The sequence below is a fragment of the Lepisma saccharinum genome, chromosome 15, assembly GCF_977018435.1.
Source record: "Lepisma saccharinum chromosome 15, izLepSacc3.1, whole genome shotgun sequence".
Taxonomy (NCBI): Eukaryota; Metazoa; Arthropoda; class Insecta; order Zygentoma; family Lepismatidae; genus Lepisma; species Lepisma saccharinum.
In genome coordinates this window covers 38,646,950-38,714,334 of record NC_139243.1, presented here as the reverse complement: position 1 = coordinate 38,714,334, position 67,385 = coordinate 38,646,950, and the positions used below count along the sequence as shown (strand labels likewise).

Here is a 67,385-nt window from a genome sequence, read left to right as displayed (position 1 = left end):
TGCCTGCTTCGAACCAACATAGTTTCATTCTTTAAAACAACACAGGATGTAAATTAAAAAGTAATGAAAATCAAAATAGCGGTGAACAATTTTCCTACAAGTATCTTTGCCGTGACTGTACGTACCTTTCGACCGGACACGGTCACATACAGCTTCAATCGTGTGACATCATATCCGGAGGACTTTTCTAATTTCGATCTGGTAACACTGCAGCTATTTTTGCGCTTTGGTTTAGTGTTTTGTTTATTCTTGTTTACCTCGAACAAATGGCAAATGGAGTTGTAACAGGCCGGTTACTTTCTTCCCCCGTAGTACGTTATAGTTCCTTCAGTTGTTTATACTTCGGGTGTAATGTAATTTCACTGCGTATCAGTGCCAGAGTGTATGCAGAATTTTTCATCTGTGTGTTCTATAGAGGAGTGAAATTAGCATTGAATTCAAGCTGGAAGTGAGCGGAGCTTAAAACCAAAGGGGGGCCCAAGTTCCTTTTGTTTAATTGCGATTTACGTCTGTTAACATTAGTGATATGCTGTGACCTCGACACTTGTGTAGCAAGCACACACACACTTTAGCGCCCAGTATTCCTAAACAAGGAACGTCGGAGACAGAAAAAGATTGCAAAATGAGGAATGACTACAAAAAAAAAAAAAAGGTAGTACTATTATAGTATGGGGTGACACCTATGAATCATATATTTCGCACTTTTTTTACGTTGCTAAAGTACTATTGTGGAATGCGGAACATTTCCTAAGGTGAAATAATGCATTTCTAACTAAGATAATGTCTATTTCTTACATTTATGAGTACTTACTGTTACTTGTTATTTCGATTCTGTAACACATTATGACGGGCGATAGCGTACTGGTTCAAGTCACCTGCGAGTGTTTTGTCGATTTATGCAGTGTTGCAACCTCGTTCACTGGAAAATACCTACTTTCATGCCTGGATTTGAAATTATGGCTAGTACCTCACAAACCACTGACGTTAGCCCCAAAAACCATTTTCCGTAAGGTTAGGTTAAGTTAGGTTAGGCAAGCATAGTTAAAAAAAAATACTCGACATGTCATTTTCTAGTGAGAACACGGTGAGTTTGAAACACTGACTACGCGGTTACGTCATCTTAACACACGGAACATTGTGCTCTCGTGCAGAAAGCAAATGGCGGCAGCAGAAACAGTGTGTCGGACAGAGATTTTCGCAGAAAACAACATGTATTCGCATTAAATTGGTTCAAAACTACATTCACGAACTTCCACAACGCTACAGAAAATGATTTCCGTAAGTACTTTCTCCTGTAAATTTGAAGAAATCCATCACCCCTATACTATAATGTTACGAAAAAAAAAAGGGTAACACTTCGATACGGTCCCAACAGATTTCTTCATTTTTACACAAGAAACTACTTACGGAAAAGAGTTTCTGTAGCATTTAGAAGTTCATGGAGGTATTTTCTTTCATCGTGGAATCTATTTCACCGGGAATTCATGTATTTTTCAACAGAAATATCTCTCCGACGCACAATTGTCGTTGCTTTCATTTCCATCGACTACGTGAACCAAATGTTGTGTATGTTTGATGACGTAACACCCTGTTAGTGTTTCCAATCATGCCGTTGTTTTGCAAGAAGGTGACAATTTTAACTGTTTGCCTAACTGAACCTAACCTTCCCAAACATGGTTTGTGGGGCTATCCATGCATGGTTCGTGGGGTATTCATGAATTGAGTCTACCCGTGAATGGTTTGTGGGGTTACACTTGCATGGTTTGTGGGGTTACGCGTGCATGGTTCGTGGGAATTTTTTGGTTGGAAACACTGCATACCCACTGATGATCTACCACGCTAGTCAAGCTGTCTCACCATATTGTGTCTTACGCAAGTAAAAAAAGCAGGAACAATAATTGCTCATGTCAAAAATTGAAATTATTTTCATGAAGAAAGAAAAATACCACCTTGAAGTATCCTTCGCAATGCATAATAGGTATAGATCGACCACAAGGAAAAAACCTTGGGACGAAAAGTCCCCGCGCAGCCTTCCCTTCTTCCCACCACCTCGAGCTATAAGGAAGCATTGCCCACTCTCCCCCTCCCCTACTCGCGGGGGTACGGTGCACATGAGCCGCGGGTCTGCGTAAGTTGTTTTGCTTGTGGTTCCACTATAAGTACGAATGGTAAAAATTACGAAATAAACGAGTGAGAGGTGTTGGGACAGTATCAAAGGAGTACCAAAAAAAGTACACTTAACTCCCACCCTCTTTCGAAAATCAAAAACCATTTGATATGACTACTAAGCCAGAGATCCCGGGTTCGAGTCCTGGCTTGCCATGGGTGTTCTTTTTGTGTGGCCCTTCATCAATTTTATCGTATCATCTTTGTGAATAGCCAAAAGTGTCAGGGAAGCAAAGTTGAATAAACCAAATTACAATAAATACAATGAAAATGTATTATTTAGGCTTGCAGAGAAGTAAACTTAGCTAGCCTAACCTAACAACATAGGCATTTATCCTAGAATTAAAATACTCTCTCCCGTGATGTCACAACACAAGGTTGCTCAGGTGTTGAGCGATAAGGAGACCCGTGCATGGAGCATTGAATTGCATGTGAGGAAAATGGCATATTGCATGAAGGAGGAAGAAATGTTTGCACCATGAACCATTTACGGTAAGGTTAGGCAAGCATAGTTAAAATCATGAACATGGTACCAGTTTCATAGATCGGAGACACATTATAATCGGATATTTTGTGCTTCTCGTGGTTCGTACTTACCAATTGTGTATTGTGGAACATAGTCCAATGTGCCATTATGCTTTTTACACAAAGAGAAACACATTTTTATACTAAAATAAGCCATTTTTCTAAATGCTACCAAAAGCACGTCACGGTGTGATATCGCTTGCTTTGCGAATAATAACGCTTCTTTTGTTTTCTATTATACATGAAAATTGCTATGTTCCACGAATTATTGGGTTTTTGTAATTATAATTTCAAGTCATGAAACATGCAAAGTTAGGCAGATTATGTTAGGTTGGGTTAGGTTAGTAAAAATTGAGAGATTAACTTACCATCACAGCATCTTTCACATCTTTATTCCATGACACTTCTTCACATGTTTTGAAGTTACCTGTACTGCAACGTGCCGGCTTGTTTGAAAAATTCGTGCATTCTTGCCTTCGGTGGGAAATTGTCCTTAAATAGTTACCCTGTGAAGTGACACTTCTTCCGTCCAAAGATTGGTATCGAATGACATACATTACAACATGCTCTTTCGATGTTTTGGGAGTGGATTGGAATGTCATCGCGCAACATTCGTCGCATGTTTTGGTGATGTATATGTCCACTTTTAGGTGCCTGTAGCCTGCTCCCTGTAAGTTTATATAGTCTTTCCAACAGTCTGAGCTTAGAGTTGTACAGAAGAATGAATTTGCATATGATTTGCAGCAGAGTTTGTTCATCTCTATTGTCTACTGGGACCTTGAAGAAAGCTTTAGGGTTTCCTCTGTCCCACTGTCCCTCAACCGGACGTCCTCTTCTATTTACACACTTCTTCGTCTTGCTGAACTTCGCTTCATCTACTTCCACAATTCCTTGACCTCCTATGGGACGAGAATTTTGATTTACCCATTCCTCACAAACCTGTCTGCAAAAGTTTGACCAGTCAACAACAGTTCTTCTACTCATGTCTAATTCCTCTTCTATTACAGCTTTTCTTGGGTACGGCAGATGAAGCCAGAGATTGCCAAAATTAATTATCTTATCTGCCAATAGGTTACTGGAACCTATAAACATGCCATTTCTTGCGGAACGGATGAATCCGCACTGAATTTTCTTGCGACGTAATTTACCTTGTCCATCGATTCTCTTCGAACGAATATACAACCAATTGCCATCGCGTCCAACGGTCACCTTAAATGCACTGCCATATTTTCCACAATCAACTTCTTCCTTCACTATGCCGTGTTGGATTGTAAAATCCAAGGGATCTTCTACGTCTGATAATAACCTCACGTCACATCCAGGACATGCCATTTTCTCGTAAAAAAAGGGCACATTTGGAAACCCTGATTCCACTAGCGAGATCGTGTGACTTCGGACACTCGAGCCATCTGCCGGTACATAATGAAAACAATGGCATAATGTTGTCGATTTACACAAAAGGCAAGATCATTACATCAGATGTGATTATTTATTGTTCTGCTGCATTCTACGATGAAGTTTTTGGTTTCCGCAGCATTTCGTACTCTGCAGAAACGAGTTTCCGTAAGTACTTTTCTTAGTAAAAATGAAGAAATGTGTCTCCGATCTATGAAACTGTTACCCATGAACATATAACTTCAATTCTGAAATGCTAATCATTGTGATAAATATTTGTTTTCTTCATAAATCAAGGGTGTATATTCCGATGACGGACCCCTTTATTTCGGCTTATTTTGTAAGTTGTAGACATGACCCCCAAATTTTAACTGCAGATTCGTGATCACGAGGCCTAAATTAATGAGTATTCTGATTTTGAAAGAAATTTGAGATGCTTCCAGTAATGTAAATTTGCTCCCGATAAAATTAAGGAAGGGGCAAACACAAAGAACACCAATGCCCGGGTCGGGGTTCGATCCCAGAACTCCTGGTGTCATAACACGCTGTGATAACCACTCCCTTAGGGTTGCTTGATTTTGTGTTTTAAGCCCACACTTTATGCACAGAAAGACTAATCGAGACTGGCCCTACAGTTTAAATTTTAACTATGTTTGTCTAACCTAACCACAAATGCTTCATGGGGCTGGCGTCAATGGTTCGCAATTATTTTGCAATTAATAGACATTTCCGACAAATTTTAACTTCAGATTCGTCATTAGCAGGCCTCAATTAGTAAGTATGTCAAATATGAAGAAAATCGGAGAGGGGTCCGGTCATGTTAAGTCATACCTTTTTGAATTTTGCTTTGCTTGATTTCCCTATTTTCCTCATCTGACGATTTCATTACTGAAGGATGAGATGAATGGCCTGTGCATGAATGTTTCTTTGCATCCACCCTTCATCCATTTAATTTAATCCATGGTCATTGTGATGTTAGAAGTTAGGTAAAGTGATGGAAGAGCAACACTAACAAATATATATATATATATATATATATATATATATATATATATATATATATATACAAATAGTTTCCTCCCAGTGCATCTGGAGTCCAGAGTTTATAAGGGGTGTTGTTGTTTTAAATTCATTTAAGTTTGTTTTAAAGTTTGACTTTGAATATATAATATATCAAATACAGCAAAAACAAAAGAGAGCCATGCTTTACGTGGCCACACACAGACCCTATTCCATGTGTGGTGTTCCATATAATAACAGGTATCCCTTGAGATACCTGTTAAGCAATAGACGAACTTTGACTTACTTACTTGACTTAATTCCTGTTGTTCCCTGTGGAACATAGGGCATCAACAAAGCATCTCCACCTGGTCCTACTGACGGCAATTCTCTTCACTGCATTCCAGCTCTTTCCTTCCTCCAAGGCCTCAGCGTGAACAGATCTTCGCCACGTCTGTCTAGGCCTCCCTCTTTTCCTTCTTCCCTGCGGGTTCCAGTCTAGTGCCTCTCTCTCAACAGCCTCATTTTCCTTCCTCAACGTATGCCCTATCCAATTCCATTTTCACCGCTTTATTTGTATGGACACCTCGGTTTCTCCAGATTTTCTCCAAAGTTCTTGGTTTTGAATCACTTCTGGCCAAAAGATATTCAAAATTTTTCTCAGGCAGCGATTGATGAAGGTCTGTAATTTAGAGGTAATTGTTTTTGTTACTTTCCATGTCTCAGATCCATACAACAGTACAGATTTAACATTACTTCGAAAAATACGAAGTTTGGTCTTCATAGATATCTTCTTGTTTTTCCATGCTGGATAGAGCCTCACAAAGGTACCATTTGCTTTTTGGATTCGTTGAGCACATCCTGTGCAGCCCCTCTGTCTTTTGCCACCACACTACCCAGGTAAGTAAAGCTATCCACATTTTCAATAATCTCTTCGCCAATATTAAACGGGTCTGTTTTTGTGGAGTTAATCCTCAGTGCCTTGGTCTTCTTGGAGTTAATCACAAGTCCTGCTTTTTTTGCACTTTCTATCAGATCTGCTAGTTTTGTTTGCATATCACCATGTGCTTCAGATAAGAAGCACAAATCGTCTGCAAAATCAAGGTCTTCTAGTCTGTTATTCAATCCCCATTGGATACCACGTCTTTTCCCTCCTATTACATTTCACATCACTGCATCGATCACGATCAGGAACATTGTAGGTGATAATATACAACCTTGCCTCACTCCAGACTGCACATCTATTGGTTCAGATACACGGCCTTCATGTATAATCACGATAAGTTTCTCGGATAAGATCAAGAATTTTTGTGGGCACCCAATATCGTTTCACTTCCTTCCACATTGCATTTCTGTTGACCGAGTCAAATGCTTTCTCGAAGTCAACGAAAACTGTATAGAGACGAGATGACCATTCTATACATTGCTCCAAAATTATCTGCAAGGTGTTAATTTGATCAATACAGGAGCGATTTGGTCGAAACCCTGCCTGTTCTCTTCTGAGTCTCAAGTTAACATGCTCCTTAATTCTGTTTAGGATAACTCTAGTGAAGATCTTACTCGGAATGGAGAGAGGTGCTATACCTCTCCAGTTGTCACACTTTGATGTATCCCCTTTTTTCGGTAGCTTCACCAACAGGCCACTCCTCCAGTCCTTAGGCATCACTCCCTCTATCCATATCTTCTCAAATAAGGGCTGCAACATATTTGCTGTGGTGTTTATGTCACTTTTCAGCACTTCCGGTGGTATGTTGTCGACACCAGCTGCTTTACAATTACGTACCTCTCTCAGAGCCTGTTTAATCTCTCCTACTGTTGGAACATCCGTCCTAATTCTTACACTGGGGCCAACATCACCATCATTATCATCTTCCTCTTCCCCCTGGTCTATCTGAGCATCCACAGAGCGATTAAGGGTTGCAAAGAAGTGCTCCTTCCAACGTTTCAGTTGGTCCTCAGTATTCGTAAGGAGGGTACCATCTTTACTTCTCACTGGTCGATTTCTCTGCATCTGTTTCCTTGACAGAACTTTAGTGATGTTGTATAGTTCTTTAAGATTCCTCTGTTTTGCTGCTTCCTCCGCCTGCTGAGACAGATTGTCTACCCAATTTCTTTGATCCCTACGAACACTACTCTTTAGTTCTCGATCCTTCTCTGTATACTTTGTTTGCAATTCTGCCTTCCTTGCCCTTGTCCTGCTTGAGTTCATTGCCTCCTTAATTACTTTTCGCTCATTAATCCTTTCCTAGGTCTGCAGAGACATCCAATCTTTTTTCCTCCTATCCTTGAAGCCCAGAACCTTTTCACTTACTTCTGCGAAGGCAGATCGAATTTTTGTCCATTCTCTTTCAATTGTTTCATTCTGCTCACTTTCATCGGTCAATACTTGGAACCGATTTCTCAGTTCAATCCTGAAGGTTTCCTGGAGATTCTTATCCTTTAACTTACTAACATCATACCGCTTCCTTGTCTGTTCCATTCTCTTCTTCTGAGCTTGAATTTTCATTTTAAAGTTAGCCACTACCAAATGATGATCACTCCCAATGTCTGCACCTCTCTTGTTTCTTACATCCTGTAGCGAACGTCGCCACCTCCGTCCAATTGCCACGTGGTCTATCTGGTTTTCTGTTCTATGGTCTGGTGATACCCACGTTACCTTATGGCATTTCTTGTGAGGAAATATAGTACCACCAATAACTAATTCATGGCTAGCACAAAAGTCCACAAAAAGTTGTCCATTCTCATTTCGCTCTCCTAAACCATGTTTACCCATGACATGCTCAAGGCCTTCGTTGTCATGCCCAAGCTTTGCGTTGAAATCTCCTCCAATTATTATGATATCCTTCCTTTTTTGCTTCTTTATTGTTTCATTGAGCTGCCTATAAAACTCTTGTTTGTCTTCAGGCTCTGCTACTTCTGTGGGTGCATAACACTGTATCATAACGATGTTTCTGATATTGGTTTTGAAATGTGCCACAATTATCCTCGCAGACACTGGATGCCATTGAATAAGGCTCCTTTTTGCTTCCTTGTCCATCAATATACCCACACCATCACGGCTCACACCTTCACCCTCAGGTCTTCCGGAATATATGAATGTAACTCCTTCATGGGTATTTACCTCTCCAAACTCTGACCATCTGACTTCACTTATACCTAGGATGCTCAGACAATAGCTCTTCATGCAGGCTACTGCCTGCCGTAGTTTTCCACTCTCCCGCAGGGTTCTTACATTCCATATTCCAATTCTCGTTGTCCTTTTCAGGCCAAATGTCGTCGTCTTGAATCAGTTCGGCTTCCTCTTGTTGATGTTTCTTTAATAGTGTGATTTAAAGTGTGCGGGTTATTGGCCCACAGCACCCGATCTTGGTGATGGGGCTGCCACCTGAGCCTCCAAGCAGGCTAATTTTCTGTCGGGGTATTTTCCCCTAGTCTTTTAGGATCCCTCCTCCACAAGACAGTGGCTTTTTCTCATGTTTATACTCAATGAGAATGAGTGCCTCTTCCGCCAGCTATGCCGTTCCAAAGGTCTCCTTCTCCGCCATAGTTGCCGTTGAGGTCTTCACCGTAACCCTGGCAAGGGGCCCTTACAAGGTACTACCAGCTGGTGCCAGCTGGCCAGACAAACTTTAGCCTAAATTTAATAAGCAGTTAGCAGGGGAGGCCTTGGTAGGCTTATGATTCACTTCAATGATAGAAGGTCAGACATTTTTGAACGACATATTTATTCATAAAAAACACCGCTTGTGGCATAGCTACCACCAAACATGAGCATTTCACTGTACATAACACACAAAAAAGATATACAAAAGATTCTGTACTTACATACCAGCCGTTTTCACATTATGCTATTCATACCTGGGGCCGTACACACACTATTTCACCCTTCATAGCCACATCCCGACACATGGGTAATTTTGGGGTACAGAACACTAAGAAATGGTAATTCACTCCTCCCTTGGTGTAACAAAGGCTTTTGGGGAGTGATGGATGAGGTTTCCTGGCTTTTCTTGCATGGATGGCTGAGAACAACTTGGATATTTGCTGATATCCTATGGATGCTGTTATGGCGTCAGTTCTGCCGACCATGTGGTCTGGATTTCCACTTTGGATGAGGGACACAAAAACTCGCTATATTGATGAACTTTTCACTGGGATCATTAAGTGCTGTTTTGGACACAATATCCCACTTGGTCACACACACTTAGGCCCGTGTTTACTATAACTGGACCTTAGATCCCTGTTTCCCTTAGGCATCCTTTGTTGCTGGCACAGGCAACTTCACAGGTGACCTGCTCTCAGGTGGGTCTGGAATACAAGTGAGCTTGAATAGCAGTCTCAGAACACAATAGGCCATCTGAAAGTCTGCTCTGTGACGTCACAGCCTTGAAGGCTTCTCATTGGCCAGCTGGAGTCCTCTGAGACCTTTACTTGTCTGTGGGAGAACCACTTTCTCCCACCAGATGGCAGAGTTAAAAAGTGTAAACAAAAGTGTTTTTTCACCTATTCTGGCTTAATTATGCCAGATAATTGCAAATGAATTTACTTTTAGTAAATTAGGCATTATTTTACCTATGGATAAGTGTTATCTTTGATTTTCAATAATGGATAAAAGATTTAATAAACATGTGATTTGGAGCACATGGTTTTTGTTATTCAAGATGGCTACTGTCAGTCCAAAAATTGTTGATTCTTTATAAATAAGGCACTTCGACCCCTCCCATGAGTGTAACAACTGGTTGATAAACCTTACCCATGATTCTAATGGGGGGGGGGGGGTATAAGTCTCTGGGAAAATAGCTCTCGCAAGCTTTCTCTGATGCTAACCTGATGGCCCTTGTACTTAAGTTGGTCTGTGGTTATTTGTGTGTGGGCATGTATGCCCAATGCTGATTGGTCATAAGTTCATTAGCTACTTATTGCGATTAAATCTGTACAGGTAGAAAAAGTGATGGGAGGTGGCAAAAATTCAATATATTAAAGGGGATAAACAGGTAACAATACACCTTTTTATAGTTTCTTCAATAATATTTTTTTGGCTTTTTGAGTTCTTGATTAAATTTTTCATTCCAAATCATTTCATTATTCACTGCAGAGTACAACACATAGGAACAAGAATGTGCGCTCCTCATTTTCCAGATAACCAAATGTGACAGAAAAGCGAAGGAAAATAAACCTAACCAACAACAACTATAAGAATGCAAGTTCTCTTGCCCAATTAAAGGCATTCGTATTTATGACTGTTTAGCTTACCCAATTGTTTTCATTGGAAGCTAAGAGATTAGTATATTTAAATAAAACACTACTAAAACGACAGTGATAAAGAGAGTGTGATATAATATTTGCAATTTAATCATTATATATTCCATATTTGAAAAAAAGAAAGCATAACATTTTTGTCTGCACATAATAAGTTCCCATTTCATATATAATAAAACTACATCCCATATTATCACATTGTACAACATGTAAAAAGTTGAGGTGTAAATACAGAGAACACAAGTGCTGCAGAAATTTCCTCCCTCCCCTGAGTTCTTTAGAGGATTTACAATGGAATCAAGTGGAAACTAATCACCTATCTGTTCCTATAGGAGATAGACTGGAACACTGGAAACCACGACCTTTCAACCATTGCAGCTGGGGGCAAAGGAGATAGAGGCAGAAGTCTTCCCTTTCCATTCCGTCAGCTGTTTCTATCTGGAACTGGTGAGGCGAAGGAAAAGCCAGCTAGAATAACTCCTAAAGAGGAGCAAAGGAAATTATAAAAAACTTAGAGCGGAGAAGAGGGATTATATATATTATAGTAAATTGAGAAATATATAAAAGAAGAGTTCAAATACTATAAAAGAAATAAATAGAATGTTGTATATAGTAAATTAAAATAATTAAGAATATGGCTGCATATGAAACGTTTAGGAAAGTTATTAAGTAAGCGAACAAATTCAGAAATCTGTCTCTTTTTGATTCTCTGACGAGGAGAACTTCGTCAGTGTTTTGGTTGTTTGTCCCCGGTGGCGCTGTTGTCAAATTAGACGCCCCGAAACACTTTACGGTTGCGCTCCTTTTTAGTCGCACTGGCCCATTGGCAGTGCATGTTATTAGCGATCCTGGTTATCCCCCTTTGGTCGTTACATAGGAGGTGGCGCTATTGTCAGTTTAGTCGACCCTACTCTTTCTATAAGTATAGCTTGTATCATTTGCCAAAGAAGCGGGGAAAGCGAGCGCATATATATAATAAATAAGATTACGTTTTAAAAAGAAAGACAATAAATTAGAAGGAGAAGCCTTTTCCTAAAATAGAAGGAAGAAAAGAAGAAGAAGCCTATTCTATAATCAAAAAAGAAAAGAAGAAAAAGCCTTTTCCATAATCAAAGAAGAAGCAGCCTATTCTATAATCAAAGAAGAAAAGAAGAAGAAGCCTTTTCCATAATCAAAGAAGAAGAAGCCTTTTCCCAAAAATAGAAGGAAGAAAAGAAGAAGAATCCTTTTCCTAGAAATTACGAGAAGAAGGAAGAAGAAGATTTCCTTTCAAGAAGAATAAAACCGACGTAAATTTGAAATCAGCTTATATATCTATATATATATTTCAATGTATATACAAGTTTCGCTATATATTTTCTCTGTATTTTGTATAGTTCTCAGAATATAGATCCACATTTAACTATATCCTCTTGGCTATAAAAATGCTTTCTTATTTGGAATTCTCGAATAAAGAACCTATCCCCTGAGATTAAGATATCTGTAGCTGTGTTAAATAACATTTAAGTACGTACCCCCAAGGGGCGTAGCAATGTTCATTGGCTAGCTAGTAACTAGTGTTGCTAACTGTATTAATGAAGCACTTATATCACGGAAGAAGAAAGGCAAAGTGGCGGTGAGTTTTGTTGGATTGGAAGCACCATATTTTTATTTTAAGTATTTGACTGGTTTGACGTTGTGTGCATGTATTGCATGTGTATATGTGAAAGGGTATGTGTTTGGTTAGTGAACATTAAATTCCATAATGCCTCCAGTACTATTGTTCATATTTCATCCGTTTAGAATTGCTCAAACGAAATAACTTATATGGATGCATGAGAATTTCAACTCCCGGCTCCGGCACGTGTTCTTGTAGAAATTCTATTATGAAAGCTGTTATTTTTGCTGCTAATGCAATGCATATTGCTTTCTTTGTTAAAATTGGCCTGCTTTGGTGGGTGGCAAGTTTATAACAAAGGAAAAAGCTACATGGCTTATTGTCTCCTGGCAATATATGAACTTCGTATTGTTGTTATTGTTGCGAAAGCCAGCATCCTTTGTAAATGTTCAATAAAGGCAGCCGACTGTCGCCCATCACAGAGAGGCAATAATACATATAGATGCATGCACAAGTCGGCAATAAACGTCCTTGGTTTCAACACATTAACCTACCCCGTGCAGTTTTAGTGTTTACCATGCGAATGCGTACAGGTCACGTTGTCGTACAACCCAGTTCATATACCGTGCCTGCAACTTCCTGTCAGTGTGGAGAACCTATACAATCAACCACACATTTGTTTTTACAATGCCCAATTAGACAACAACATCGCAATACTCTATGCAAACAGTTACAACGTGTGGGTATTCCATTTCCGATGTCCCTTTCGACTCTACTCTACGAACCACGGTCTGATGTCATGTGGATACTGTACAGCTTTGCACGAAAACACAACATTGTAACATAAACAAACAGATACTTGGAATGTAAACAAACTTTCTCATAACAAACCAAATAGGACCCCTGGCAAGAAATCGCTCATAGGCGGTGTGTGCCAATCAAAGAAGAAGAAAGGAAGCAATAATACTGCTTAAGGAGTTTTTGTGGTCCAATTGTTGTGGTTTAATACATTTGCAGGTTATTAGTTCTCAAACCAGTGGTAGTATCAATCCTGTATCAATCACATATCGTTGCAGTTCCAGTACTAGTGTGGACGGGCTTATTGGGAGTGAACAGTTAAAATGCCACCAGGTCCATTAATGTAATGGAAAAATATTTTTTTTTTACTTTAGCTATTTGAAATCACACAAATAATGAATCACTATGAAGACATCTTCTTTGCATCATTTTGGGTAATTTTAAGCATGTGTTAGTCCATATTCAGCGAAGGTTTAATTCATATATATGTACAGTCATGGAAACTACTGGGTTGTAATGAATCCATTGAAAGTTAATGAGATTGTTACAACCCAGAACTGTCTGCGACTGTACATATCAATCCCAGCCCTGGTTTTAATGCATGGCATTCAAAACTCAACGTTAGATAGAGCTGATTTCTGTAACAGCTGTGCCTCTGTGCTTTGTAGCGATTTTTCTATCGAACGGATTAGCAACACTCGTTCTCGCATTGTGCCACGCCGATCCCGGCAGAATCTCGTGGGTTACACTATAACATATACTGTGGATTTTTGTCGATTACTTTACATTTTGTTCAATATATGCTTTTGTGGCTAGGTTAGGCAGGTCAGGGTAGGTTCTCTTAGCATTAAAATAAAGTCCCTAAATGTATTTTACTAAGGTTCCAATTTACTTCTCCATTCATTCCCACTAGTCTACGATACTTACTGTCACTTGTCAATGGAGAATACCTTGTCCATGGGAAGTCTGCATGCTTGTGTAATGTAATTTTTAAGTTTTTTTTCAACATAAATAATTTTGTTTTTGAATCCAAACAGTGCTCATTACTTTAAGGAAGGATCAAATTTCGGGTAACAATGATTTTGAAAATTCTATGATAATTAGTGTTTCTGCTAGCAGAATTTGAAAAAAAAAAAATCATTAAACAATCGGAACTAGTACCACTAGGTTGTTCATGAAGATTTCCAGTTGAGTTTGCCTCATGGAAATGTGTTATTGTGAGGTAAAGTACATCCGTTATCTTAGCATGTTGCTTTACTGTGAGGCAGAACAGCCTGAAGGCTTCTCACAAGTGCATGTAGCACCCAAAATGACATTCCACAACAGCAGTTATAATTTTCCGTAGTTAGGTTAGGATTCCTAGGTTTGGTACCGATAGTTATTTTCGACGTGTTATTTCATATTTGAGTGTGCATATGAACCTTTTTTAGTAATAAAAAGTGACAAAAGAACTCTGAAATGGCAGGTCTTTGCTTACCGGGTCATATTGTGGGATCAAATATCTCCGTTATATGTGTTTTCCGTGTGTTGGAACCTATTTGATAGTTCTTAAATCATCAAAATCTGTAAATTAATAAACAATTCAACGTAATTCTCGAGGGACTACGGTGGTTCAACTCTGCCCCCAAAGTATGGATACGTACATTGGTTTTATATGAAGTATATATACCTGCCCAATGACATTTCTTTAGTGCCTAAAATGAGATAATCACAAGATTACCATGGAGATGCAGAGAAAAGACTTTAATGACAAAAGTTAAGAATACGTTCTTTTTGTGTACTGACAGCCCCGTGCATTCTTAGTTTTTATGTTCTCTTCACTTTCAGTTTGAATTTGATACTAATTTCACTATCGTAAGGAAGGATATTAACTATTTATCCCTTGCTGTGAGGGAACTTTATTTGTAATATTGTTTTTTTGTTAGTTCATGAAGCATTTTTCCATGTGGATAATGAATAGAAAAATTTTGATTGAATGTAATATATTTTTTTCTTTTTCATATCACTATGAGGAAAGCATTTTTAGGGCCCAAGTTCCGATTGTTTAATTCCGATTTCATCATGGTACACAGGTGGTTTTCTCATGGTTCCGTTTATGTCTGTTAACATATAATTTGGAGTTTTAGCCATTACTACAGGTTTGCTTGAAAAAAGTTTTTCACTTCTGTATTCTTCTACATGATTCTTCTCTTCAAACCAGCCATTCATCTACTGTCATCTTGATTATGGACTGCATCTGCCATCTAGGTCACATGTTTTGTGCCAATGGGTTTTGTAGTTAGGTGAGGGAAGTCAGGTTTAAGGCTCCTAGTATTCAAATAACGTATCTAAATGCTTTTGTGGTTATTTAGGCCAGTTTTAAGTTTCCTAGCATTCAACATCTCTTCATGTTGGTGCTGGTTCCAAGCACAACACCCCTTTGAGCCTGAAATCAGCAATAATCTGTGGACGGGAAGTAGGATATTTGCGTAAGATACCTTTTACAGTGATAAATATTTGGAAATGCAGACAGCTCTAACTTTCAGAAAGCTCAAAATTTACTCACAATCGTTTCCACTATTTTCCTCTTCTCTTTCTTATGTGGATGAAATGCCTTGTTGATGGGAAGCACAGAGGCTTTGTGTAAGGTACTTTTTACATCTTTTTTTTCACTGACAAATTGCACTTTACGGAACTCCAGAAAGTGGTGATTACTTTCACCAAGGTTCAAGTGTACTATAACAATCATTTGTACAATTTTACAATACTGTGTCTTTCTCCTATGAAACATTGAAAAAAAATCATTAAACGTTCGAAACCGTTACGCATTGTAGGGCTGGTGACCAAATGTACCCCTCTAAATTTGTGTTATTTTTTTTTTTTTTTTTCAATTAATATATGGTATGCTACAAAATATACAGTACTGAAACTCGCGCAGCTCGAACGTGCATGTGCATTTGTCGATGGGGCATAGCTCCAGCCGCTCGTGTTCTCAGTAGTGAAAAGGAAGTTATAACTCGCTAATAATGTGTATGTAGTGTTTCTTTCAGGACAAATAAACTCACAGATGACAGCAATGTAATGTTCGTCTTTTAATTTCAGTACTGTATATTTTGGCGCATATTGTATGTTCATGTTTTATATACCATAAAATTTGTTCACAATGGAGAATCTCAAATATGTGATGAATTTAGTGCTGACATGTGACCCATGTACTTCTATCATGAAATACTTCCACAATTTTTATGTGTGTGAACCAGTTCCATGCACATACAAAATGTGTAGAACCATGTGTAAGTGCAAATAAAATGCAAAAATATGCTAATTTCAAGAATGTGTTTGCAATTGTGCTTTGTGTCAAATGCATATGGATCAGGTATGAACTACAACCACAGCCATGTAGAGGCCTATAGGGTATATGGAAACTATATGCTGAATGATATTCCTGAATATATCAGTATTCTCATGACAAGCATGTTTCCAATTTGTATCGAAGGTCTGTTTTGCTGGCTCTGTGGCCAAGCATATCAATTGGTTGGCTTTTAATCTCATCACCAAGATTTTCAGGTTCGAATCTTGGTCTGTACCTAAGGGTCCTTTATCAATTCCATCTAATCATCACTGATCCTCATCATCATGATTAGCAAAGAGTGGCAGAAAATCAAAAGTGATATGGCCAAGAAATTGTCGAAATTCTGACAGAATTAAACCAACATCTGTAACATGACCAAAAAAAGTACACATAATTATTTTCAGCACCAGAAACTGAATTTCAGCCGCAGCTAGATCTTTATCAGCATCCGCGTGTCCAAGTGCCAATTGTTTAATTCCAATTTTTTCATGGCCACTGCATTTTTTACATAGTAAGGTAAGAAGGTAAAGCCCCCTTGCATGGCAACATGCTATGAAGACACATTTCGGGGATGTGGGGGTAGGGCCCAACACATTTTCGATCTCGGCTCTTTTGGAGGTGATGTGACCATCTGACCACTATGCTCCATCTGCTTTTATCCCTCAAGGTTGGCCGTATTGATTTGAGGCTGAGTGAACCCGAGAACCACTTTATGCAGGGACAAGGCCAGAGAAATTAGATTGCCCACCTTAGGAATTGAACCTGGATTTTCCACATGGTAGTCAAATGCCCTACAGACTAGAGTATGAGTGATTTGCTTTATTTTACTTCTTTTTGTGCCACTTTTGGCTAATTTCCGAAAATGGGGATGAGCGATGATATGATGAAATTGATGAATACGCACTCACTAACATCCATGCCCAGGCCTGGACTCAAAACTGGGACCCCTGGCATTGTAACGCAATGTGCTAATCACTCCATCACAGGTGCTGGCCCTTACCCACTAGACCACTGTAGTATTTTATGTGGTTTGATTTCTAATTACGTATGTCTGTTAACACATACTTCAGAGGTTTTGTGACTACTTACTGCACGTTTTCTGGAGAACAATTTTTCCCTTCCATGGGCTTCTATCTATATGTTTGCAAGCAACCATTCATTTACTGTTGTCTTAGTTAAAGACTGCTGCTACCATCTTATTTCACGTGTGTGGGATGTGAAGGTGTATTATTTAACTCCTAAATGTTTTTGTTGTTATGTTGGTCAGGTTTAGGCTTCTTGGTATTAATAAAATATTCTGAAATCCTTTCATTGTTATGAGGGCAATTCGGAAAAAAGCCACCGTTTGGTTATCAATGGCAGACACTCATAGATACAGAACTTTTATTGTACACATTTGTGACATTCACTGGTCAATCATTTGCACGATTACCTTTCGTTCATAAATATTTCAAGCAAGAACGCGAAGGTGAAGATACAACTTCTATGGGTCTATATATTTGTGAAATAACTGAGCAATATGCAGTTCACTATTACCTATATTTCCATTTTGTCACACACATTTCCACATAATAACTATTGATTCTCGTTGCTATAGCAACGTTAGAATTCCAAATATCTAGTTTATACAGCGTATACATCAATAAATAACATAAAACATAATTAATGTTGTACAAAGTAATTATTATAAATTTTTTTGACCCGTTAATATAAGGTGATTTGTATAATATGAAATTCATAATTTCAATAAACATACAATTATATTGTGTGGATTCACAGCATTCCCCTCCTCCGGGAAAATGAAAACTACGAAACACTGAGGAGGAGTTTTCATTTACAAATCATTTAGCACATAAACAGATTTGTGCATAACAGTAATAACAACTCAGAACATAATACAACGTTCAATTGTACAAGCTAATAAACAAAATTTTTCTTTCACAGTATCTCATAAATTTAATTCTTAGACAAGAGTTCATTCGTTTTTACTTGTGAACAGTTAAACACTCGAAGATTTGAAAAGTTCACCTTGTCATAATATTGCTGGTTCATTGTGTAAAGAATTGCATTATTGACCTTAATTTCCTTGACAAGGAATGGCCCAATATACAAGTTGAACAATTTATAAATCTGGCTGTTAATCTTAGAACTAACTTGTCTATTTTTTATCATAACCAAATCTCCTGGTTGAAGTTTGATAGAGTTCAATGCATTCTTAATCCTTCTACTTCTTCTAGATTGTCTAGTTCTGATTTCTGCTATAAACAATTTGTGTTTCCATGGCAAAGATTTAATTTGTTCTGGCCAGCCTATTTCTTCAAATATTGAGTCCTTCGTATATTCATGCGTTACGTATCCCTCATTTTCTTTTTCGATTTACGTTTAGCTAGGCAGCCTGGCAGGAAGTATAGGAAAGTGTTAACTTCAGCCCCAGCTCAGCGAAAAGCATTTGCCAATATTTGCAAAGGAAAATTGATGAGAGAGAAAAAGGGGAGGAGTTTTGATGAGGAGGAATGCAAGTTGGATCTGGCTAAGGAGAGACAGGGGGGTTGGTCTTGGGGTTTGAAGAGAATAGGAGAGTGGTTCGGGAGTAAGAAAAGGGGGTTTTGAGTTTTGGAGAGAGGAGAGTGAGTTTGATTTTGAAGGAGATTCAGGCTGGATGCAGACTTTTAGAAACTTGTTTGGAAGTGGAGTGCAGCGAAGCTGAGTGACAATTTAAGAGGTGAACTTCAGCAAGCGAGTGAGAGTTACTTTAGAAATCCTTCTGTCCACGCTTCTAAAGAGAGACAGGTAATGTACTTTTATAATGCCATCCTTTGCCAATGCAGACTTAAGGTCATTGTAACCCAAATCTAGAGAGTTGCCATTTTATAAAGGATTCTGTAAATTTAAGTTTATTCAGGTATCTCCTGCAGTTAGCAGATGCAGCCAAGCGAGAGCTTACGGGCTACCACTAACCCCCGATTGAAGAATCATTCATCTAAAGGGCTCCAGGTTTGATCCCCGAACCTTTCGAGGTTCACACGCTTAGTAAAAGTGTGTCTCAATACGCTTTTCGCTGAGCTGAGCTGGTGCTGAAGTTAACACTTTCCTATACTTCCTGCCAGGCTGCCTAGCTAAACGTAACTCGAAAATGAAAATGAGGGATACGTAACGCATGTAAGAAAAGTTCACTAGGAGATAATCCGGTAACTGAAGAGCATGAATGATTTAGTAACTGAATTATAGAATTTATTTTTGGATACCAACTGGTGTGATTATCATTGCAGAATAATCGCAGTAATCTAACAATCTCCTTTTTGTACCTCTCAATAGGATTAGATTTCGGATTGTATGTAGTGGTAGTAATATGCTTAATTTTCCTTGAATCCATGTAGGCTTTCCACTCATTTGATTTAAATTGGCTCCCACAATCTGATAATAATACTTTTCATACGGGTAATGTCCCACAATCTGATAATAATACATTACATACAGGGTAATGTTTAAAATATTGTTCTTCAAAACTATTGATAATTTCCCTGCCAATCACTTTTCTTAACGGATAAATCATAACAAACTTTGACATAATGTCTACAATTGTGAGAAGATATTCATATGTATGTGATCTTGGTAATTTTCCGATTAAGTCAATAGAGAGGAAATCGTGTGGTTGGTGAGAAACGACGTCATATTCATCTCTCCGCAATGACCGACCTACAATCTTGGTTCATGCACATTCTAAGCAATCTTTCAGGTAATTTCAGCTGATTTTATACCAAATGGCAAGTAACAAAACACGTGCTGTCATCCTCGATACGAAAAGGCTGTGTACTTATATGAGTCGGGCGTAAGTGGTATTTGAAAATATCCACAGGAGAGATCAATCGAAGAAAAATATCTTGCACCCTTAAAATGTTGAAGTAGCTTGTTTATCGGTTCAACATGGGTAAGTGGTGAAATTACATGTTGGTTTAGGTGACGAAAATCCACCACTGGACACCACTCACCGTTAGATTTTGGGACGATATGTACTGGGTTTAAATAAGGCGAAGACATCTCTTTATTATTCCCCAGGCCTTCCATTTCTCTAGTTCTAAAGTAAATTTTCTGCTTCTTTGACTGTAACCTCCTGCATCTGGCAGCGATCCCTATCAGTTGTGCTTTTGCTAGAGTTAAATGGCTGAACCAATTCGGAACCAGTAGATGCCATCAAACTAATCTTGTTTCTTCTAAAATCGAGTACAGCTTTGTATTGCCTTAAAAATGGTATTCCGAGAATTAATTCAGCATGCAGTTGCTTCAATACAAACATCTCCAAAGGAAAAACTTCCGAGTTAATTGAAATACTTATAATCTTATATATAAACGGCAATAACTTAAGTTGATCCACTGTATCCAGTTTGGCACTCGGAATAATTGATTTTATACTGCACCATAATCCATAACTGATTAAATTACACTGGCTTCCACTGTCGATGACACACTGTATGGTAATACTGCAAACTGTTCCAGTGATCAGAGGTTGGTCAGTAGTAGGAGTAGGTATACCAGTATAATTTAAAATCCAAGTAGGTTCATCTTCGTACCAATCTAATTGAAAAAAATATTGAAAGTGGATAACAATGATCAACTTCAGATAAAACGGAATTACTTAATACAGCATACTGACAAGTTGTGCCTATATTATCACTACGATATGATTTAGATGGACCCTCCATTATGTTAGTGCGAGCAAACTGGTCCACGTTCACCCGCGAAGTTTGTTTAATGTTGTTTCAGGGGCAGAAGAAATGAACTGTTTTCAAAAAGTTTCTCTTGGATCGAAAGATTGAGCATTTTCATTCAATGCAGTATTCGCCACTGCAGTTGCATTGCAACTGTTTCCCGTTGACAACTGAGAAGACGAATATCCGCAATTGGCACATACACTGCATGGTTGGAATGAGTGGAAATTATTGTTAGAGAACTGAGAGTTAGGACGCAGTGTAAATTGCTGTTGTTCTTGCTCGTTTCTGGCTCATAAATCTACCATTATTGTTGAAGTATCGTGAGCTTTGTGGACTTCTATTTTGCCGGAAATTTTGAGTTCCTGCACCATTACGTCTGTAACGATTATATGGTCTGTTAGTTAGGTTAGGTTTTTCCAAAATTATTATTTCTATTAAATATCATCGTCTTCTGGCTGGAGTTTGATTGTTGGTTTTCAGCAACAAATGGAACATCTGTACGTGGAATTTTAATTCTTTTATTTTCATCACTAGAAGAAACAAAATGAACACTATCATTAGGTCTTTCGTTACGTCTTGAACCTTGATTTCCATTAGGTTCATCATCGTTCACAAACGATGAACTTTTAGCAACACTTTGAACTCTCAGTTTTGCCCTTGCACTATTATTGTCGGTAAAACTTTTAGAATTATTGCCACCATGTCGGAAATTTTTTTCATGTACATTATCATGAACATTAAGACTCTTGTTCAATCTTGAATTCACTAAATCCAACCTCTTTAGTAATGCAATTACATCATCCATTTTAACTAATCTAGCAGCTAATATTGTTTGTGCAATAGATGTGGGCAACTGATTGATTAAAATATCAATAACTTCTGCATCATTCGGACGATCAACTAAATTATAATATGCTGAATGCGTACGAATAGCAAAAACTTCCATACTACTCGTCGATTTAGGATCATATTTATGACTTCTAAGTTCAGATAATTGAGCCTGAGTTAACGAATAAGACGTGTAGTGATTCAGAAATTCGTCAACAAACTGTTTGTAAGATGTAAACGAATCGACATGAGTACTATACCAACCTTCTGCAGGTCCTTGGAAGCAATTAGTAATACAGTAGAGCGTCGATTATCCGAATGTCGGTCAACCGAACGACCGCTTAACCGAACTGTGTACTCGCTCGCACCTGTTACTCTCCCACCCTACCGTCCATCATCCCCCTCACTCCCAAACCAAGTTTCCCACAGTAGTCGCCGCACTGAGCCACCGCTGGCGGAACATTGCTTCTAATGGGGCCTTCATAAGGCGCTGCTGACCAAAATAAAGGCTTTTTTTAAACGTTAATTTTGTGTACTGTGTGTATTGTTCATGCAAAATGCGTATGTAATATGTACATATGTATTTTTGTTTAATAAACTGTACCACATACTATATATTCCTACTAAAGTTGCCTTTGTACGTTACTTTGTAATACTTAAAGAGATGCCTGTTTTTATGAATAAATTTACTGTACAGTACTTCTTTTTGGCAAATAAACATGTACAGTTCGATTATCCGAACAAACCAGTTTTCCGAACACCCATGTCCCCCAATTACTTCGGATAATCGACGCTTTACTGTACATTCAAGCCTTTGCATGTCAGGAACTTGCAGTAAGTCTAAGTAGGATGTTAAAGTTTTAATAAACTTTCGTGGGCTTGATTTTTCAGGATCTCCAGAATATTTAGAAAGAACAGTAAGTTCATTCAATCTCACCAACCCTCGAGGTTCTTGAATAAGCGAACGCACACAATTGTCAGAATAATCACATCAGTGATTCTGCGGGTTTGATGACTTTTGGTTTACTTGCCTTTTTCTTTCCTGCCCAGAACCATCAGGATATAAAGAATGGATTGATTGACATAGCTTGTTAGTATTACTAGTTCTCACTCGATTATTTCTAGAACATTTGTGTCTTTGTGAAGCAATGCGATTGTGTTTGTCATCAGAAACATCACACGCTGAAGAATCAGATGATTTAGGAGAGGTTAGGTTTCGTGCAGGAATACCAGGTTGACAGTTACCATTCACATGAGAACTGTAAACTTGTACAGGAGTACTTGATTCAACATTAGTCGAAATATTTTTCCTCACATGCTTCCACGTGCTTCGTTATTTCGTCCTTGCTCACAACAACTTCAAGCCTTTGAACTTGTCGAGACAACCCTGAAACATTGTTCTGGAATTCTGTAATCTGATCATTCAATCCAGCAAGTTTATCAGAATTCTCTGTACACGTAGTGTTGACTTCCTTGATTTTCTCTGTTAGTCCTTGCACTTCTCTTTCCATTTCCTGATGTAATAAATGTGTTGCTAATTTGTAGGACTCGGCAAATTCAGCTAATTCCTTCCGTAACGATGTACTGAATTCGTGGAAGTCAAAGTTGAGCAGTTGCTGTGAATTTTGAATTTCCTGTTGAGATTCCCTGATTTTTGTAAACTCAAGCTGTTGAGACACTTGATTTTCGCTCATTTTTGTAAACTTAAGCTGTTGAGACTCTTGAGTTTGCCTCATAGAATTTTGAGTTTCCCTAATTTTTGTAAACTCAAGCTGTTGAGACTCGCTGATTTTCGTTAACTCTGTCAGCAGATCAAACATTTGAAAACGAACATTACTTTGCCCCGCTGACTTCGTTTCCATTGCACGAAAGCTTCAATATTGAACGGATCATAAGATGGATTACAATCTTTACAGAAATAATTTTCATTTAACTGATATAATTCCCAATGCTTATCAGACAAACCCAAACATTGTAAATGAAACCAATGGCCACAATTTTCACAAGCTACCCATCTTTCCTTATCGGGATCTTTGCAGCACTTCACCATATCCATGGTACCATTCTTATTTTGTGATTCATCAGGTTCATCACCACAATTGATACATCTGGCTGTAAAACTTGTTTTGGATCTCAGATTATAAGGATTGCTCGATGCGTACATAATTAAAATTTATGTACAAACTAGATTCACGAGAACGATGGTGTAAGTGAACACTTAAGCAAAACACATTCCTCAAGATCGTGCTGGTATCGTTCCACAATACTGGACCACCAATTATACTGTGACATTCACTAGTCAATCATTTGCACGATTACCTTTCGTTCATAAATATTTCAAGCAAAAACGCGAAGGTGAAGAAGATACAACTTCTATGGGTCTATATATTTGTAAAATAACTGAGAAATATGCAGTTCACTATTACCTATATTCCATTTTGTAAAAACACATTACCACATAATAACTATTGATTCTCGTTGCTATAGCAACGTTAGAATTCCAAATATCTAGTTTATACAGTGTATACAGCAATAAATAACATAAAAAATAATTAATGTTGTACAAAGTAATTATTATAAATTTTTTTGAACCGTTAATATAAGGTGATTTGTATAATATGAAATTCATAATTTCAATAAACATACAATTATATTGTGTGGATTCACAGGACCGTCACACATTAGAAAAGTAGAACATTACATTACTTTTCGACATAATCACCATTCAAATTGAGGCAACTCTCATAACGTTTTACAAGGTTTGAAATTCCTTCTGCAAAAAAATCTCCCACCTGGGAACAAAGCCACCCTCTTAACAGCATCGTGAAGTGCATTGTCATTGTCGAAGCAGTGCGATACAGGCCACTGTTTAATGTGCTTGAAGAGGTGGTAGTCCTTAGGTGCCAAATCTGGGCTATAGGGTGGATGATTAAAAACATCCCAATGAAACTGCTCCAAAAGTTCTGGTGTGTGTGTCCAGCGGTGGTCTCATCGCTGGTCACAATTCTGTTAAGAAATTTTTCTCCTTTGCATAACGTGAGAGAAAGTCCAAAGCAGAACCCATTTTGTGTTTTTTGTGCTCCTCAGAAAGGAGTTTTGGAACCTAACGAGCACAGAACTTGTGGTATCCCTAATTTTCTGTCACCACCTCATACAAAACAGTCCGAGAAATTTGGGGAAAGTGAACAGAAAGTTCAGATATCGTGAACCGACGGACTTCACGGACCATTTTTGTCAATTTCCTGCACGAGTTCATTGCTGACTACAGATGGGTGCCCACTTCTTGCCGCATTGTGCACGTCAGTTCATCGATCTTTAAACATGTGACACCATTCATGTTCGACACCTTCACTCATCACGTTTGGTCCATAAACATTACGCAGTTTGCAATAAATCGCAGCTGCCGAAAGTTATTTTACACAGAGAAATCGTATTACTGCATGCACTTCACATTTGGTGGGATTTTCTATTGGAGCTTTCACTTTCAGTTGTTATAGAGGATGAATCAACTACAACATAACTTTCTCCTTCCACTACTCACTGCCTACTGAACCACTGCGCACAGCGCCACAGTACTGACATCGCTATCCCCAGCTATTTCTCACACATGTGCAAACGGAGGTTTTTTTCCGAATTGCCTTCGTAGATTCGGTGGGTCACCTTTACGTCTCTTAGCAGTAGAATAATGCCCGTAAATGTTTTAAACACTTGATGATGTCTTGATCTGGCCTTGAGCACAAAACTTCCTTTGAGCCTCGCATAATAATTTGCAAATATAATTGATGAAAGTTCAGCAGGGAGAAAGAAAAACTACATTCCATTTTACTATTTCACAAATTCTGTACTACATCTAAAACAGGGGTGTAGCTAGGATGTCTCCCAAAAATCCCATTCCTGTCTACATTTAGTGTAAGTTTAAATGTAATTATATATTGTACATTTCATACCTCTGATGCAGAAATGGATCCCTTATTAACCATGTAAACAAAACCAAACTAAAAGTTCACTAGTCACATGGTTGCAAATTGACTGCACGTATGTGTTAAAAAATTGGATAGCATATGAAACACTGTTGGTACACATAAGAATAAATTTGTGCAATCTTTCAAAAATAATCTATCACAGTGGTTCCCCAAGTGGGCCGCAGTGCCCTGGGGCACCGTGGCTAACTTACAGGGGTGCCGCGAAATGTTCCAATATTTTCACTGAAATTACACTTCCAAATATGTGCTTTTTAGTACTTTTTACATGTAAAATGTTTCTGAAGTTTATTTTTAACATAAGGCAAGCAACTTAAGGCCGTACTAAAGGCAATTTTGTGGTAATTTTTCGATAACAGATGGCTGCTCCGTTTGCCATGGCAACCGAGGGCCATGTTGCCAGATCTCCACGTAATCAAGGCAGATACATACAGGTTGGTCAATAAGGGTACTCGATGTGAGATGAAGCCATATTGGTTAGAGGTGAGTTAGTGGATTAAAAAGAAATAGTAGTAAATCAGGGAAATTGATAATCATGAGATTTTAGTTATATGTTCTTCTTACAGAAATAAGCAATATATCATCAGTGGAAGGTAGTAATAGTCGAAATATTAATATAAAATCCGTTGTTTTATATTAAGTATTTTTTTTAATACTTAGAACGCAGAGAAGAAAATGCAATAATAAGTGTAGTTAAATATTAGTATAAAATCCGTTGTATTATATTCAGTATTTATCTTAATATCTAGAACGCAGAGAAGAAAATACAATTATAAGTGTAGTTAATTCAAACACGAAACGGGTCAAGTGAGGACAGTAATTGAAATAATTGAAAACATTTTGTGAATTCGTTTGAAGCAAATGCTGTGTTGACTCAGGCATGTATCCAAGTGGGGCCTCGACCCCCCCCCCCCCGAAAGTTTTCGGTTTACACCTGATAAAATGGGTCTTTTTGGTTTCTTGTGTGTGTGAAATAAAATAATGTGACGAAAATTTAAGAAGATAAATAATTATCGAGGCAAGGTAAATTTTTCTATAACCCTGTAATTGATAATAGCACGTATCCAAGGTGGGGATAAGGGGGGTCGAGCCCACCCTCAGGAAATATTTCAGTTTACACTAGATAAAGTAGGTTTTTGGCTTCTTGAATAATGTGACGATAATTTGAGGAGAGTATTAATTATCTAGGCAAGACAGAAAAAGTTCTATAACCTTTTTATTAATAATAGCATGTATCCAAGATGGGGATCAGGGAGGTCGAGCCCCTCCCCAGGGAAATCTTTCAGTTTACACTTGATAAAATTAGGTTTTTGGCTTCTTGAATAATGTGATGATGGAGAGAGAAATAATTATCGAGGCAAGAGGGAGAATGTTCTATAACCCTGTTATTGATAATAGCACGTATCCAAGGTGGAGATCAGGGGGTCGAGCTCCCCCAGGAAATCTATCAGTTTACACTGGATAAATTAGTTATTTGGCTTCTTGAATAGTGTGACGATAATTTAAGGAGCGCAATTATCGAGGCAAGATGGAGAACGTTCTATAACCCTTTTGTTGACAATATTGCACGTAAACTTTTATTGTGCTTTCATTGTTGTTGTCGCAGCGAGCGCGATCATTGTGTAAAGATTTGTCATCATTTAGAAACTGCACAACAAAGCCTGCCATAAGTAGGACGATTTTTTGTATTATTTATTCTTTGGAAAGCAGAAAAGGAAACATTCTTAAATAAGAGGTGGAGTCGAACTACTGGTAACATTAACGAAAGGTTTTATCTGCGGAACATTCTAGAATATAATGAAGACATAAATAAATACCCGGCTTCAATTTCCCGGTTGATCAGTACAACAGTAGTAATTCGAAAATGAAGCGGACTAGTGACGCAATTTCCTGTAAACTATGGAAGTCTACTTCTAGTTCCAGTTCGTGTCCAAAGTTGAAGATATTGCCGACTAGGAGCCTCAGTGTAGTTAGTGCTAGTTCGCGGCATGAGCCAAAGAGATCGAAGGTCTCTAAAGTGAACATTTCACGAGTACCGGATATTGGGGCGGTTTATTAAGACATAAATAAGTTGCACAGATCAACTGTAATTTTATTTGTGTTCGGGCCAAATTTCGTGTATGCAGTCCGAGACTTTCATGGGATAAAAAGGAACTGGGTTTGACACACACTCAAACACTTAACTACTACAAAGGGACAGCCGAAAATTTTATGAATGTTAAAAGAGAAAGCAGGAAGATGTTGCATATGTAGATATTTTAGCGGAATTTTCAGGCTCTGCCAGGACCCGAACCAGGGTCTCTGGTATATTGTGCCGTTCCTATACTGGCATACCCATGATTTTCGAAGGGGGTACGTATACTCTTTTCGGTAGTCAGTCCTCATTTTACCATCTTTCTCTGCTTTATACCTTCTTTTTTTTTAGAAATACTTGGCCAAAGTAGGGTTATGACCCCCACCAACACTCACTCCCTTGGGCATGCCACTGGAGATAAATGAGTGAGCATTTTTTCATATTGGAAGACGAAACATTAGATGTGTTGGGAACGGAAGGGTTTTTACTGTGCATTAATTGTTTCTCGATCCAGCTGTATTCGAGAAAACTATCTTTGTTTCGTGCTGATATATGACAAGACTGCGGAAGCTGTGACGGACAATTTCGAACACTTGCGAGTGCTTAGGCCTGAATATGCACAATTTGGTGTGTTTCAGCTTGTATAAGAGCTGAAAACATGGGAAGACAAGACACATTAGTGGTGTTCAGGCTCGAATCAGGGAGAAATATTCGAAAACTGTGTGCGTCCAGTTTGGAGCCCACAGTTTGAATCTCGCATTGTCGAGTGGATTGTCCATCCATTGTCTAACAGCTTCGTGAAAACACTCAGACACCAAAGATGTTTTGATGACTGATGAGAAGAAACAGACAAACACGTTGTGATAAAAATAGCAGCCTTAAATGGTGGCTACTATTTAGGGGACAGTTGCTTCCCATTTTTTTGTCTCCACATTATGGCCTCGTAATGCTAGGCCTTGTCTGCCGAGAGAAAGTAAACTTTCCTTGCCCTACCCCCCCCTTGTCTTGCCACCAAAGGGCACCACTGGCCTTAAACATACACTTGTGAGTTTATATCTACACCCCTTAAAAATATATTGTTCAGCCCCCTTCGAAAGGAATTTCTGGATACGTGCCTGCGTTGACTGTACACTTCATCTTGTATGACAGTACTTTCTACCATTGATTGGAGACTTTATACTCTGTCCCAAGGCTGTACATAGCGACAGAGAAGGGGGGTGGAGGGGATTGAGTGGGCAGAGCGAAGCAGTACACGATGCGGCGAAAGCTAGTAACTACAGCCGCTTTCACCCGTTCCACGCAATCCCGTCCCCTCTCATGTGCTCATTGGTAGAGCCGTCTCGCGTCACTACTTGCGCAGAGACTTGTTTTCTTTCGTTTGCTCCAACAAAGTTCTTTTCTTGTGTATGGAGTGACCATTCAAAATATTCTTGGGTAGAATGCAACGCAACGCACCGTGCTTTCATTGTTGAAACACCATTTTCCGCACCCTGTATTAGTAAAATGAAATTAAAGATAAAACACATTTTCAATTTTTTCAATTATAAACATTGTTGAAAAATGCTTAAAAGTCGTAATGTTAATTTTTCCACAAGGCCGTAAATTTCAGTTTCTTCATGTATTTTTCTTGCAGAATTCCAATTGATACAAAAAAGTGTTCCATTTTCTCAGGAAATAAGACCAAATAATCTTTTAGTTTATAATATTTTCGTGTATATTAAAACCTGCAAAAGTTCTTATTCGCAATATTGGAAGAAAACTGAAGATGGAAATTTTAAAAAAACATTAAAATTATGACTTTTCATACTTTATAGTATAAAAATATATATATACATAAAACGTAACATTTCCACCCTCTAACAGGGTCTTCTTCAGACGAATATTCACAATTGAGGGTGGAAACGTTACGTTTTTATGCATATTTTTTTATACTATAAAAGCTTTCCTTGGTCAGCATTTTAATGTTTTATTAACATGGAAACAAGACTTAACAGTGTTACAATGGAAATTAAAGCTCAAATTACTATACTATAAGAAAATTATATATTTGAAAACCTTGAATTGATGTTTTAAGTCCTTTTTATGCACATATAGGCTAATCAGGACTGGATCTACAGTTTAAAGTGGGATCCGAACTACTGTGTAATGCACCTCCACCATGTATCGAACCTCTTGAGTGCAAGGCGACGACATTACCACTACGCCATCGGGGAGGCTTTTATTTGAACACCGGGAATAAAGGTAAAGGAGAAGCAGAGTGATTATTTGGTCGTTTCATAATACTTAAGTACAATTTTACACAAGTTGCCTCCGCACAATGTCCAAAGTCCTGTTTCACAGTTCTTCACGAATTATACTGGTTTGTTCTACAGCTGTCTTTAGAAGTAACAGTAACATTTTCGTGTAACAGTAACTGTAAACTACTTAGTTTATGAAATTAGTACCTGAAATTCAGTTATTTTTCCACCTAAATAGTAACTAAATTGAAGGTTAGTTGTACACTCCTGTTCACATAAAGTGTCACTCTTTATAGGGTCGAACAGTTGAAGTATGTACCAATTGATCTGAACAGAAGTGTACAATTACTATTTTTTTCGCATAGAAATGAATTTTCTTTTTTTCCATTTTTACAATTTGTTGAATCATGTCCTCGCCTGAAACAATGGATTGAAATCGTGAGACCATGAGAACAATCCTATTTATTGCCAAGAACCAGAATGTATCTATTCGCAGCGTATTTTAATTAGAATAATTTTGACATAAGTCTATATAATCTCCAACAATCCTCATTGGTATACAACAGTTCAACAGTAATTCTGAATAATATATTGTTTGCTAAAAAAAAATACAATAAAATATTATTATTTCATCTTTAAGTAAAAGATGTGGATTTTATTGCTTCTGTATTTACATATAAAATATATTAACTTAGTTATAATTATATGGTTGATTGATTTAGTTTATTTTACTACGCTTTTTTGTCTAATCGCAAAGATGAGAACGAGTGATAATATGATGAAACTTATGAAGGATCACATACAAAGAATATCCATGCCGGGATTCGAACTAGAGACTCCTAGCGTCGTAACTCGCTATTCTAACCACTCCAACACGGAGACCAGCAGTTATAATTATATATGAAACTTAATGCCAAGTTGTTGGTGGTCATCTGTGATGAAATTAGTAGTGCGCTTGCATTTCATGTTCTGAACCATGTCTTAAAATATACAACTAATCTAGAATAAAGTAATAATTACAATTATTGTAATAGTAACTAAATTAGATACTTTTTAAAGCAACAGTAATTATAACTGAATTAATTTCTCAAGTGATTAACTTTGAATTACTTGTGAAAAGTAACTTTCCAAAGACTGTTGATATCTTAGAGTTCAGCATTACTCAGATAAGAATTGTAAGAGAAGTTTTCTAAGATACAATATGGTAATAATTACCATTAGAATAAAATTCAAATCATTCAAAAATCATTGCATGAAAGGACTACAAAAACTATATATTCGGGATATACGTATAAATTCACATTAACATTTTTGTTTCAGTGTAACTTCATTCTCCTTGCTCATCCTGCAAAACATTATGTCGTTCTTTCATAGATACGTATGCTTCTTGCTGCCGTGTAATCATCATCCCATTCAGAAAGCAATGATGGAGCAATGTGTGCTATAACTTGACAGACAAGACACACACATTATACCATTCCCATTATTTTCAGTTTCTCTAATATACCGTTCCCAATTGCTGACTACTTGCAACCAGATATTAAGAAGTCTTGCAACATAATTTCTTGAGTATATTCAACCATGTATCTGCAAATTGTGTACAGGTCAAACAATCCACAAAGACGATTTTGATTCTATAGAAGCATATCCACATACTTCCACGGTGTTGGGTTGCCATTGTTTGTCAAATCTGTTGTCCTTTTTACAAATTTCAAGGTATTCTTAGAAGACATATCAAATGGATTCTCAAATGTTCATCTGCAAAAGGAGCAAATAAAAATATTTTAATATGGTGTATGAGACTATGAACTTAACAAAGATTAAAAAACAAAACAAAAAAACATTTTCATTACATTGTTACAACCTGAGACAAGTTGAGTTAATAATAAAATGAAAACAACTTAGAGATGTTGTGTAAGTGGATGTGAATATAATTAATCTAAACTACACCATAATTGTTAACGTAGTGGTCCTGTTATAACAGAATTATTAAAGGTTTGATTCACTATATCAGCTCAGATTCAGATCTATCTTTACAGTGCATGTTAAATATGACTTGGACTTCAGTAGGTTATTGAATCAAATATTCGTAACATAATCAGGACAGATTATGATTTCTCTGAAAATCAATCAATCTTACCCACAAATAAATGAATGGCTTTGCACTTGTAAAATATGTAAACTAGTAAACTTTTCTAATCTATACTAATTTGTAAATTCTCAGTAAATACGCAAACTATTGTTTGGTAGACTGTTAGGACTTTACTCTTTTAGCTGTTAGGGTGTACTTTTACACTTTAAATACATAAATCTTGAACTTATTGGAAATGCTGCACTACTATTACAAGGCGTTCAAGATTATGAAAGAACGAGAAAACCGAAGAGTTTTATACAGCTTACAAAACCGGTTTTCTGACCTGATTCTGTGAAGGAAGATAACAGAACGTTGTCCAGAACTTGCACAAAATTCGGGGATCTCACATTAAATCTATTCCAATCCAACCTAACTTAGCTTAACCTACTTAATGCAAAACAGGCCAGAAACGACTTGTTCCAACCATGTACAAGTGAAACTATAATGAACAACTGATTTGTAATACAAATTCCGATGTAAGTACGTACTTTTCAATAGCACCAGTGAAATACGAAAATAATATCATCAACAATAGTAGAGCATTTTGTGCAATATCGATTTAATGCCAGAATATAATCTATATCAAGGTATTTCATGCTCTAGTAATAATCACAAAACTGTAATATATGCATTATGCTTAATTTAAAATAACATTTTCTTCTGATTTTACAATTGCCAAGATTTATCAACTTCGTTTGTAAGGAAAAAATGTGTGTTGCGTTGAAAATGTAGAGACGTCGAAGCGATATTCTCACAGAAATTATATCGGAAGGTATTTCTTCAACATGTAAATAAATCATACATTCTGCATCACTCTTGCATATTGCAAATGTTTTGCTTTTGATAAATTAAGCAACAAGCATTTAAATATAACACTTACCTTTCAGTTTTTTCCGATGTTTCCTTCTTCCAACATTTACTGGATTCATTATTCTCTGGTAACTTGGTTTAACTTTCACAATTTCGAAGCAATCGCATTGATCATATCGTTAGAAAACACTGAGTGAAATCTCGGCAACAGTGTTGGCTAAAATCTGCACCACGGAGTATATTGCGACGAAACGCCACTTCAAAAATTTTAATAATAAGCACTACTCTCTGAAGGTACGAAATGTTTTCATTTTTTCACATAGTATTTCAGATGCTTGCGAGAAGAACATGTGATCTTTGTTTCACCACGAAATCTTCCATACTAGTAATAAAAGAAAAAAAATGCACCGGTATTGACAAAACTACCACTTCAGCGCCATCTGTACGCAGAAGTTTGAACATGACGGAGACCTTTTATTTTCTGTTATTTACTTAAATATCATAAATCGTAACAAAATTATAAGGTTCACATGTTCTAGTGAATAAAACAATCTTTTACATCCGAAAATTTCTTCCTTACCGAATCTATATTAGTTGTACGCTCATCCATTGAAATTTGGGCCTATGGTTTAACATGGCTTTAGAACCCCTTTAACTACACTAACTGAGCATCACAAGTGCTAAATAGGCTTACATTCTGACTTGGGTGCTGCAGAAAAATCTTGAAACATAAGGGCCCCATGAAAAGAAAAAGTTTGGGAACCCCTGTTTTATTATACAGTCTTCATTCCATTGATCCAAGAGTTTTAAACACCTCAGCTATGTCACTGATACATTTGATCACATAAGAAAAATGCTCCCTCATTGCTTGAAACTTTCAACAGCTTGAAAATGGCCTCCCCCATGGTGCAGTGGTTGCGTCATTGCCTTGTAATCAAGGGGTCCCGGGTTTGATACCCGGTGGAGGCACAAGTGGTTCGGATCCCACTTTAAAACTGTAGGTCCAGTCCCGATTAGCCTTACTGTGCATAAAGTGGACTTAAAACACCAACTCAAACCAAACCAAAACAGCTTGAAAATGCTTCTCTTTTGTTTTTCAAGAGTATAATATTGTATATTAACCTTTGATCAGTCACACACACTTACAATTTAATTAAGAGTCATTTTAACAATGTTTAAAATATTTACCTCCAACACACTCTACCGACTTTTAGAGTACCACTGGAAGTACAGCAAATTAAATTCAAGAATTAAAATTTGAATTTGAAATTCTTATACATTTTTTTTTTTTTTTTTGTAGATTAATGTATTCCTTAACATTTGTGACTTGTGTTTGTAGATGTATGTATTTCGAGCATGAACAAGTGAAATGGCAAATGTAAACTACTCTGCATCTGAAATTAATAATTATATATGTATATATGTATATGAGATCTTCATGCTCTGGACACATGGAGAACTGTCCTTGTCAGCTTTCCTGGACCAACTTAACCACTTCCATTCCCTAAAATTCACATGGACGCACTCCCCCAACCAGATCACCTTCCTGGATGTGGACGTGCACATCGAAGGAGGACACCTGACTACCTCCATCCACATAAAACTCACCAACCACATGCAAAACCTACACTTCTCCAGCTCCCACCCGTTCCATGCCAAAAAAGCCATTCTATTCTCTCTGGCCTGAACACTTCACCCACCTCCCGCCAGAATTATAACCTCCACCTACACCAGGCCCTGGTCAACCGTGGATATCCCTCCATCCTGGTCACCAAGCAAATATCGCGAGCTGCCTCACACACCACTACCACCAAGAAACCTGCTGCCACCAACCCACCTGCACTCATCACCCAGTATCATCCCCACATCAACAAAATCAGGCACACACTGCACTCTCTTCTCCCAATTCTCCACAGTGATCCTGAAACCAAAAACATATTTCCCGACAAACCCAGAGTGGTTTTCAAATGCCCCATCCCCCCCCCCCCCCAACCTCCAAAACATCCTGTTCCACAACACTCCTTCACCACACATCCAACACCTCCCTGCCCATAAATGGAACCGCCCCAGGTGCAAGACCTGCCCCATCCTCATTACCTCTCACACCCTCCAGGTGCACATGGCCACTGGCAAATTTACCCTCCATCCCAAAGGGACCTACCATGTCTCAAACCTTATCGACATCCTCACCTGCAACATCTGCGGGACTTCACTGTCACCGTCCACACCAACCACCACAACATCAGTTTCAACAACTGCTTCCGGGTAGCGATCATCCATCTCCTACCCCAACCAGCCAACACCTCTGTTCGCAAAAGATGGGAGAGGGCCTATATATCGGCCATGAGTGCAACCGCTCCACCTGGCCTGAACAAGGCTACCCAGTAATGTGTGTGTGTGTGTGTGTGTGTGAGTGTGTGTGTGTGTGTGTGTACGATTTAATTGAATTAGTATTTTGTGGATATGTTGTAATCACACACACCCTTTATGTTGTTAATATATTTGTTTGGGGGAGGTGAGAGGTGGTTGTATGTAAAGTTGATATGGAGAAAACATCTGCTTATACCTTTAAATTTTTGGAAAGTTCGCCTTAAATCAGGAACTAAACTTGAATTTTATCCTGTCCCTATAGTGACAACCCTGAATAAGAGATGTAAATGTACCTAGGAAAGTTAGAATGTTTAATATGTAATACTGGAATGACCAAGATATAATAGGAATAGAAATATACAAAGTTTTGTATAATTTAAAAATACATTTTTCAAGTTTGGTAGGGAATCCAGATGTTCCACTGTAACAATTGCAAAGAGGAATGTTTATTTTTGTTTCAAGACAAAATATGAAGGGGAACATTAGGGTGTTTCATTTTTCTAAAGATTTGATATTCATATGACTTTGCTTACGCCCCGAGTCTGAGTGATGTAAAAGATACATATGCCAAATTTCAAGAAGATTGGATAATATTTAGGGGTTGCACACATTGATCACTTTTATCTCAAACTAGTGAAATTTCTAATATTGAAGTGCTTTGTACTAATGGGCTTCTCATGTATTTCTTTCATCTTGTGCAGGTAATTGAACTTTAAAATGGGAACCAAAAGATGCATTTGGCTGCTAGAAAAGGTGCCTAGTGGTGAGTTTCTAGGAGCTCGGCTCCCTTCAAAGGAAGAAGTACTTTTAGTTTTTATTTACCATTACAAGGAAATGAAAGAAACACTTTTGGATGCTGCTAAATCTACCAGTACTAAACTACAGGAAGTGTGGAGGAAAGCAAATATCCCTGTTAAGACAGAGGAGAATATCCGTGCTGGTATACAGAAGCTGTACAAAGAATACCACAATCTGGGTAAAGAGAAATCGAGAAACACGGATAAGCAAATGTGAAACGGCAGATTTGGAAAGGTGATCCCGTCGAGTTATTTGACATTTCCCGGCAAAATGTGATGGACATGAATAGCGTATCACAAGAAGATAAAGAATTCCTTAGGTCACAAAGAGAAGGTCGTATGAGTTCTTCAATGAGTGGAGTAGACAAGGTTTTCGCCTCGAAAATAAGAACTAAGTGTACAAAAGAAGACAAAAATGATTCATATAAGAATAAACATTACAAAGCTATCGCTGACATCAATAAGACAGTTATACTGGAAGACTCATATCCATCATCATCAGCACCTAGTGATGAAGAGGCCGAGTTTTGCCTGCAGCAACGAAAAGAGTATATTCAAGTCCTAGATTAAAACCTCTTGATCAGACACTCACGTCTACTTGGGATCGAGAACAGCTCTCTATTCGACAAGCAAGCACTTCATTTATAGCAACTGCAAAGAGCCTTGGCCACAATGTTTCAAAAATTTCCATATCTCCAGCTACCGTTTACCGAGCTCGGGCGATCAATAGAAGTAAAATGGCAAAGAAAATTGAAGAGTCACTCTTTGAAAATCCTCCTCATTTGGTCTTGCATTGGGATAGTAAACTGTTGCTCTCAGTTGCTCATGGAATTGTCAAAACTTTGGAAGATAGAGTTGCAGTTCTAGTGACTGGCAAAGATTTTGAGCATTTTCTTGGCGTACCTGTTGCCCTGAAAAGCACTGGTGAGTTGATGGCTGAAGTAGTTATTCGGGAAGTGGACCGATTTGGGCTACGTGACAATATCTTCGGTATGTGTTTTGATACTACAGCATCTAATACAGGACTGATCCAAGGAGCATGTACCAGAATTGAAAGGGAATTCGGACAAACATTGTTGTGGTTGGCTTGCCGTCATCACAACCATGAACTAATATTGAAAGGAGTGTTTGAGGAGTGTTGTGGCATACCATCAAATGGTCCTGACATCCAGATTTTTCGGAAGTTCCAAAGTCTGTGGGCTTCACTTGATAAGAAGTCATGTACGACAATGCTGGATGAAGAAAGTCCCGTTCAAGGCTTTCTAGAAGTACAACGAGTGCAAATGGTTAACTACATCCAAAATGTCCTAAAAGACGGAAGTCATCCAAGAGAAGACTACAAAGAGTTATTACAACTCTCACTCCTGTACCTAGGAGGTTGGTCTCAAAACGACTTCAGTTTCAGGATTCCAGAGGCTCTGCATCAAGCAAGGTGGATGGCAAAGGCAATATATGCACTTAAAATTGTCCTCCACTAAACAGTTGAATATTCCTTAACGAGAATTGAAAGGAATGAAACGGGTTGCACATTTTGTCAGCCTCATATATGTTCGCTTTTGGCATGAGGCAATTGTAAGTCGATGGGCTCCAAAGAATGATTTGGATATGCTACTGCTTCTGAGCACTTACCCAGATGCAGACGTCAAAAAAAGTGCTCTCACATTTGCTAAGAGACACCTTTGGTATCTGTCAGAAACAAACGTAGGATTGGCTTTTTTTGGACGAACGTATTGCTCAGGCTGATAAGGAAAATATGACTAAAATTTAGAAACCAAACCTGCAAAGAAAAAGGAAATGAAACGATTAGAGGGTAAAAACCTAATTTTTGAAGGAAAAGACCTGAGCCATTTCGGTACTAATAAAACAAAGACGTTCTTTGAATTGTTTGGGATCCACGACGTGACAGAATACTACAGTGATTCTCTAAGAAGCCATGTGAACGCTCTTAAGGTGGTCAATATACCGCAGAAAGAGGAATTGCTCTGATTAAAAATGTTTAACGAATCGGTCAGGGACGAACAAGAAAAACAATTCTTGTTGAGGGTAGTTGAGCATCACAGAAAAGTCGTCACCAAGCGAACAAAAGAAGGGATTGCATCATTCAAAGTTGATTAATATAACACATGTTTTGCCTATCATACTACCTATTAATCTTAGTGTCTAGTTTTAATATTATTTTAAGTTTTTGATTTCTAGTTTTCCCATAAAAGTAATTAACATTGAAAAATCGTATTCTTTTGCCTACTTTTACAAAACTGATCAAAGTGTGCAACCTCTAAATATTATCCAATCTTCTTGAAATTTGGCATATATATCTTTTACATCACTGAAGCAAAGTCTGCAAAAAATTTACATTTTCTTTTTTGCCTTATAAAATGAAACACCCTAGGGAACATTTTATTTGTAATACATATCTACTTTTGAGGTAGATAACTAAAAAAGAAGAAAGAAATGCAAAGATATCCCTGTGTGTTGTGCACACATGCTGTGAAGGCACATGGGGTGATGTGGAGGTATAGAGCTCCACATATTCTTGATCATGGCCATAGTTGGCCTGTCTGCCTTTACCCTCCAGGGTTACCCCCCAGGTACCCATTTATATAAGGGTGGGTGAACCTCAGAGCCATGCAGAAACAGGGAAATGACTTGAAAATTTCCTTGTTCAGATCACCTGCTGTGAGATGATCTTAGGTCTTCTGAGTGATAGTCAGATGCTCTACGAACTGAGCTATGGCAGCTCTTGGTAGATGACTAAAATTTTAACCCTACTCTACTTATGACTTCAGTGTTTTTCATTCTAGGTTTCAGAGGATGACAGTTTGCCAAAGTTTGTGTGCTATCCATGCACAGACAACCCAGAGAATCTTGCAGGACATTCATAACATGTCTTCTGAATCGGAAAACCTTCTGAATGAATACCTCTCATCTGCAGAAGAGAAACTGATTTTGGAGATGGGCTTGGAGGTAAAGTTAATTTTTTTATTTGAAGTTGTGGCATACTAAAAAATACAGTCAAATCTTATTTGCTCTTGGGGTGGTAATAGATGTATTTCTAAGGAATGAAAAGTATTATTTTTACATCTGCTGTTACTAATTAATGAAATCATGTATACTTTCTTGAAGAACCACTGTGAAAGGGATATGTAATAATCAGGGTTCTTGTGAATAAAATTGTGTTTCATATTACACTATTCTCTCCTGTTTTGCACAGCAAATCAATTTTGTGTTTGGCGTGGACCTCGTTGTATAACCATTCTGAAATACATTAGGAATTGAGTGTATGCAACCAGAACAAGATATTGCTACGTTTAAAAATATATTTAAGATTCAATTGAGTTACGTGATGTGTAAGATTTGCACGTGTTCATTATATTTTACCATACATTCTTGATAAATGTCTGTGTTAATAAAATAGTAATAAAAGCCGTACCTAGAATGGGTAAAAGAAACACACCACATTCAACTTTTCAATCTTATAACATGAGTGTTCATCATGAACTTTGTAAAATGAGGAAGTTGAAAGGGTAATTTGTAGGACAAATGTAGTTTTTTATATATAATAACAATAACAACATTCCTAAAGGAAACATTTGTTTAGATCAAAATACTGCATTTTATCTATTAATAACCAGTCCTAGAAGGTCTTTCATAGCTTTGTGTGTTTTACATAACAAAATCGGATCACACACACTGAAACCCCAATTTTAAGTTCCTCTGTTTTATTTTTTCCCCAACTTTAGTTTAGCTCTTTAACTACTGGCCCCTAAGGAATATTTATTGTAAGTTACACCGTAAGTGCAATGCTTGTTATGCATTTTTTGACTTGGAGCATCATTGAGATACAGCAAGGACAAAATGAACAAAAAAATTATTTACCACTATTATATTAGATTGCTCCATTGGAACATGCTGACTGTCTTCTGTATTATTTCAAGTATTCTGCCTGTCTATTCAAGTCTCTGCCCATCCGCCTTTTTACAGAAACCATAATGCATGTTTGGTGCTGCAGTTTTCTTGTAGGTATAACATCTGACTGCCATGAGAGTGATCCAGGTTCGATTCTCGGGATGGGTGATCTGAGGTCGGAATTTTCCAGCCTTGTCAATGCATAGAGCACCTTTGAGGTTCACCCAGCCTCAAATAAATAGGTACGTGGGGGTAAAGGCAGCTGGAGAATGGTGCTGATCACATCACCTCCATAGTGAACCCAGATTGAGAATGTGTGTAGCTCCATCCTCCACATCCCCTTCCCCTAAATGTGCCCTAATGGCATGGTGCAATATGCATGGGGGACTGCATGCCACAGTTGACATTCAAAAGAGGTCCTACTTCTGGTTATAGCCAATTTTCTTTGCTCCTGTATCCACTAGGGTGTGTCAAACCTCACATCCTCTTTTTTTAGAAAGTCTAAGGCATGCAGTGTGCAGAAGTTTGTGGTGTGTTTTTTTTTAAACCTACGAAGGTGTTCATATCTAGCATGCACGTAAGTTGTTCGGGTCAAAAATGACCCATACATATTTACATAAAAAGATAGGTATTTATTCATGCGCGCACGTGTGTGTGTGTGTGTGTGTGTGTATGAGAGAGAGAGAGAGAGAGAGAGAGAGAGAGAGTGTGTGTGTGAGTGTTGTTGGGAGAAATAAATTTATTTCGTTTTTCGTACATGTATACTGTGTGACAATATACTTATGTTTGCTGTTCATTTTTATTCTTTAGGTTAATTTTCAATTCAATTGCACATTTATTTTTTTATTGAGAAATACAAAAATGAAAAACAAATTCGTCACTTACAATCATGAATAATTGAGAATAACAGTAACACGAAATAACATTCTTTAGATGTACATGCAAACAATATTACGAGGCTGCATTTCTGTATCATAAATATGCTGTTTACAACATACAATTTTTTCACATTGAAATCTATGTGTCTTGCAAGTGAACCTTTCACATTTGCTGCATTTCGCTGAACTTTTGTTATCAGTTTTTGGACACAGGTGGTATATTCCCGTTTTACCTCTGGTTTCCACACACACATCCAGCAGAAGTCAAATTAGGTCCTGAGTGACGGATCCTCTCAGCTACTTGTCTGGCAGCTTCTGCTGTTGGTTGGTGATCTCTGACTTCAATGTGTGGCTTCACCATTGCCATACCAAGTTGCTCGAGGAAGATCCTTCTTGTGTGGAAAGAGTTCTTCTTCCATTCAGGATTGATCTTCAGAAAGAGTACGTATGCGTTGCAAGCAGAAATATCCAGAATGTTGGAGAAAACTACAATATGCCATCTGTTGGTCTTTCTCTTACAGGGGTAGTTCGAGACTAGTTTGTCCAGTGTGTCAACTCCACCCTTGGTTTTGTTGTAATCCAGAAGGATTTTTGTTTTCTTTGTGGCCCCATCAGACACCAATCTGACATGATGAAGAGTGCTTTGAAAGATCACCCACTTGCCTTTCTTTGGAACGTAAGACACGAGTGTTGTATCCTTTGAGATCGCAAATGTCGATGTGTATGTTGGGACCCCTTTAGTTACAAGCAGCTGTGGAGGAATAGTTGTCTTGTTTCTCCTAATCGTTCCAATCATTGTAAGCTTATTTTTTAGAAGAACCTGCCCAAGTTCGTGTGACGTGAAGAAATTGTCGCATGTGACATTAAGTCCATTCAAGTCCTGAAAGATATCAACGATGACCCCTAGACCTTGGTGATTTTCCTGTGCACACCCAGGTTACCTTCCAATGTATGGCTGTATGTTCCAGGCGTAACTGGTAGCATTATCGCAAAGTACCCAGAATTTTATACCGAACTTCGCCGGTTTGCTTCGCATATATTGTCGGAAAGGACACCTTCCACAGAATGCTACCAGTTGCTCATCCACAGTGACGAACATGTCCGGATTGTACAATTTGGGCAAAATTTCCACCCATCTGTCCCATAATTCCCTTATGGCTGCAAATTTGTCTGTTCCCCACCTTCTTGCTTGTGTTTGTCACTCATCAAATCTCAGAACCCTGGATATCATCTTTAATTTCTCCCGAGACATGGTTGCTCTGAAGATATTCTGTCCAGTGGAAGCATCCCAGAGACACTCCATGGATTCATTGAGCGATTTGTATACTCCAGACAGCAGCAACAGGCCAATGTATGCTTACATGTCAATGATATTCAAATCATTGAATTTCTCACCAAAAAAACATGTCTTCCTTCTTTGTTAGAATTTGTTATGATATTCATAATCGATGGAGGAAGAAAAAGCATGAACGCAGAGTATACATCATAAATTCTAGACCTGGCATTTCTTATTGGACCTGGAGTCATGTTGACAACGTTTCCTGCTGAGCGCCTGCCGTGTGGAGCTTGTGGTTCCAGCTTCCAATTGATGTTTTTGTCTTTTGACAACAGTTAGGCCCACCTCCAGATTTCTTGAGCATCTTCATCATCAGATGATTGCTCCTCCTCTGACACGTGATCATCTGTTTCAGAAACATTTTCTTCCAAATCGGACAATTCGTCTTCCAAAAGCTTGTCGATTTCTTCAAGAAATTCCACGTGTAGCCATATCCATATCCTAAGAAAAGGAAAGCAACCCTTTTTGTGCGGTACTGATTAGCAACACTGGCCCCAACTCTAGCACACACACATCACACACACGCATACACACACTCACACAGGCGGAAGTGAGAGAATGTTGTCAACAATTGCTATGAGAAAAACAGCTGGACTCGTCCATTAACGGGGAGGGAGAAAGGAATGTGGATTAGAATATATGGGAAATGCCATATGGGTCAAAAATGATCCGAACAATGTATGTGGTACTATTGTTACTGAAAGAAAACAAACATGTGAAATCGAGTGAAACTTACCATAAACATACCTTAGGATCATAAAACAGTCAAGGAGACACAGTTAAAAATACCAATTATTAACAGATTTCTGACAAAATTAAATTTTGCATGGGTCAAAAAAGACCCAAACACTTTAGGAAGGTTAATTAATAAAATTGATTAAAATTTTAAAAAAAGTAAAAATAAAATTTAAATTAAATGTCATGATTTTAATTTGCATTGCTTGTGATTGTGTTCCAGAAAACTTCTGCATCCTGGTCTGATGAGTGTGAAGAAAATTTGGCTGCTCAAGTGTCTGACACAGGTTTCTCTCCTGTGGAAGTGCTCATAAAGTCTGAAACAGAAAGTGTGGATCCATTAGTTTGTGATCAAATGTCTCTGGAGAATGTGTGGCTTCCGGATGAGTTGTGTGTCAATACTGAAACAGAATCATTTGAGAAGCCTCCTGATGTTGATATCTCTGTTGACATCAAACCATCTAATCAGTTCATACAGGATGCTTCTGTTGACATCAAACCATCTAATGAGTGCATAGAGGATGCTTCTGTTGACATCAAACCATCGAATCAGTGCATACAGGATGCTTCTGTTGACATCAAACCATCTAAGCAGTGCATACAGGATGCTTCTGTTGAAATCAAACCATCTAAGCTGTGCATACAGGATGCTTCTGTTGACATCAAACCATCTAATCAGTGCATACAGGATGCTTCTGTTGACAGCCAACTATCAAGTGAGTACATGAAAGAAATGTCAGTTTGTAAAGTGGAAAGTGTGAGTGCTGATAGTTGGATTCAATTTGAAGGTGTAAATCAGGAAGTTCCTAGTGGGCAAAATGTTCCTAAAAGTGAAGGATTTTATCCATGTTATCACGGACAGCTTGTTAAAAAAATGCCAGCTGAGGACAGTGACAATGGTGAATTCATTTTAAGTGAAGATAAAGACATGAAGTATACTGTAGAGAATCCTGATGAGATGGAAGACGAAGTGGCAGATCCTGGAGAAAGGTAGGTGAAGAAAATTTTAGTACAAGGATTGAAAATAAGCATGGCAGTACTAAGGTTCAAAATTGGACCTTATTGCTTGTAGGTTATGATGCTTATAATTTACTGTATCCTTCCACCAGTGCTGCAGGGTTACTGGTCATTCCATACAAGATTGTCCAGGAGTGTCCACCCCACCATGTCAGATTGGGATGAAATTTGTTACATGATATCCTTAGACACATATAAGAACCCATATATTTATTTTTGCTTTTGGAATATCAACTCTAGTTTGGAATTTATAGTCCTCTGAAATTTCCTGCCATTTTTTTGTGGGATCAAACGATGTATAGAGTGGCGTATCCAGGATTTTTGGAATGGGGGGGAGGGTTTTATATATAAACTTTTTTGGTAGTCAGCCCTCATTTTGTCATCTTTTCCTGTCTTTGACCAGTAATTCTCTCTCCTATCCAGAAATTACTAAGCAAGCATTGACCCAGTCACTTACTGTGTGTTAAACAAGGGAGGTGCAACACAAATGACAGAGCACACTGAAATACATTGACCAATATCATCCACAATTTTCAATTTTGGACTTCAGTGGCTTTTTTTTATTTTTTTAATAATATTAATGTTTAATCTTCCCGTGCATTTTATTGCCATGTTCTTATAGCACTGATTGTTGTAATCACTGAATTTTAGCAGTAACACAATAAAGAAACATACGGTCCAGATTCAAAATTGTAAATTGAGTAACTGTTACAAGCAATGAATGTGTAATCACGTTGGTAATGAACACTAACAAAGCATAAGGCCACAATATTATGATGACAGTGAAATATTTTACAATGCACCAGTTTAAGGGAGGAAAAATGTTTCTTTGACACATTGGGGAATCAAAACTTAGTGTTAGAGCTTATAGACAACACTACGAAGATGAAATTTTGTCAACATAAACACAAGCATTATCTGCCTAATATTGGCCATATATTTATATAAACCATGGCACATCAGCCTCACACCCACGTGATCCTACTCACTCACTCACCCAAGGTGGGATATCATCCAACCAGTTGTGGGTGTCGTGTGGTCAGCACACCGAATCCCTAGTCATCATTGTAGGTTTCCATGACCAGGTTACCCTACTCATTTGTGGCTCCCCAATTTACTCACGATGGTGGGTGGTCACCTGTCTCATACACAGGCTGAAATCTCAGAGAGAAGTTGTTACGCTTTCCCTAGGGGGTCTCGAACCTGTGCACGTCCCGTAGCTGGAGCACCTTAAACCAAGGTCCGTCAAAGTTGTTTGCCACTTGCCTCAGAAGGTCTGGCCACAAGGTCCCTTTTTGGCAAGTCGAGGCAGTTGTAAAACTGTGATGTCTGAGAAACTGTGATCACTGAGAAACGTTTGGTATCCTTTAGTTTTTTCAGGAGTTTTTCTTTCGCTGCTCTTGAATTAATGTATTTCCAGTTGTTTTTTTTTTATTCGATTCATATTCTAGTGTCCATGTGATGATATGTCCTGTAAGCGTATGTCCTCACTATCTCAAAAAAACTAAAAATACTAATATTTTTTACCATATTCCGTCCGATGAAAGTTCCAAAAATTGGAAAAGACAACATTTCAGGTTGCTAATATTTTTTACTGGAATGTTAGGAACGTGATTATTTAAAATCTGAGTTTGAAGAAAGACACCGTTTTTATATTTCTAATTGCAGTTACACGTGAGCAGGTCAGCGGTCTTACAAGACTTGTGGAGTAGGGATGGCCAAATCTGGATTTTTTACTACGGAGTGTATGATCATGAAATCAGGAAGACAAAATTTAAAATACAGCACATTAACAGCTTTGTTAATAAATTCTATCTGAAATTCGGTAGTAAAATTGCCAAATTGAGATTTTAAATTTTCTTAGATCCGGATATTTTTGGCCATCCGTAGTGTGATAGTGGTGGAAACGAGATGTGTTAGGAAGAAGGTTCTGTCTGCCCAGAGTAAGTGTGTGTGTGTGTAATCTCAAAAACAAAAATCTGAATCATTCTTGTCAATTGTTTGTCCATTAGAAAATGAAACAATCGTAAATACAAAACTACAGGAAGTACTTCTTGTTTTGTAAAGAAATAAAGTAGCGGGAATTAGGTGCCTATACTGGGGGATAATGACAATTTACTCTCTCTTGTTAGACAATGCTTAGCATTAAGAGGCCATACTTCAGGGGCAAAAGTATTGCCAAAATTGGTAGGATCTTCTCGAAACATCTCCTTCTAATCACCGCCACTATTTGTAAAGCAAGAATTTTTTTTCCCGAATTCGTTATCTGAATGACAGGATTCTAAAAATGAAAAGGAGATATACCATGAAGCAAATACGAATGGCTCTTTTTACAAAAGGTAAAAAAAAAAAGGTAAAGATCTCCTCTGTGCATAGCACCACGCCATGAAGGCGTATAGGGGGTGTGGGGGTAAAGCCCCACACTTTCTTGATCCAGTCGTGAGTGGGGGTGATGTGATCATCATCACACCCCTGACCACCTTTACCCCCTGGGGTTTCCCCTAGGTACCCATGTCATTCGACGCTGGGTTGGAGCTGGGGCCGCTTCCAACGTTAGAAAAGTTCCCGGATTTGAACCGGCCGGGGATCGAACCCGGGACCTTGAGCATGGTAGTCAGACGCATTACCGACTGAGCCACCATAGCACCACTTGGCTCTTTTTACTGTTTTGCTAATAATAACCGTCGGAACTTTTGTGAACTTTCACGAGAAGTACTATAGTAGTGCAGCTGGACCAGTTCGCAAACATAATTTGGGGCTCACGAAACTTGCCTTACGATAAAAAACACATAAAGCGCCATCATTTGGGGCTCGTCAGTATTGCCAACCCACCCCATGAAAATTTCACCATATGATAGTTTACAAGCGAAGCTAACCTACAACTAGTGAGTTGGCAACACTGACTATGATATGTGCTTTATATTCTAGCTTAGTGTAGCCTTCTACGCTGTGTATTCTAGCTTGCTGCAGCCTTCTATGCTGATGAGTGTGCAGTTTTAACCTGTAAGATAGAGAATTGGCAACACTGACTACGATGTAACACATGTTAAGCAAACCTACGGCTGCCGACAGTGGTGCAGTGTTGATGCTCTTAAACCCCCCTTTTTTTACTCTTGTGCGATATATTCATGCTGTCGCCTAATACAATATTGACCACGATCTATTGCATGTTAACCAAACCTTAAGCAATATTAAGGCAGCTGGGCACCCTCTTCCTCTCTTCTTCTCTTGTAATTAGTGCATATGCCATGAGAGATATTTGCTATTTTATGTTCATTTTAACGCAGGACTGAAAAAAATTCAGGGAGGGGGGTAAATTTGGTTCCATGATGACCTATGTTAATTTTGTTAGGAGATCAAAGTGGACATTGAGACTCGGCCAACGCAACAAACCCGAGATCTCTACGGCTATTTGTTTGGAAATTATGAATAATCAAAGTTTCGAGGGTTGGACCAACCCCCTTCCCCCTTGAACTTAGAACCACCAAACTTGGTATATGTATTCTAGAGTCTCAAAATTGACAAGGTATCCAATGGGGAGATTTTTCGATTCATTTTTGCACTATGTCTCACCGTTTTCGAGATATTTGCTATTTTATCTACTTTTTTAAAAAGTCTACGCTCCTCGTAGATTGCACATCACTTTGCAATAAGTGATTACATATTGAGTGTCTTCTGATTGGTCAGAAAAAAATACACCATATTGCGCAATGCTTATCATATCCAACGTGGCATCTTCTGATTGGTCAAATGAAAAGTCTAATGGGGTCAGATTGGGGGGGCAACTCTCCATTGCTAGACAGGACCAATCAATCTATCGCTGAAAACTTCGTTTAGGTGATCACGAACGATGTTGGCAAGATGGGATGGTGCCCATCCTGTTGGTGCATAGTAAGAAGCTTGGTGGGCTCCAATCCACCATACTATGAGTCACAGTTGGTAGATGCTGGGATTATGGATACTGAGTCGCGTGGTCGATGCGGTGGGGCTACGTGTGATCGCGTCCTGTACATTTTCCACAATTTGTGGTGTTATGACTGGCCTACCAGGACGTTCTTCATCCTCAAGACTACCTATTCACTTGAATTTGTTGACCAGATTCTTAATAGCCAGCCTGGTGGGGCCTGGTTTTCTGAATTTCCGAGTGAAGTCCGTCCGCACCTGTTCATACGTCATTCCATGCAGACGAGCACAAACAACGGCTATTCTCTCTTCTATAGAGTACATTTTATCAGATCACTTGAAAAAAAGAAAAGATTTGTCATTAGTTCATTGAAATGTTAAGTGACTTTATAGACACCCTGTATGTGTTCAGCCATGAAAATTCACTAACACTAAATTACAGTGGAACATCTCATGTTCACTTTTCATTATTAATATGTGCTTAGCACATTTATTTCAAAAATATTACTAAAGTCTTCGAGAGACTTAAACATTTTGCCATTTCGTCGATAACAAAAGGTACTTTCAACAGTTATTTGAGATCTCTGGTTAACTGGAGAAAATTGTATTCAAAAAGCGCATTTATATATATTTAATACAATTCACCATTATTATATTATTGTGTAGCTACTAATAACAATTCCTGGTGTCTGCGCAGTATACAAAATTAGAACGTTGCATCTTGAAAGACAATATTGCGTTCATCTTATTATGCAATTTAGTTTCTTATCGAATCGGCCTTCGTCGCAATAACAATTTACTAATGTTAATTAGCGATTTACTATTAGTTTTAGATGCATATTAAGATGGTGGTGAGGGGATTGACAACAGTCATTACGAAGGAACGGACATAAAATTACCAATCTTAGCAATTTGAACTCATTAAACGCTCTCCTTCGTTACAGTACTGCACTACATCACTACTTAACATAACTGTATATGTTTTTTTTTTAGTATATCAAAATCAAATAATCAATATTTTAGGTGTCAGTGAAGAACAAACAATACATAACTTAAATAACATTACATTTTGCATCCTGAATACATATATGTGCTTTGTGAATTATTCATTTTGTGTATGTTAACACAACATATGAACAAGAACTAAAAAGAAAAGTTTTAACTTTAAATACTGGACATCTGCAATTTCTAAGGGGAAATATTTGTAGAAGGGACGTCCCTCAAGCCCACGACAAAATTGCTACTTACTTACAGGAAATTTCCCTATATTTTCCTTGTCATTTTGTAGTTGCGGAAACACGACCCCATTGCACCTTAACTCCGAACATTTCATCCTATGGTCAGGCTAGGAACAAACGTTTTCTAATTTTTAATTTATTAAACTTATTTAATTCGCACAGAAACATGATCTTGCTGTGCGTGTGAGTTCACATCAAAGAGAGAAGTGTTCATTTTGCAACAGAATTTGCCTTGAAAGATAGCCTTAGTATGCATATGAGGGTTCACACCAAGTAGAGACCTTTTAAGTGTTCAATTTACAAGAAAGATTTTGGCCAGAAAGATAATCTTATTACACATATGATGCCTCACACCAGAGAGAAACCTTTAAATTGTTCAATTTGTAACAAAGATTTTACTTCTAAATCTCTGCTTAATATGCATATGTGAGTCCACACCAAAGAGAGGCTTTTTAAGTGTTCAATTTGCAACAAAGAATTTGCCCAGAAAGAAGATCTTACTGTGCATTTTAGAGTTCACACCAAGGAGAAACCTTTTAAGTGTTAAACCTGCAACAAAGATTTTTCCCAGAAACGAGATAAGGTGCATATGGGGATTCACACCAAAGAGAAATCTTTCAGTTTTTCAATTTGTGACAAAGATTTAACCTGAAATCTCACCTTAATGTGCAGATGACAGTTCACACCAAAGAGAGATTTTCTAACGTTCAATTTGCAACAAAGGTTTTATCCGGAAAGGAGCTGTTCATGTGCATGTGAGGGATCACACCAAATTGATACCTTTTATGTGTTCAATGCGCATGCAGCAAAGATTTTTCCTATAGGGATAAACATGCTCGACATGTGAGGATAGTACACCTCAAAGAAAAAACAGTAAGGCTATACTCACAAGGTAAATAGTAATTTGGCAAACTGTGGTTGCTTGGAGGATTTGAATACAACCTTTGTCAGAAAAGTTCCAGGACTGTTTTTTTATTCTATACGTGTGATATTCATACACAAGAAATGGGTGTTATTCAGTCAACTGATATGTGTTCTGAATAGAAATGGCCTTGGAAATGTTTCCATGTAAACACACAAAGTGGCAGGGCTGTGCTTAGCAGCCAACTGCTTGGCTTGTTGGCGCATTTAGTTGGCTTATCACGGCAATGTCCTCATTTGTGATATTTTGTAGATTAGGATAGTTTATCGCTATAGTTGACATCACCGAGTTCTTGATTTCTACGATGTGTTGTAGCATATCGTAAGTTGAGTTCCATCTTGTAATCATGTCTTGCTTTAGGGTAAGAACTGGCTCTGCTAATTGCTCCTGCAATTCCTAGTTTCTTATTGGCCTGGGGACTTCTTCTAAAAAACTCAACCACATTCTTGACTTTCGTTTGAAGTTCTTTAATGCTTTGTAAGTCATGTTGAACAATGAAGTTTAGATTGTGCGCAAAACATGGTACATGTTTCCATTCTGTCAGTCTTACTGCAGCAACAATATTAGCTGCATTGTCACTAACAACAGCCATAGCCTTCCCTTCAATACCCCACTTGCGAGTAACTCATTTAAGTTGTTCAGCTAAATTTACAGCAGTGTGGCTCTTTTCATACTTAAAACATTCCAGGAGAGCAGATTTCAGTTCCATCGAACTATTTATATAGTGGCTGTGACGAACAGATAACTTTCATTAGTTATTAGTTTCATTAGTCCAACCGTCGTAATGGTTACCGTCTCTGCAGCTTCCAGGTCATTTTTCACTTTCTCCTTTGACATGGTGTGTAATTGGGATAAGAGCACATTGGATAAAGTTTACGAGTTGGTAATGTGTAAGTATTATTTAGTTTTTGTACAAATTTTTGAAAATGAGAACTCTCAACAATCTGAAAAGGCAAGTAATTTTTAACAATAGTTTCGACTAGCAAGAAATCAATTTCGTGTTTCTTTCTATCAGACAAAGGCGCACGGAAGTATAATGAAACGGTGCACTGACTAGATGGGGGAACACTTTTCTTCCTTTCTGAAGGCACTGCTGGAGGTTCATTACATTGTGTAGCAGCTTCATCTCTGCTAGCCATTGGTAAATCTTCAGTATCAGAGTCATTAATTTCACTATCCAGGGGGTTCTGTGCAGGTCTGAAACGTTCAATGGATAGAGAAACTGTTGTGACCACTCTTCTTAAATGCCGGGTCAGATTAAATGTATTTCCTCCTCTGAAAGAGATGTTCTTCGCACAGAAGTTACATTTTTCTGAACTGTTAGCTTGTTCGGCAAAAAAATAAACACCATATTTCACTTTTCCACGGTTTAGATTTTGTAGCCATTACTGGATCAAAATCAGCTACGAAGATGTGCGTACACGCAGTAATGTCCAAGCTACAAAACACAAAACTTAATTTTGTTGAAGGTCGTATACTTTCACTACAAGTGCAATCTACTCCTCTCCTCCTGTAATAACATAACGAATGCAACGCGAGTCATGACGAGCCCTCTCGTGGAAAATATTTACAATTATTTTCCCCCCTCTTATCACCAGGCGCTGCACTGCTACAACAAGGGGTAGGAATTCATTTCTGGAAAGGAAAACGGGAGGGGAGAATATAACTTGTCCAACTTTTCCTTTATTAACGGCACCACTTTGTCCAGGCTTGCCTTCGACTTTCTGATGAGGACTTTTTGTCCGCTAAGGTCCAATTATCCATCAAAATATATTTTCATTCACCCCCCCCCCCCCCAATCCTGCCTGAAAGCAGCTCCCAAACCTCAGTCGGTCAGTAAGTACATTGTTTCCTTTAGCTGTTTATGTGCTCTTTCATTCTTGCACGAAGGCGGATTCCTCCCCTCTAATTATTTTCACCCACTCCAGAAGCAGTCTCGCACATCCCCTCCCCTGCCCAACAAAACAAACTTCGAGCTGTGTTGGTATAGTAGCTCCTCCTGTGAACGACTCCTTCAACGAGCAAGTTCCAGTGAACTGCCTTCCTAATAGAAACTGCCTCGTCCAAGAGCATGCTGCGTGGCCTCGTAGTTCCTTTGAATGACTTTCAGTGAGCGAGTTCCGGTGAACTGCTTCCCGAAAAGGAACTGCCATGACCCATCACTAGTTTCTACCACCAAAATTGGTAGAAGATAGATGCTAAGTAACAAAAATTTAATCAAATTCAGATTAAAAATACAGACGGGAGAATGCGTATATGTATAATGCGTAGGAAAACCCAAGTGAAGAAACTGGTGCAGTTGTTTTTTAGATAAATTATGGTTGGTTGGTTGATTTGGTGTTTTAAGTTCACTTAGCACAGTAAGGCCAATCGGGACTGAACCTACAGTTTAAAGTGGGATCTGAACCACTATTGAACTCTGAACCCCTTTGATTACAAGGCAACGATGTGATTATAAATTATGATATGAGAAAATTTGTAGAAAAATTCCATCCTGGAACTGGATGTTCATTGTCGGTATCCCTTCATCAATTTCAGTAATATGGATACCATTTGAAAATAAGGAAGAATATTTTTTACATCAGATAATTAAAATTTCTCAGGATTAGAAACTATGCATCAGTAGCATGTCACAAAATATGTTTGCATATTTTTTTTTAAAAATGTCACATGATGGTTTTCAACGTACCTTTGTGTGAAACCAAGAAGACCTACTTACTTTCATGTAAAGGTTCAAACCTTTGAAGATGCAATTCCAACACTTAAAGTTAATCATGCACTAACTACAATTCTACTATCTATGCCCTGTTGATATGCAGAAAGCAGTAAGTCCAGCCTAAAGTGAATTACTGCAAAAGTGTGAATAATTATTGACTAACCTTAATAGATTTAGCAAAAGCTGAAGAAAAATATTCCTGAACCAATAACATATTTACATTTTTCAAGTCTGTTCTACTATCTACTCAGTGATCTGTAAATCTCTGTGACTAATTTCTTTTCTCTTTTCAGATACCTGAACAAGAACTACATGGAAGAACAGAGTCAAGATGTTCTAAGGTCAGTTACACTAGTACCTTCAGGAGAATTAAGCGAACAAGAGCAAGTAAAAGACAATACAGAATGTGTCAATAGGGAAGGAAAGTGTGAACCTGAACCTTCACCAAACTACTCTAAATCCAAGGCAGATATTGAAGATACCAAGCACTATAACATGAATAATCAACATATCTCTCCAATGTTCAACCAAGTTTTTTCCAAGGAAGGAAATTTCATTACTCATTCAAATGTTTATGCAAAGGAGAAGTTTTTTAATCACTCAGTTTGCAAGAAAAAAAATATTCCTGAAGATAACCTTAACAAAGAGAAAAGGCTTCACACCAAAGATAAACCTTTCAATTGCTCAATTTGCAACAAAGATTTTGTCCGGAAATCAAGTCTTAATATTCATATGATTGTTCACACAAAAGAGAAAACTTTCAAGTGTTCAATTTGCAACAAATATTTTACCCAGAAATCAAGTCTTAATTTTCATATGATGTTCCACAACAAAGAGAATCCTTTTAGTTCCACAATTTCCAAAAAAGAATTTCCCCAAATGTCTTATCTTAATCTACATATGAGGCATCACACTGAAGAAAAATCTTTTAAGTGTTCAATCTGTGGCAAAGATTTTGCAAGTAGACAAAGTTATAATCGTCATGTGTTTGTTCACAGCAAAGAGAGGCCTTTTAAGTGTTCAGTTTGTGACAAGGATTTTGTGTGTAAAGCATACCTTAATAGGCATATGAGGGTTCACACCAAAGAGAAGCCTTTTAAGTGTTCAATTTGCAACAGAGAATTTGCCCGGAAAGATATCCTTAATATGCATATGAGGGTTCACACCAAGGAGAAACCTTTTAAGTGTTCAATTTGCAAGAAAGATTTTGGCCGGAAAGATTATCTTATTACACACATGACGCTTCACACTAAAGAAAAACCTTTCAATTGTTCAATTTGTAACAAACATTTTAAATGTAAATCTCACCTTTATATGCATATGAGAGTCCACACCAGAGAGAGGTCCTTTACGTGTTCAATTTGCAGCAAAGAATTTGCCCAGAAACGAGATCTTACTGTGCACATGAGAGTTCACACCAAAGAGAAACCTTTTAAGTGTTCAATTTGCAACAGAGATTTTGCCCAGAAAGGAGACCTTCATGTGCATATGAGGGTTCACACCAAAGAGAAACCTTTTAAGTGTTCAATTTGCAACAGAGATTTTGCCCAGAAAGGAGACCTTCGTGTGCATATGAGGGTTCACACCAAAGAGAAACCTTTTAAGTGTTCAATTTGTAACAGAGATTTTGCCCAGAAAGGAGTCCTTCTTGTGCATATGAGGGTTCACACCAAGGAGAAACCATTTAAGTGTTTAATTTGCAAGAAAGATTTTGCCCAGAAAGTTGCCCTTGGTGTGCATGTGAGGGTTCACACCAAGGAGAAACCTTGTTAAGTGTTCAATTTGCAACAAAGGTTTTGCCCAGACAAAAGATCTTTGTGTACATGTGAGGATTCACACCATAGAGAAACATTTTAATTGTTCAATTTGTGACAGATTTTATTTGTAAATCTTACCTTAATGAGCACATGACAGTTCACACCAAAGAAAGGCATTTTAAATGTTCAATTTGAAACAAAAGTCTTGCTCAGAGAGGAGTTATTTGTGTGCACGTGAGGATTTACACCAAAGAGAAATCTTTTAAGTGTTCAATTGCAAGAAAAATTTTGCCCAGAAAGGAGCCCTTCATGTGCATGTGAGGATTCACATCGAAGAGAAACCTTTTAAATGTTCAATTTACAGTAAAGATTTTGCCCATAAAACTAACTTGCTCTTCATATAATGAGAGTACACCTCAAAGAGAAGCCATCAAGGTAAAGATTGATTTTTTCAAACTGTGATTGCTTGATTGATTTAATATCTCATGGTAGTAGTCCTGATTGTAAATTAAATTGAAATGTCCTTGTTGGTTTGCATCTTGCTTGCACTTGGATGCTGATCTATGTGTTATAAAAATAAATTTTTTCCATCTATAAGTCACTATATATTTTTTTTTATCCAGCAGAGAATAGAAATCAATTGTTTCCATTGACAAGTCACTACATTTTTTTTTATCCAGCAGAGATCTTACCAATCCTTTCAATAGTTGTAAAATAGAATGCGTAAATTGCAATCTGCGTGCTTTTTAACAGAGCAAGTGATTTTTTTATGCCTTTCCTGAGCTAAGATACCAAAAATGAGGAAAACTGCCACGTCAGTCACCTTAGCTTTCATGGACATTTCATTGTGATTAAGAACTGTACATACTGCCAGTACACTTAAGGGGTATAGATAGAATCTCACAATTGTATGTTTAAGGCCAGTGGTGGCAATTTTGTTCCAAAATGGTGGAGGGGGTGTTGCAAGGAAAGTTTACTTTCTCTTGATAGACAAGGCTAAGCATTAAGAGGCCATAGTGTGGATGCAAAAAATGGAAGAAACTATCCCCTAAATTGTCGCCACTGTCTAAAGCTGCCATTTTAATCAGAATGAGAAATCGACTCCTCTGTTCCTATGCACTAACTTTGTGTGCAGGAACCATCCCAGTATGCGTGTTTGTCAATTTCTTCTGTGTACCAGAAGTGTTTTTATGAAACTGTTACACATGCATGGGATGGACAATCCACTCGACAACATGAGATTCAAACTGTGGGCTGCAAACTGGAAGCAGACAGTTCTCGAATATTTTTTTCTCCGATTCAAGCCTGAACACCACTAATGTGAGTAGGAGGGATTGGAGATAGTGGACATTAATTTATTCATAAGAAGAAGCGATTGATGAGTTCAAAATGCATGTTTTCCAGATACCTCAATCGGAATGTACAAAGTGCTATCAGAATTTGTTAAAACGTATGCAAAAGTGCATTGATCATCATGGAAAATATTTTGAAAAACAATAAAACCATTTTCAATGATACATATTTTTTCTTGTTCGATGTTCCGGATACATAAATAGCAACCCTCGTATTGCATAAATATCAACAGAATTTCTCAGAAATGTAGATCAGCATTCTCGTCCAAGGATGTTTATTTTCCAAAAACGTTTTTGCAAAGATGTAAACTTGAACCCATGAACTTCTCTTCAGCAAGCAAACACGACTCCGATACACCACACCGCTCATATTATTTTTAAGTACTTGGTTAGAGAGATGAATACACACATTTCTGTAGTGGTGTAGTATAGTGTGAAGTATAAAGTCTTAAGTGGGAGGGGGGTGTTTGCTGGAGAGTTTAGGATAGACCACCTCAGAATTTACATCACATGTTTTTGCACATTCCAAGTTGCACCTTGCTTGTGACGATTGAAATGTCACCCAGAAATGCTGGATGTATATTGTATAAATATCAACAGAATTTCTCAGAAATGTAGATCAGCATTCTCGTCCGAAAACCTTTATTTTCCAAAAACGTTTTTGCAAGGATGGAAACTTGAACCCATGAACTTCTCTTCAGAAAGCGAACACGACTCCCCTACACCACACCACTCGTTATTTTTAAGTACTCGGTTAGAGAGATGAATACACACATTTCTGTAGTGGTGTAGTGTAGTGTGAAGTAGAAAGTCTTAAGTGGGAGGAGGTGTTTGCTGGAGAGTTTAGGATAGATGGGGAATGCTTGTGTAATTATACATTATGGCTATTGCATGAATTGGAAGTTGGAGGCAAGGTGGCGGCTTACGTAACTTTTCCTTGCTGAAGGATAGTATCGTCTAATATCTCTATTTTATAATACAGAAAAAATCATCATAATACAAAAAAACAGGTTCATATTTCAATGACTTGAAGACCAATGCAGTTTTTTACTATGAAAATAGGTTTTCCATAGTTTGAAGTTCATTAATTTGCACTTTCAAGATCTTCCATTGTTTTAATTTCACACATGTATTATATTTCAGAAGCTGAATATCCCTCCCCCCTCTCTTTCTCTCTTTGTAGTCTTTGGAAAGGTTGTAATTGATGGAGAATGTTCCATAACCCTTTTGTTGATAATATTGCATGTAAACTTATTTTGAGCTTTCAGTGTTGTCGCAGCACTTGAGCACCATGTAGAGACTTGTCAGCATTTGGAAGCTGCACAACAATGGTAGCTCCACACATAGGGCGATTCATTGTAATTTCTAATCTCTGGAAGGCGTGAGAGCGAATGTTCTTGAATAAGAGGAGTCTAACTACTGGCAATATTAAGAATTGTTTATCTGGGGAATGTTCTAGAATATAATGAGGATATAAATACGCGTTAATTAGAACCATTCCTAAATAGATATTCTTTGACTGAACCTTGGATCCAATGAGAAAAATGGCGTTGCCTCTGACGTCATTTCCTTTTAAGCGATAAATTCAAGGACTTGTTCATAATTTATTTGATCGTGTACAAGGCGCTTTACTTCAGTCTCCAGGGCCTCCCCGATGGTGCAGTGGTAGCGTCGACGCCTTGTAATCAAGGGGTCCCGGGTTCGATACCCGGTGGAGGCACAAGTGGTTCGGATCCCACTTTAAACTGTAGGTCCAGTCCCGATTAGCCTTACTGTGCATAAAATGGACTTAAAACAACAAATCAAATCAACTTCAGTCTCCAATACGAAATGATGATAACTTCTGGTGATTGGATTTTAAAAAAATGTGTCGGAGATAAAGAGTCTTGTTTCCACAATTTTCTGAAGGGAGTGGGGTAACACATACTATTTTTGGTGGTCAGTCGTCATTTTGCCATCTTTTCCTGTCTTTGACGTTCTTTTTTTAAAGGGATACTGGGTCAAATGGGGTTATGACCCCACCAACCCTCCCTTGGTCACGTCACTAGAGATAAATGAGTAAGCATTTAATAATATTGGGAGACGAAACATTAGATGTGTTGGGAACGGAAGGGTTTTCGCTGTGCATTAATTGTTTCGCAATCCAGCTGTATTCGAGAAGACTACCTTTGTTTCATGCCAATGTGTGACAAGACTACGGAAGCTGTGCAGACAATTTTGAGCACTTGCGAGTGCTTAGGCCTGAATATGAACAATTTGGTGGGTTTCTACTGCAAAAATGAGAGGACAAGACACATTAGTAGGACATGTAGCGGACATTAATTTATTCATAACAACGCTCGGCTATTGTTATTCTGTCATTTTTAATTATGATTAATGGGTTTTTATGTTAATTAATCAAGCGGAGAGTATAGGGGAAGGGGAGGGAGATGAGTCATGGATGACTCATGTGCACATGGGAGCTTGGATTTATTGATTTTCAATTAGTGCACAATAGTCACTACTGTGTATCCCATTTTTACCCTAACCTAACCCTATTGTTGTACAGACGGGATCAAATGAAATGTACTTCCATTTTCCTACCAACTCAGAAGCGAGTTGGAAACTCTTCATTGCTCCTGTAAAGATAAGAAAGTGGCAGACAAGGCCAGCACACAAACTTGTTTCCAGCAAGCTTTCTGTTGGAGTCTTGGCAGTTTGTGGAAGGATTTTGTGTTCCTATCCCCCGCCTCTCTCTCTCTCTCTCTCTCTCTCTCTCTCTCTCTCTCTCTCTCTCTCTCTCTCTCTCTCTCTCTCTCTCTCTCTCTCTCTCTCTCTCCCTCCCCCTCCCCCCCTGTGTTTGTGTGTGTGTGTGCACGTGCCGACACCTGTTTCATCTTAAGTTTGATGTATTTTATTGCATTGACTAATTGCTGTTGTGACTGGGTATGAACCAGGTTAACAATGGAGACTTAATGAAGGATCAAAAATACAAAATTTCCTGGCATGAGTAGTTAGTAGTAGTAAAGGTAAGGTAAAGTTCGTCGTCCGTATAGAACCGTGCCATGAAGGCACATTTAGGGAATGTGGCAGTAGGGTGCTGCATATTCTCGAGTTAGGCCATTTTGGAGGTCAATGATCAGCATCACGCTCCAGCCATTTTTACTCCCCAGGCATAGGCGCCGACTCAATGGAGCTTGGGGGGCTCGAGCCCCCCCAATGTTAACGATGTGGGGGCAGAGCCCCCCAAATAATTTTGCTTAAGAGGATCTAATGTATTATTTTGCCTCTCTTGTAAAGTTTACTCTGAATTGTGCCACATGAACGTAACTTTAAATACATATTTGAATCCTGGCCTGGGCATGGATATTTGTGAGTGTTCATTCATCAATTTCATCATATCATCACTCATTCTCATCTTCGCAAATTAGCCAAAAGTGGCACAAAAGGCAAAGTAAAATAAAGCAATCAATCAATCAATATTTGAAATGTTCTACACCATCAACTTTGGTGGGCTCAGACCACTAAACCATCAACTTTGGGAGGGCTATGACCAGAAACAGCAAAACACATGACTTATTACTATATACTAAGTATGTAATTATGAGTATTGTTAAAATTTTTACTAAAAGAGTTTCAAAAGACTATGTGCATGAACTAGGGTAGTGGATGGGACGTTTGGGCTACAAATGGCTCTCACATGACATTCAGAACGAGATCATTGATATATTAGGGAGATCTTTTTTCGCTCCATGGTAGGAGTTATCTAAAGTCGGGAATATTTTGCTATTATGGTTGACGAAACTTGTGACATATCCATCCGTGGACAACTAATATTCTGCATTCGAACTGTGAATAAAAATTTCGATATTTTTGAGGAATTCATGGGCCTTTATGAGATTCCGAACACTGAGGCCAAAGCTTAAAAAAGGGAGAGAGTGAGTCATTCATTAATTTATTTCAGTGATCAGAGCCCCCCAAATAAGTCGACAAGTTTTGACAAGTCGGCGCCCATGTCCCCAGGGATGTAGTAGAAATGAGAAAGTAAAAATGTTTTACATTTCGCGTATGTGACAGTATTCTTTGGATATTGTCTTGGAAGTGTCTATTAACATCCTAACCAGTAATTTTGTTTAAAGATAAAACTGACTGAAGGCCACGAGTGTTCCTGAGAAGTAATGAGCATATTACATAATGCGCAATAGTTTGGCTTGCGTTTTTCGAAAATAATAATAATAATAATAAAAACAAAATATACAAATCAATTCTACGAATGCTTACGTCATTGTGACCATGGAGTGCATTTTGCACACTAACGAGGATCAGGCATCTAGACATAAGGTCAGTATAATGATCTGTGGGGTTTGGACTGTGTCCTATCCATCTACGTTTGTAGTTGTCCTTTCACAAATTTCATATTAACACACCTTTCATCCTTATCTTTGTGATTACCCAAAAGTGGAAGAAAAGCGAAATAAAATAAATAAATAAATCGGTTATTGTGTCCCTGCATTTTTCAATTTATCACCATGACCGAAAATTAATGTTTCACTGATGTAATGCATCACTATAATCGTGTGAATTATTTTCCGTCATCATTGTGTGCTTAATCATTCCTGAAAGCATAGACTCTAAAGCTGTTGTCCTTAGTGTGATTGATCTTATTGTGTAGATGTTTTGATGTAGGCAAAAGAATGGTTAAGAATAAAGTTGTTTTGTTCGAAATTTAAAAAATAATAACTCCGAGGTGACGCATATTAACTGTTCTTAGTTCGATGTCTAAGAACAATTTTCCTATACATTAAAAAGGATTCCGGCCTCCGTGGTAGAGTGGTTAGCACAGATTGCTTAATGACCGGCCTTGGCATTGTGTTCATTCGGTGTTCATTGTGAGTGTCGCTTCATTAATTTCTTCATTTCATCGACCATCCTCATTGTCGCGTTTAGCCAAAAGTGGCACCAGAAGCAAATTAAAATAAAGCAAATCAATCAATCAATAGAACATAGGGTCTCTGGTTTCATAGAGCAGTATGCAAAGCACTCAGTCATGGAGGTCCTCAAAATTGAAATAATAATTGCAACAGGAAGCCTGATATTGGAGTATTTTAAGAGTTTAGGCATATTAAAAATTCACGTCAACCAACAACAATTTCACCTGTATTGTGTGATATATGGTTCTGCCCTAACAATTGATTGATTGATTTGCTTTTATTTCACTTTGCTTTTTGTGCCACTTTTGGCTAATTTGCGAAGATGTGGAAGAGTGTTGATATAATGAAAATGATGAATGGACACTCAGAAACATCCATGCCCAGGCCAGGATTCAAACCCGGGACACCTGGTCTTGTGTATGGGACCGGTGGCCATCCACCGTCGTGAGGAAATGAGTAGCGTGACGAGGTCACGGAAACCTACGACGACTAAAGACTTGTCTTGCTGACCACACGTCACCCCATAATTCCCACCTCGGCAGGTGGAAGTGAGGCCAGCAGTCGGTAGGTAGGACCTGGCCCTCATGGACTGTTGCGCCACGGGTTATTATTATTATTACCATCTTCAAATAAAGCTTTATCATTATATATTACCGTATTTCATCTCATAATCATCGCACCCTGTTTTTCAATCCAAAGAGAGAGAGAGAGAGTGAGTGAGTGTGGCGGGGCAGATAGGAACAGAAAATCCTTCCACAAACTGCCAAGACTCCAACAGAAAACTTGCTGGAAACAAGTTTGCCTGCTGTCTGCTACTGCCCTCCCCCACTTTCTTATCTATACAGGAGCAATGAAAAATTTCCAACTCGCTTCTGAGTTGGTAGGAAGATGGAAGTACATTTCATTTTATCCCATCTGTACTTCATATATGCGTTACAGCCGGATATGAGTCATGGATGATTTATGTTGGTGTGCTAGCTTGATTTTAATGGTTTTCAATTAGTGCACAAAATATATTATTATGGAGTCCGTTTTCGACCTTTTGCATCCCCATTTATGCTTTTTTATATGTGTTATGCCCGGATATGAGTCATGGATGATTTATACCGACGAGGGAGCGTGGGATTAATGGTTTTCCATTTCTGTACAATAGATACTATTATGAAACCCGGTTTCAGCCTTTTCTAACCCAAATTATATGTGTTACGCGCGACTATGAGTCACGGCTGATTCATGCACTCGTGGGAACTTGAAGTTAATGCGTTTCCAGGACTCATTTTGGCTATTTACGCAAGGTTTGCACTTGGTGATGATGTCATGAACTGCAATTTTGGCATCGGTGTTGGATCATATTTGGTATAATTAAGGATCTGGATTTAACCGGATTCAACTGGCCATGAAGGGATCTGGGTAGAAGCTATTATAACACAATATATGGCGTTACCCTAAGTACACTTTAAAGGCGAAGAAATTGAACGATGTTGCTCATATGAAAATGAAATATACGGGCAGAATGCATGTTAATAATTGCTCTTAAAAAACGCAAGAACTCGTTGAGTGCAGAGACACCTAGCGTACGAATTTGCACCAGAAAAGAAGAATATTTTCCCCACTGCCACCCTTTGCCAAGCTAGGGATCACTGCCGGCCGAAAGGAAGAAGGGATCATTGTTAAGTTCTCCCACTGGTCCCCTACCGGAACTGATAGGATAATAATTCCTAATGGATGTTGTGTGCCGCCAATATTTTAACATGTTTGTATGGATTTTTGAGGTTCCAATTTTGTTTTGCGGAAGTAACTTAGAGGTTTTTCCTCCTTCATAATGTGGCTATAGGCTATTTGACCTAAAGCATAAGGGATTTGTCTAAACTAGGAACAATTCGTGCCAGTATTTACAGATTGAAGTGGTTTCGAACTACATATTTGCTTTTATTACGGGGTTTTGAACCACGGATCCTTTGATTATTGCTTTATAAACAGCAGGATTTACGTAAAATTGACTAGATTTTTTACTAATATTTCACAATTGTTCACGTATCTTTACGTAGAAAATGCAATTTATACAATTCAAGCAAGAGTTTCTATTCCAATTTGGACACACAAAGTGTGTTTTTCTACTTTTGTCTGCTTATTTTACAAGTTTAGTCTTATTTTTTTACTCAAATAACACAATTTAAGCTGTTCAGGCAACATTTTTTTATTAAATTTTGGACACACAAAGAGATTTTGTCAACTTTTAAGTGCTTATTTTACAAGTTTATACCAATTTTTTACTCAAATAACACTATTTATACTATTCAGGCAACATTTTTTATTAAATTTTGCATTTACAAAGAATTTTTTTCAACTTTTAAGTGCTTATTTTACAACTTTATGTTTATTTTTTACCAAAATAATACTATTTATACCATTTAGACAAGAGTTTTTAATATATTTGGACTCACAAAGAGATTTTTTCAACTTTCAACTTATTATTTACAAGTTTAGGCTTATTTTTTACTATAATAACACAATTTTATCTATTCAGCCAAAAATTTTTATTGCATTTTGAACACACAAAGATATTTTTTTCAACTTCTTTTATTATTTTTTTCTATTTATTGCATTTTGTATAATATATATTTATTAATTTCTCTAATCAGTGAGGAAGAAGGACTTTTAGCTAAATTTTAAGCCACAGATATATTATTATTTCTATTTTATTATTATTATTATTATTATTGTTTTTTAGTGTTTACTGATTTCTACTATGCTATCTTTGGTTTGCTTCGTAGGAAAGTTGTTTATTTTAGAGTTTCCTCGATATTTTCTTACTGTTAGGGTAGGTAAAGTTTCCTAAATATATGAGTACGGTTCCATATATTCTTGTTCTTGCATGTTTTTGATGTGATGTGATCAGCACAACTCTCCAAGTGTGTGTACTCTATGTTTCCATTTTATTCAGTCTTAGTGATTCCTAGAGTGACTGCAGTGGCTCAATCAGTAACACATCTGACTACCATGCTAAAGGTCCCGGGTTCGATCTCCGGCCAGTTCAAACTTTCCTAGCGTTGGAATCGCCCCGGACGCCCACCCAGCATCGAATGACATGGGTACCTGGGGGAAACCCTGGGGAGTGAAGGTGTTCAGGGGCGTGATGCTGATCACATCACCCCCACTCACGACCGGATCAAGAAATTGTAAGGCGTTACCCCCACACCCCCTATACGCCTTCATGGTGTGGTGCTAAGCACAGGGGAGCACTTTACCTTTTACCTTAGTGATTCCTAGAGCCACTTTATGCATGAGAGAAAGCTTGATTGTTGATTTGTTGTTTTAAGTCCACTTTATGCACAGTAAGGCTAATCGGGACTGGACCTACAGTTTAAAGTGGGATCCGAACCACTTGTGCCTCCACCGGGTATCGAACCCGGGACTCCTTGATTACAAGGCAACAACGCTACCACTGCTCCATCGGGGGAGGCCCGAGAGAAAGCTTGAAAATTTCTATCTCAGATAACCCACAACCATATGTCAGAGTATTTTCGAGTATATTTTAGACTTATTATGTGCCACAGGAATATCACTTTTTGCTTAATTTTTAAGTATGTTACGCTGTTATTGTATTTTTTTGCTTTTGCTTACTAGATAAACTGTACGAAATGTTTAATATTTGTACTTTTTGCACTTATAAAAGCCCAAACTTTTACTGTAACTAAAATTATTGTGTGTCTATGAGGGCTGAAATACCTTTACCAGGGAGTCTTTAACTGGAACCTTACTAATATTGTTTCTTTCTTCCCTTAACCTTTTGCCGCCCAAGGCCTTTTTCACAGGTAAGCTTCTATTGCCCGAGCCGATTTTGAGTAAAATGCAGAGTTTCAATTAAATGAGTGTAGATCGGAGGCTAATTGCCCTAGAGAGATGAGTGATATACCCTTGTACACGGAATGAACCAGAGATTCAGACTATATGAAAATTTATGCAAATTCGGCGTATATGTGGCGGGGGGAGGGGGCTAACTCTCAAAATTCCAAAATTTTGGAAAAAAAATTGGTTCCCCCACCCTCCCCCCAAGAAAAAAGTACATGACAGTGTCGACATGCACATGGAAATGATCGCTGACATGTAAGGAACAGAAAAATATTTGCATCATTGTCGCATGACCAATGTAACTTGAGTTGTACACCCAAAAGGAATAGTCGGGACGCCACTGATTCAAGCTTCAAAATGCAGCGGTACCTTGAAATGACTATAGCTCAGAAACTAAATGCCCTAGAGATATGAAAGATATACCGTTGTACGCAGAATGAATCACAGATTCAGACGATATATAATTTATGCACATTCGGCGTACATATGGAGGGGGAAAGGGGGAAATCCCCTCAAAAATACTTTTTTTTAAAAAAATGGGGTTTCGCCCCCCCCGCCCCCCCCCCCCGAAAAAAGGATATGAAAAGTTCAAAATGCACATAGAAATTATCGCTGTCATGTAAGAAACAGAAAAATATTTGCATCATTGTCGTATGACCAATGTAACTTGAGTTGTACGCCCAAAAGGAATGGTCGGGACGCCACTGATTCAAACTTCAAAATGCAGCGGTACCTTGAAATGACTATAGCTCAGAAACTAAATGCCCTAGAAATATGAAAGATATACCGTTGTACGCAGAATGAATCACAGATTCAGACGATATATAATTTATGCACATTCGGCGTACATATGGAGGGGAAAAGGGGAAATCCCCTCAAAAATACTTTTCTTAAAAAAAATGGTGTTTCCCCCCGTCCCCCCCCCGCCCCGAAAAAAAATGTCAAAATGCACAAAATGCAAAATTTATGCAAATTTGGTGTATATATGGAGGGGGAAGGGAGAAAACCCCCAAAAATTATTTTAAAAAATTGTCACTTCACCCAAAAAATTTCCTTGCACTTGGGCACAAAACAACACCTACGCACAACATTCACGGACGAAAAGGTAGAACGTAGTGACAAATGAGCGCCAATTCTTGCAGCTGCTTGAAATTCTATTTTTAGACAATGCTGGGTAACCCCTGTTGCCACTTGTGGACACTTGTGCTAAAAAAAAAAAAACAAAGGTTTCCTTCAGCACGCTTCGAAATTCCATTCTCACAACGCAGATTCAACAACCAGTCTCCCCCCCTCCCCCTGCTTGCACCCTCACGGAAAACTTTCATTTTGACATCGGATACTGATAAACAAGCTTCCTTCGAATGCACTTAGCAGGAAGGAGTGAAAAGCATTGCTTTAGAACAACAAAGCCGGTCATCCTTTGTCGGCAAAAAATTGACCTTGAAAAGAGATGCAAAAGAGAAGTCCCTTTTCCCGCCTTTCCCCCTCCATTTTCATGAAGACAAAAAAAAATGCATAAAACCATTTCTGTTAAATACATGAGTTAGGAACAATATAAAAAAATAAAATCGAAATTCTAGCCAAAAATAGAAAAGTTATAACATAAAAACTACGACCTTGACACAGCGTCTCGTTCGAGACGCTTGGTTCCGTGAGGGTTACTTTTGGGTACCTCGTTCGAGACGCTTGGGCAGCAAGAGGTTAATATATAGCAATTTAACAATATAATGACAAATCACAGGACATCTCACACTCTACTATATGAGCCTTAGGTTTAGTTGACAAACTTTTCTTACCATGCTAGAAGAAATATTTACCCTTATAGCCCTTTATTTAGAGAACTTTTCAAGAACTACTGGATTTCTTGAGTGTTTGATTTAATACCAGGGGTTATTTGTATCTGTTATGTCATACAAGGCTTATTTTTACTACGATTACTATATGTCACTGAGGATTAAATTCCACTGATTGAAGCTTAAAGCTTAGGGTGTAAAGGGGCCATTTTGCATGTTTATTGATTAATCACAGGACAATATGAACATTACAGAGGATTGTAGGAGGCATAAGACCACACGCCAGAGTCTTATTAGCCTGCAAGAAGCACTTACAGGGAGTACTACGAGGAAACGAAGTTGATTTTTCAGTGCTTTACTATAAGGTTACCTGTTACACAAGCAATATTTGCTATTTCAAGTAACTACATGTACTAGAAGTCCTTACAGACCAACACTAACTATACTTCGATTTATACTATATTAGGGGCTAAATGTAGCAAGGACACTGATTGTACATACTTTTGAGATTCCTACTATATCAGGATTATATTTTAAACTTATACTAAAGCAGATTTTTCTATGCAAGTGTATTTTTATTGATTACTAAGTTAAAGCAGTCCCAGCGCCCACCCAGCGTCGAATAACATGGGTACCTGGGGGAAACCCTGGGGGGTAAAGGTGGTCAGGGGCGTGATGCTGATCACATCACCCCACTCACGACGGGATCAAGAAAGTGTGAGGCATTACCCCCACACCCCCTATATGCCTTCATGGCATGGTGCTATGCACACTTTATTTTTTTTTTTTACTAAGTTAAACAGACCAAACAGGAATACGGCAAAATTCACTAAACATAGTACCATAGTGTAGGTTATTGCATGAAAAGATGAAATTATAACAAACACAAGATTTCACTTTTTGCTTTTGTGACTAATCGCGACTCTGAGGATGAACGAAAGGACAAAGGACATATTTTATTACTACAGACGTATATGTAGAAACGCTAGAGTACTGTTAGCTTTGAAAATTGAGGTAACACTGTACTGTTTGTTAAATATTTTGTGTTTGACAAGTTTAAT

General features: G+C 38.0%; 2 protein-coding genes across 2 annotated transcripts; one reads left to right on the top strand and one right to left on the bottom strand.

The window, feature by feature from the left end:
- Positions 1-7,330: 7,330 nt before the first annotated feature.
- LOC145999207 (protein CFDP2-like) lies at positions 7,331-8,269 on the bottom strand. The gene has a single exon (XM_083136140.1). It carries the CDS (start codon positions 8,267-8,269, stop codon positions 7,331-7,333), a length of 939 nt encoding a protein of 312 aa, XP_082992266.1.
- A 28,477-nt stretch (positions 8,270-36,746) lies between these two features.
- LOC145999206 (uncharacterized) lies at positions 36,747-54,955 on the top strand. Its single transcript, XM_083136139.1, has 5 exons — positions 36,747-37,441; positions 38,811-38,973; positions 43,088-43,393; positions 43,511-43,854; positions 52,954-54,955. The coding sequence occupies exons 1-5, from the start codon at positions 36,747-36,749 to the stop codon at positions 54,431-54,433; spliced, it is 2,988 nt and encodes a 995-aa protein (XP_082992265.1). The 3' UTR covers positions 54,434-54,955.
- The last annotated feature ends 12,430 nt before the right edge of the window (positions 54,956-67,385 follow it).

Coding starts and splice junctions, on each gene's coding strand:
- LOC145999207 (XM_083136140.1), bottom strand. CDS start 8,269: ATGAAGAGCTATTGTCTGAGCATCCTAGGTATAAGTGAAGTCAGATGG.
- LOC145999206 (XM_083136139.1), top strand. CDS start 36,747: ATGGCAAAGAAAATTGAAGAGTCACTCTTTGAAAATCCTCCTCATTTG. Junction 38,974..43,087: donor TTTTGGAGATGGGCTTGGAG/GTAAAGTTAATT, acceptor ATTGTGTTCCAG/AAAACTTCTGCATCCTGGTC. Junction 43,394..43,510: donor AGTGCATAGAGGATGCTTCT/GTTGACATCAAA, acceptor CTGTGCATACAG/GATGCTTCTGTTGACATCAA.